This window comes from Candoia aspera, chromosome 6 (genome assembly GCF_035149785.1).
Source record: "Candoia aspera isolate rCanAsp1 chromosome 6, rCanAsp1.hap2, whole genome shotgun sequence".
NCBI lineage: Eukaryota > Metazoa > Chordata > Lepidosauria > Squamata > Boidae > Candoia > Candoia aspera.
The window spans coordinates 59,951,290-60,004,462 of NC_086158.1; the positions used below are offsets into that span (position 1 = coordinate 59,951,290).

The 53,173-nt window shown below is 37.7% G+C and overlaps 1 protein-coding gene across 4 annotated transcripts; it reads right to left on the reverse strand.

The window, feature by feature from the left end:
- Positions 1-3,024: 3,024 nt before the first annotated feature.
- Positions 3,025-29,104, reverse strand: TIAL1 (TIA1 cytotoxic granule associated RNA binding protein like 1). 4 transcript variants are annotated; one of them, XM_063307253.1, is made up of 14 exons: positions 28,857-29,104; positions 24,814-24,876; positions 18,299-18,395; positions 15,378-15,527; positions 15,092-15,146; positions 14,872-14,959; positions 12,965-13,040; positions 12,166-12,274; positions 9,494-9,589; positions 9,327-9,411; positions 8,415-8,538; positions 8,046-8,185; positions 7,121-7,212; positions 5,705-6,716 (listed from the first exon to the last, which is right to left on the reverse strand). In XM_063307253.1, exons 3-14 carry the CDS (start codon positions 18,308-18,310, stop codon positions 6,664-6,666), a joined length of 1,080 nt encoding a protein of 359 aa, XP_063163323.1. In that variant the 5' UTR covers positions 18,311-18,395; positions 24,814-24,876; positions 28,857-29,104; the 3' UTR covers positions 5,705-6,663. The 4 variants fall into 4 exon arrangements, with proteins under 4 accessions (XP_063163320.1, XP_063163323.1, XP_063163321.1 ...); XM_063307250.1 differs by lacking the exons at positions 5,705-6,716; positions 24,814-24,876 and adding an exon at positions 3,025-3,236 and having other exon boundaries at positions 28,857-29,102; XM_063307251.1 differs by lacking the exon at positions 24,814-24,876 and having other exon boundaries at positions 15,378-15,476.
- Between the last annotated feature and the right edge of the window lie 24,069 nt (positions 29,105-53,173).

The window sequence follows — 53,173 nt, forward strand, 5'->3', positions numbered from 1 at the left end:
TTCATCCTACATCACATTTCATAACAGCAGAGCAATCAGAGAATGATTCAGTAGATTCTTTTGTGTGTGATATGACAATATTTAATATTAATAAAACATGATTAAAATGCGATTTGTTACATTCAGATATGAAAAAATATGTTACTTGCAAAATAATCTGGATTGCTAATATCCTTAATAGTAAGTTCTAATTACTAGGAAGCTAAAGTATGAAAAAGAAAGCCTACACCAATATGTTGAAAGCCTTAAGCTGTATGAAAAATAATTAGTGAAATTATACCATACAATTCAAGGCAGGCAGGCAGGCAGGATCTTTCTACTCCCATTCAATGTCTAAATCTTGGATTCAGGCTGGAGGACAGTAAAAGCTCCTTTCAATGGAACTCCATACCTTTCAGACAATGATCTACTTGCTAGAGAGAATAATGTCCCACTTTGGGGTAATACAGCTTACTCATTGGGGCCTTGTAGAAAATAGATGAAACTTTTTTGGATGGGCCCTTATGGAAGTCAAACACCATTTAAGAACATATGATATGCTAACACCCCATTAGTTATAAGTGCCTGAGAACAGAAATCAAATCAAATATAAATATTGAGCATTTCTGAGAAGTTTCTATATTCATTTTGCACCAGGTAGTCTGCATATGTTTTCTTTCAGCATGTTCCACAATTTAGGAGCTAGGCTGGATTGTAAAGACTAAACTCTAAGTCACCTGAATGTAGGTATATTTCAGTAACAGATGAAATGTAAGCAGATGTAAAATATTTAGAAGCATTAAGGAAGTATAAAAGCTTCCTTTTTTTTACTTCAATATGCAAATAAGAAAAATGAAGACTGCAAAGACTTCCTATGAAAATTTTGATATACTTAGAGGTATACATGGACAGAATATTAGCTATTGTTTTAGGTATTTTTAATTATGTCTTGACAATGTATACTTCCATGGCAGAATTCCATGGCATATATATTTTTGTTTAACGAATATAGCTAGATAATTCAAATGGTTTAAGTTCCAAATTTATTAACAAGTACCATTGTAGATAGCTGTCCATAAATTATACCTAAACACGAACCATTCCAGCATTGTGGCTTAATATGAAGCCATCTGCTTGCAGTAGAATATTTGCTCTTTATTAAGAAGTCCCCATAGGAAGACTGTGAAAAAACTTTACTTCTTTATCTGCATACAGGCCTTGCTAAACACGTAGTTAGATACCTTTCTTTTTCCTTGAACACAAATAGATTGTTCACCAGAATCTTTGGATGAAAAAGAATATATATGTATGCAGATAAAAAGCAAAATACTTCTACCTTGGTCAATATACTCCAGCAGAATAATGACATCCATATGGAACATATGTTTAATAAATGTTTAAGATTCCTGGAAGAAATATACTTTGCTTTTAACATACTGAAAAATAATGTGTAAGTTATACTGCACACAGAAAACTAATGAAATTGTATTTGCTTGACTAAGACATTTTCCATGGATGTTGATTGGAATTTTGCTCAAGTTACTCTATGAACTCTTGGTGTAATGTTTTCATCAACAATCCACATCCTTATGGTATGACATGATTAATGTTTTTTGTAGCCTTCAAAACAGGTTCACTATAGAAATGAAAAAATGTAGCATCAAAAAGTCTGACAAAATGCTTTGAAACAGAGAAATGTTAATGCTACCAAAGGCATTGCATGTTTTCAATTCTTGAAGTATAAAACTGTCACAAGCACTTAAACAGTTTTGTAGCTGTGTATAGAAATGTACTAAGTTAAAATCCTAGAACATTATAAATAAATATAGGGTTTGAAGTGCCTAGTTATGGAAGATGGTAGTGATGACTTCTCTCCCTTTTTGCTTCCTTTCAGCCTCTACAGTAGCCCTGAAAAGAATCCTTGCAGAGTCAAGGGAAATTGATTGCACTTTTGCTGTGCTCACCAATGACATCATCTGATTTTCAGTGAGTTTTCCATTTTTCTCAGTCCCCTGCACCACAGTGCATCCTACTGTCAAGTAGACTGAACCATAAGGGAACTTGAAGGAAATGATTCTGAATTTACAGGATTAACACTCTAAGACAGGATGATTTAGGTAGTTTAGCAGTTTGTGTAGTATTTTCTAAAAAAAATAGCTATTAGGGCCTTAGCTGAGAACATTAAAGTGTCGTACTTAAATCTAAAACACTTGGGAAACAAATTTGTCTAATGTAACACTTATATTATATGACTCTCAGAGTCAAGACGAAGCTGGGCAGACAATATATTTAATAAAATAATTTTTGGGGGGTTTATTGCTGTATTAAATCTGGAAAGCAAAAAAAATATTTGCAACTTTTTCAGAGCAACTGCTAGGAATATGTAAACCATTTTAAGCTTCAAGCGCAAGTTGTTTTTCAAGTTGACAACATTCCACATTCAAAGACAAAATAGAGCCATTTCTGTTGCTTTGACTGTTCAATGAGGCTTAAGGCCTATGACTGGCTTGCTTTTTAAACATTTAATTGAGAATAGCCATGAAGTTGCAAGGACCAGTTCTATCTCTGTTGCAATTGGTTGAGATAATGTGAGGTGAGAAGTGGGGAGGGGAAGAAACAGAGTTAAGTATATGCTCAGAAATAAAATACTGCTGTTGCTGGACCTGACATAGATTTGTTTCACTTAAATAGGATGCTATCTGCATTTAAAAACAATTCTGGATTGCTGATTTGAAACATAATTACTGAGGAAAACTGTTTCCAGTAGCCTAGTAAGTAGCATTAGAAGCTTGTATATTGTGTATGTACTGTATACACATATTTATTCATTCATTCATTCCATACTCCATCAGGAGCTCAAGATGGTGTACTTAGTGCTTCCTCCCCCCATTTCTCCCAACAATAACCCTGTGAGATAAGTTGGGCTGAGAAAGACTGGCCAAAGTCACTTAGTGAGCTTCCATGGCTGAAGGTGGGCTTAGTTTATTATGTCACTCTATCAGAGATCATTGAATTCCAATCAGATAAAAGAAAGGACACGTACAATTTGCCAAATGTATTTTTACTAACAAAGGAGAGATAAAAGTGAATCAGATAGCTCTGCAGTAGGATTAATGCAGGAAAATACATTGTATCATTACCCATTCTGCATTGACGGATGTGCTTAGTAAACGGAATATTACGGTGTCTTTCCTCAAATAAGAATGATGGCAAAACATCGAATCATATCAATGTAAAAATTCTCTGCTGGTACATACCTATCAGAGAGATTAGAAAAATCAGTTTGGACTAGGCAACGAATAAGTCCTGGCTAGAGACTCAATTGTGACCAAACCAGACTCCAAATTCACTGATGCCTTTCATACACACTGAGAAATGGAAAAAATTTAGACCAAACCACTTCTGGGGGTCAAAAATTCTGAAAGGCACAGATCCAGGCACTACATAATAGCTGAGCTACTTTTGTCCTGGGCATTTTGTATGACAAATGACTCTGAGATACCTAAAAAGATAGCCTGCTCACTGTGTATTTATTATCCACTTATGCTTGGCTGGCCTCTTGCCTAGAGGTATATTTACAGTTTTTTTTAAAACAAAACATTACTATGGAAAAATAAAAAATTATGAGTGGTGCTTGTATGTTTTGTGCTTTGCTTTTTTGTTGCTGTTTTGGCAGAATTTAGCTGATCTTGGTTGATCTTAAAAAGAATGGACCTGGCTGGTACTTAGACGGGAGTCCATCAGGACAACCCACTGCTATAGGCTAGATCAGAAGTACAAAAAACATACCAGAAAAAAGTATTGGCAAATCACTTCCTATTGTTGCCAAGAACACTACATGGATGTTCTTATGAATCCACCAGGAGTCAAAGCGAATTTGAAGGAAACTTTACTTTTTAATATTTAGGTCAGAGATACTCAAAATCTGTGATGCTATGACCTTGCAAAATAAACGAATTGCTATGATCCATCCATGAATACAATTAAATTCAACTGAAATTAATTATACCATTTAGCTGCAATAATTAAATGTTAATCTCTAAATAAAAAAATAAAACCTTGCATCTAAAATTAAAACCTTTCATTGAAAATCAACAATAAAACAATCACAGTTAAAACCACATTTTAATGGGAGGGACAACCTTGCTTAATTTGGGAAATTTTCTGAAATTTGGGTTTAATTTTTGAGACAAGAACTCACACATTTTGTTCTACATTTATTTTGGATTGGAATTTGTACTTTATAACAGCAACTGAGTCTAATGTTGGCTTGTTCAGGAAGAGCAGAAGCGAGTTGTGATAGTGATCCAGCCATGAAGCTTGTCATGCAAAGCTGTAGCCCTATCAGAATCTGCTCCAAACTCTGGATAACTAGCTGCTGGTTTCTCCAGGTGAGCAAGAACAGCAGCAGCTTTGTCTAGAGCCATGTCAGACTGTGCTCTGAGCTTTTCCTCCTGCTTTCCTTGGACTAGCTGATAGATGGGTTGTCTAGGCAGAATAGGAGTGAGTTCTGGTAGCAATCCTGCTTTGCATGTGCATCACTCCCCCCAAATGTGTGATCCCCTTGAAACCTGTTTGTGAGTCCACAGAGGATTCATGACCCACAATTTGAGAACACCTGCATAGGGCATATACAAAAGTGCCTGCTGTGTACTGTGCATTACCCAAGTACTGTGTGTGTGTGTAATTTTTGTTGGTTGAATATTGCTATTAGGTTACCAGAGGCCCAAGTATACAATGTGCTTGTGTGCTAGGAACACAGAAGCCAATCCAAGAAGCTAAGCTTCTGTGGCTGTCTGTGCAGGCAGAATGGGAAATAACATATCCTAATTTGTTGCTTCCATTATTTCTTATGGAGATTTAAACCCTTCTTTAAAAAAATACTCTTTGACCAACTTTGCTATAGATTGGGGAGCAGGTAGCAATCAGGATAGGCTGCTACCTACATACTTTGGTAGCCCTTGACTGAAAAATGAGAGATCAGCTTATTCCAGGCTTCCACTGTTCTTGAATGATATAGCTATCAAACTGTTTGAGTTATGTTTTATGAAGAACACTCAATGCATACTAAGTTTTGTTCCAATGGAAAACGAACCAATCTGGAATAGGTTGGTTTGTCCCCAGCCTGAAACAAAACATTATTAACAATATGCATACCAGCAAAAATTGTTTTGCAAAAATTGCCAAAGATCATCATGCAGACTTAGTAGACTGTTCATAATTATCTTTTTAATCTTCATAGCCCCAAAGCTAATATAGAAATTCAGAATTCCTAAAAATATTTTAGCCAAAGTATAGATCAGTAAATTGCATCAGCAGAAAACTCTGTGCTAATAAATCTGTGATCAATTCAATTGTTCAAAAAGAAAGGGATATTAGTTTAACCAAAGGAAATAACACTTGGAATAAACAAACTCTTTCTCAACTTGTGTTAGATATGTAATGTAGTAGATCTTTAATAGAGATCCATTAAACAATACTTTTCTACTCAGAAACTAACCAAACATATATACTCATGCATATTTTACTGGAACTAGAAAAAAGAGGACCCTGCACTTGCGGGAAAAACGCTAGTTAGAAAAAAAAAGTCCACCAGAATGCAAGTCTCTTTCTATTAATGGCACATATTGTTCAGCTTAGTGAATTACTCAGTGTTCAAATTCAAACATGAGTCATCTGCACCACCTAGCTGTCATGGATACAAGTACTGTGTACCTATTTTACATTCATTTTGAATTTCAAATTTATTGTGTCAGTGTATCCATAAAGTAAAAAGTAACCCTATGTAACATTTTACCCACTTCATGATTTATCAATAATATTCAATCCACAAACAACCTAGCTTCAATACAAATTTGTGAAATGCAAGCCACTCAAAAATAAATAAAAACGAAATACATTTAAGTATAATCCATAAGTTGTATACTTGTTCCAACTGCATTTCTGTTTATGGGACATTATTAAAATGCCTTATTTTAGAAATTCTTTAATCTAATTTAAAAAAATTCAGCTAAATATTCCTAGATTTTAAAAAAATCCAGTGTCATTTTTAAAACACTCAGGAACTTATAGGAGCCTTCTACAGGTACACAAAGTTGTCCACCTCATTATTTACACAGTGGGTAGCATAAAGTAAAATAATTCAGTTTTCTGGTGACAAACGGAATGATTAATTTAAAATTAAGGCTTTCTGAATAATAATTTTTCACTGTATATACTAGATAGTTTTGGAAGTGTTTGGTGCATTCTTGTTAATCTACTGCAAAAAAAAGCAGCAGAATAAAATAACTTTCTCTGTAAAATTGCTACTTCCGTGTCCGAGCATACCTTTGTAACACTGCAGTTGGTAATGTAAAGGGACAAATATGACTGCTTAAAAAACAAAATTAAAAAGGCACCTCCAAATTAAATGAAACTTTGTACTTCAAGCGTATTAGATTTGAAAAGCTGTAATTTGCTTCTGGATGTAAACGGAAGTATTTGATACTACTACAGATAACAATGTTTATCAGACCAAACCAAAATATTTACACCAGATTTCAGTTTGTTCAAATATTTATAAAATTAATTTTTAAAATATTTCCATGAATATGTCTTCTAAATGATGGCTCTGAAGTTAATGAAGAATATATTGTTGGCTTTGATGCAATTTTTGGTCCACAGGAAAACATCAGGATTTAATGTTCAATTAAAAGCATCTTTAATGTAATTTTTCTCAAAACCTGTGATATAAAATGCTGAAGACAAAAGAAAATGGAATGGATCTAAGAGCCATAATGTTAAGCATTTCTTCCCAACATATCAAATTGTGCAGTCAGAATTGTTTTCAGTGACTTTATTTTAAATTTTGTACATAAAGAAAACCTGTTCATATCCATCATGAACAAAACTTAAAAAGGCATAACTGAAAGATATTTGTGTCCTTCATCAAAGCAAATGCTATGCTAAAGGTCCAAACATTTTCATTCTTCAAAATAAATATCCTTTCTCTCTCTCTCCCCCAACCCACTCTACCCCCTTCCCCTTCCCCTCCCCAGTGTCTATATTTCAGGCTTCGTAAAATCACTGGGAATCGAAACCTATCTTGCAATCACACTTCTAAGTAGAGTTCTAGCTCACTGTGTTTGGTAACTTGCCATACCATAGCCAGCCTGATTAGGTATTACAGGAGCAGCTTGTCCCTGGGCAGGCTGAGCAGCAAATCCACTCATCCAAGTTGCAGATGGTGTTTGACTAGTTTAAGAGGAAAAGAAAACTGTAATTATTTGCAGTTGTTCCATTTTTAACCACAATAGAAACAAACAATATCCACTGCTAGATGGTGAAAACTAACCCCTTGCATTCCTTTAATCATAACAGAAATATTACTTTTATTAATGAATTTATTCAGCATTTCCCAGAACTACCTCTTAAAATAGACTAGCTAGCTAGAATTTTTTTTCCATTGCTTTTGGAAAACAATTTATTTAGAATAGTAATTGAAAGCTAGAGTGGTAAACTGGGCAAGGTATAGACTTGGATTCAATTCTTTGCATCTCATCTGAAGAGTGCTGTTATTGTAAAAATTAACAAACAATTATTACATGTACGCCACAGGAAAGGTAGAATGGGATAAATGCAATTCAAAATGTTTACTTCATTATAACAAATTTAGTTATGACAATTCAAATTATAAACACCCAGATTAAACTTTAGCAATCAGGTATTTTAAGTGGTCCTGATTGCATTTTCATCTTTGGTTCAACAGAACACAACTCATTCAACTTATTGAAAAATATGTTGTGTGTGTTAAACTCATTTTATTTAGATTACAGTTGCATTCCTACAGAGTGTGCAAATCTATGGTTCACTGCTGCTCATTCACACAGCATTATAATTAATACTACGATATCAGTCTCCCTCCAAAAGTTCATACTTAGATGAAAGTTAACTTTACTTTAGAAAGAAAAACAAGTATTTGTCATAACCAGGAATAATGATACCAAATGAGGCATAAGCAAAAATCAGAGTTCACATCCCAGGAGAATTATATATGCAAGTACCAATTTCCAAACTGAACTACTTACTCAACACCAAACCCTTGTTGATTCCATGCTTGACCATACATTCCATAAGATGGCACTTGCCATCCATTTGTCATATATTGCCCATACTGCTGCGGATTCCCATAAACTTGACTCCATTGCCCCCATTGACTGTAATCCACCTATGGATTTAAAATTATTGTTTTAGATATACAAAAAGATTTAATATAAATTAATTTGTGCTTACTAGAAAAATGGAGAAAAAGCTAAAAGTAGTAAGTTCTATGTCAAAAATTAAATTCCATGAAGGATTTTAGTGTATCGGATTCCATGCACTGATTTCACTGATTTGGACAAATGCACACAGAGGATACAGGAAACACAACATTCTATTACTAACCCAACAATTACCTGCTGGAAATTTTTTGTTGTATCTGGTGATTCTTTACCCCAGTAGCATTTAACAACATGCCCTTCAATTGTAGTTCCATTGACTGAAACAATAGCATGTGCTGCACTTTCATGAGTTGAAAACCTGAGGAAAAAACATGGGTATGAAGTGAAATGTTACTACCTAAGTCCTGTTTAAAATGCTGTAGGACTAGTCTCATAAGAATGAAACAATTCATTTATCAATATAGTTTACTTTATCAGGAGAAAATACACAGGGGAAGACACAGTAAAAGGCTATCAGCCAAGCATTTATCACCAAACCTGATATATCAACATTCATGGAACTTAACACAAATGTGTCCTTTCCTGAGGAATATACAAAGTAAATTTCAACAGTGAAGAAGATAATTGATTCAATAAATGTAGTTATCTGTGAGTAATCATCCAGTGAGACTAGATTCAGTCTTTAAGGAATCAATGTATTTAAATTCTTGAAAACAAAATTAGGTATACCATTTACTTTGACAACTTAATATAATTTCATAATTTATTTTAAGGCTCCACTTCCCTTTCTTTCTAACATATACAATTTTGGGTAATATTTTCCATACTTTATTCTGTAAATACTTTATTTAAAATATTTCTACCCCATATTTTAGCCAGAAGCTACCAGAGTGGTTTACAGATGAACAAATGGGACAGTTCCTGGCCTCAAGCTTATAACCTACAAAGACACAAACTTAAAAGAAAAATAAAAGGATGGAAGGGAAAAAAACCCGAAAACAAGAAATGTCTGGCATAATTTTTGATGTCATATAGATATTATTATGATCAAAAGTAATCTAGATGTATTGCTGTAATGGCTAAAATGTAGTTTGGTTGTTGCCAACATGGTACCATGGTCAGAGCAAATAATAATAATTCTCTTACCTTACAAAAGAATAGCCTTTAACTGGAAAAGCTCTTGTTTCCATAATTTGCCCAAAAGGTGAGAATGTCTGTCTCATCAACTGATCTAACAACAGCAACACTTGTGTTAGTCATGTGAGTATTCAGTGGTTCACTAAAAAATGTGCAAAGATAAATGTGATTCCTACCTGTTAATCCAGAGGCAATTCCTCCACAATAGACAGTACAGTTTTTGGGGCTTGACTGATTTACTACATCCTCAAATCTCAGTTGTTTTGTGTTGTCTACAAGATACAATGCTTTCAATAACTTTTTTTTCAGTTATTTTCATTTAGTGAATGTACAACATGTCACAATATAGTAAAGAATAATATACAATAAGAGTATAATTTTATTGTATGATACTAGAATTTACTTATAAGGAGAGCTGCCTACTATATTTGTATGTAACCATGTAAGCTAGAAAGTCCCTAAATTTAACACTTTTCTAAGACATCAAATCATCATTTGGTAGTGTATTCAGTTTTCCTAAGTAACATTGTTTTAAGTATATGTATTAACAAAACACTAAAAACTTTTGAAGACAGCATAAGGAACAACAAAATCAAGAGTGAACCCAGCTGAGGAGTAAGAGCCTTTCTTAAGCATTATCTCATGGCAATAAGGGTGGCCAAAAGGGGGGGTGAGGTTTCCCTTGTCATGTAGATGGGGGGCTAGCAGCCCTATTTAAAGTGACTCAGTCCATCTTGGGTAAGGAAGAACCAGGGAAATGTTTGCAGAGTCATTATGAAGACTATTCTAGGCACCTGTCAGATGAAGTTGCTTGGTTTCACTTGGAGTTGGACTCTAGCTGTACAGGTCTATGGAGCTGCTTGAGGATGGTCTTGCCTAGTTATCTGAGAGGAGTATGAATCTGTTAATCCTGATAAAGCGATCAGGATCCTTGAAGCTGCAAGCTGGGCCACCTGTATTTTTGATCCATGTCTCTTCTGCTTGGTCAAGGCCTCCAGAAAGTGAGGCAGTTAAGTCCAACTGGTAGTTAATGCAACAGTGGTTACACCAGCTTTGAAAGAAGACAATTTTTACCCAGCCTCCATCTTTCCTTTTTTAGGGAAGGTCACTGAAAAGATGGCCAGCTTGCAGCTCAGAGGGCCCTGGAAGAAGTGGATTATTTAGACCCTTTTCAGTTGGGGTTCAGATCTGGTTATAGCAATGAGATGGCACTGGTCACACTTGTTGGTGACCTTTGGCAATACTGGGATGGGGGCAGTGTAATTTCTCCAGGACTGGTTCCAGTCAGTGTGCATGTGGGGGGGGGGGGGGCAAGGAGAGAGAGATCAAGCCCAAGACCTCTGCTTTGAGGGGGACCTCAGGGCTCTATCCTTTCCTTGTTCCTATCTAACATCTCACCCAGCAGCTTTATGTAGATCAAGTCCATCAACACGGGGTGAGGTACCATTAGTATGCTGATGATAGCCAATATATATCTCTGTCCAAGATTGGCCAAGTGATGCCATCAAGGTTATTTCCTGTCAGCCTTACCAGGTAGACCAGACAGGAAAGACAACCAGATCAGCTAATTCTACTTTATTGTAAGATTACATTAACAGAATCCTGCAAGTCTGAAAGCACAATTCTCCTCCCATCTCCTTTATCCCCAAGAAATTAGGGAGGGTCTCTTCTGAGCCTCTAGCCCCGCTCACTATCTAGCTGTGGACTATGCTGTTTCTTATCGGACCATTCCCTAGGTAGCATCTCTGGGCCGTGTCTCCCAAGGTCTTTTCCACATACCATTACATCCCCACATACCATTACATTTCCTGGTGTCTGGAGGTTGTGGGGGTCTGGATCAGGAAGAACAGGCTTTGGCAAAACTGAATGGTTTGGGGGGTCTCTCAGATCAGGAGACTTTTCTTCTTTAACTCTGAATGGAGTTGTATTCCTCACAATTGGTGTGCAACTTGGAGATCCTCATGGACTCACAACTTCTACTCAAGGAGCAGGTGGCAGTGATGGCTAGGATGGTGTTTGCACAAGTTTATCTTGTGTGTCAATTGTGTCCATTTCTGAACTGGGAGGCCCTACTCATGGTAACTTCTGGTTGTAATTCAAGGTACTGGTTTTTACTTACAGGAGTTAGGGCCAGGTTACTGTTTGGATCACTTGTCTTTGTCTCTCCATGCCCCGCCAGAATCAACAAGTTGGGCATCCTTTGGGTCCCTTTCATTAAGTATTGTCATCTTGTGGGTCCCTTCCCTTTCCTGGCAGCAGGCCTGTGTAGGAGCATCCCCCCAGATATCTAAACAGCCTTTTGTAAAGCACTAAGCTAAACTAAGCACCTGGTTGTTCCTCAGGTGTTTGGGCTGGGGTGTTAGGTGAGCCCTGTTGGTTGGTTAATTTTTGTTTCTTACTGATTGCAAGAAGAAGATATCTGTTTAGATCTCTGACACATGATATATTAATTGATTGGGGTTGTAATTCCTTTTTTTAATTGATTTGTTTTCTGGTTTTAATTTCTTGTTAGCTGCTCAGAGTCACAGTAATGAGATGGGCAAGCATATAAATTCAAACAAACAAACAATATATGCATAAGAACAAATATTACAAAAACCATCTATGGAACTGTACATACATTTGTAATATCAAGAAGAGATATAAAATGTTAAACATCCATAGTCAATGTTGCTGTCAAAAATCTATACAGACAGAAGTAATTGATTAGAAATCTATTAGAGTCACTTCCCATGAGATGGGTGGCTATATAAATTTGACTAATAAAATAACAAATAAAATAAATAATTCTGTTAATATAATTAAAAAATGGAATTTCATCCTTGCCCAAATTCACAAATTCACTTACTTTCTTGTGTACTTTTAGGGGCAGGTGGTTTTCGTGTTGCCCAGTTAGTTCTGATCTGACGACCTCCTAACCACTGGCCTCCCATATGCACAATTGCATTTTCTGCATCCTGATAAAAAAATATATGGAGAGAAATTAGTCACAACTGTTGAAATTAGAGAATTAAAATATACATTCTATTTTGTCTTTTGCACTGAAAATATAAAAATTACCAGTTCAAGTATGAATGGCTTTTCTGAAAAATTAATGTAAGGGAATTAATACATTAAATGAAGAAGACAGGACCTGTGGTCTCCAGATGCTGCTGAATTTCAGCTTCCAATAGCTCTCACTATCGGCCATACTTAGTGGGGCTGCTGAGAATTGTAGTTCAGCAACATCTGGAAGGCCACAGATATTCCACCTCACATTTGGAGAACTCTGAATGTGTTTAAGACACTTTTAGGTAGAGACTGACAGTATACCATTATTATATCCCAGTATAACTCTCCTCACTTGCATAAGAAGTATCTGCCATGTTGGCTCCAAGCCACTGCAAAAAATATTCAGTTTACTAGTAAAATTAAAAACAGGGATATTTTTTGTCTCTTGTCTAAAGGATCATCATGGCATTCCTGAACCACATAAATACAGCTATAAAAAATTCTGCCCTTCACACAACCAATGGATTATAGAAGAGGGCTATGCACTGGCATCCTGGAAATGTTTGCCTGCTTGTATTGCATCCTCCATATATTTTTATTTTACTAACTTAGGCTCACAAAATGTGAAGCAATGATTAATATTTTAATGTACTCACCAATTTATTATAAAATGATACAAAACCATATCCTTTTGATTTTCCTGTTGTCATATCTTTAACTACCCGTGCATCCCTGGGAAGAGAAGCACAGTTATATGAGGAAAATATTACAGATATTCAAAATAAAAACTAAAAGGAACCACACACACTGTATTGTGAGCATATTTTTCCCTATTATAAACTCAGTAACCCCTATCTATAACCATTCCTAATTCTCCCTAACACTTCTTTACCTGTTAGAAAAAAGCAGTAGGACAAAAATAAAAAATAACATGTAATAAACATGCAACCTATCCATATATCCTGCACCTTCTACAACTAAATTGTTCAAATTTGAAATTTTAAAAGGAACAGAGAGTTTCCTTTTCTAATTATCTATTGACTAGGGTCTTCTAAGGTTTACTGATCTATAAATTACTGTAACATTTCTAACTATGTTTACCATGCATTTTCTAAATAAATGCCCTCTTCCTAGTGATATAAAATATGAAATATTAAAAAATTGAAAAAGAGGAAAAAAATAGGAATTAAAAGGCATACATGGCCTGTTAACAGATTTCTTTATTTTTCTTGGTCAATTCTCTACCATCATTTTGGAGTTTGGGCAGCTGTAAATTTTGAAAAATTGACATTTTCAGAAATTTAAGAAAGGAGAATATAACTAACAACAATGCTAAGTTCACCAATATGAAAACAACAAATTTTACACATAAATTTTAGTGAGTAAGTTAAAATGATTGGAAATATAGAACTGCACTGAATATAGAATGTTAAAATGTAAATACTAAGATATGTATATATAAATAATGTATAATAAGAATAAATAGAAATGAGAAAAAAATCTACAACTGAGTTCCAGTGTGCACAGTTCCTTGCAGTTAGCTTCAAGATCCTGTCCATTCTTATGAGCAATTCTGCAAAATAATCAGAATGCTATTACTTTTAATTGTGACTTGGACTTTAGAAAAACTGCAGGTCTCAGGTATAAATCAAGATTGAGAAATAGCAACCTGTATTAAATCTTTTAATATTGGCTTGCAAACAGTACCTGTACTTACCACATTGAGATAAAAAGCAAAGTAAATCAAACAGACAAAATAAGATTTTGTTGCATTTGAAAATATGAGAAAACAGAGAAAATAGGTTTTATAGCAGAAATATATTCCTGTAAAGTAACACAAGATGTTCAGGTTTTGTTTTGATGTTGTTAAAAAGACAAAGAAAACAATAGAAGAAAGTTTTTCAAGAAACTAGATTAAATAACAAAAGAAACACACATGCTATAGCACTTAAAAGAACACTTGCAAAGTTTAAAATGTTCATTTACAAAGCTATAGATATTTGGAAATTTAGTCCCAATGTTCTACCATCAACAGAGAAATATATTTTTTGACTGGCATAATTAATGCATCATTACAACAAGGCTGCTGTACTTAAAAGCTTATCAAAAGATATGAATTTTAATTGTTAAATTCAAAAATCCTAAATTTAATGCTACATTTCAAAAATGCAATCAATGAAGTTTTACAACTGGCTATATTAACTTACGCACAGTCCAACACTACCTATATAATTATCAGATACTTCCATCTTCTATCAGATAACCTTCTATGAGCCACAAGAATCAACAGGTTTGCTTTCATTTGCCCACAACACATCCCAGCCCATAAAATACATATTGATTTGCAAGCGTGAAAAGCACACAGCATTCAACAGACCTGATGCAGAAACCTCGTTCATACTTGTGTGGAATAATATAATGCAGTAAAAGGATAAAATAACTCTACACCATTCACTTGCTAGTATGTAAACAATTCTACGCATAACGAATGACACTGATTTAATGAATCTTGCATTTTTATTCTTTTCATATTAATGATTTAAGTAAAAGTACAGGTACTTACGATATTTTACCAAAAGGAGCAAATGCTGATTTAATATCTTCTGTTGTTATTTCTGGACTTAAATCTCCCACAAACACATGAAAGTGATCTGGAGGAAAAAAGTACAATGCACTGCTATAAGTGAAAAGTTTAGCTTTCTTATACTGCCAAAATAAAGCAATGAATGCAATTCAACTGAGTCCTTGGCTTAGATAGAATTGTTTCAGAATATATTACTTACTTGAAGTATCTTTTTTTTGGCTACTTGGTGTTGTTGCCCAGTTAACTTTTACTTCCTGAAAATAATGAAAATAAAATCAGTACTGGCATAATTCTTACATCAACTAAGAGACAGTATAGGCTCAATTCCAACAAAATGAGTGCCTTCTCTTTATAGAAACATTGTTTCAAGGAACTTCTAATTAAAAACAGGGACAAAAATCTTTGCCATGAATCATAAATAACCTATTTACTTAATTTGCTACATGTCATTCTTTTTTCTTGCTTTTTTTTTTAATGTAACGTACCTTTCCCAAAATTTTTCTCCCATTCATAGCAGCTAATGCAGCAGCTGCATCCCTGTGTTCATAAAATTCCACAAAGCAATAAGGGTCATTGCTTGTATGCTGCAAAACAGAAAATCCAACAGAAGAGTTGACCCTTCTGCTATCGGGTTGCTGAGAAGAAAATCCAGGAAAATATATTACTTAAAGCTAGAAAAGAAAATATTACTATTAATTGCTTACAAAACAGCTGTAAGAATTGTTGTCTACCCTGTTAAAAGAATATCTCAAATTATAGCATCCAAAATTGCATTTTCTGCCCCATCTAGAGGCCATCATGTATGAAAGTGCAGGTTCAATTCAAGTCTTTCTTGCAAATATATAACACTATTTACAGATAACATGACTGATTACACACTTGGAACAAAGAAGTCTTGAGCACTTGAGGTCCTAACTGGATTTTTTTTAATCAGTTCAATCGTGTCCGATCCTTGGACACTGCCTGGACAAGTCCCTGCAGTTTTCTTAGCAAGGCTTTTCAGAAGTGGTTTGCCATTCCTAGGGCTGAGAGAAAGTGACTGGCCCAAGGTCACCCAGCTGGCTTTGTGCCTAAGGCAGGACTAGAATTCATGGTCTCTAGCCTGATGCTTTAACCACCACACCAAACTGGCTCTCAATAACTGGAATTAATTATCAACAAATAAGCTGTTGAAGCTGTCAGAACTAATGCTGCCAGCCTTTATAGAACTGGATCCAGAAAGCTCTTGAGATAAGATTACTATCTACTACGTTAGGTTATATATATAGTATGTATGCTTTAAAAACTGTTCATTCCTTCATGTAAACTTTGCAAATAGAATTATGTAAGTTTTGAAGGGGAAAAGGGCTTGATGATAACTGGAGCCATTTCTTTTGCATGCATGTTCAGCTCCGAGTACTTACCAATTTCAAAGCCCAGATTTGGGAGGATGTGTGTGATCTTTTCAGATTTTACAGGGCATTAAAAGCAAGAATGTGGATTAGAAAATTACAGCAAAATGCAATAAGTCATTTAAAATTATTTGCCTTTTAGCTTCATATTTTAATAAATCAGGTTACACATGTAGGTATATTACATTTAATAAATAAATACAAAAATACAAAATAAATTCTACCAGTTACATGTATCTGGTAATTGCTAAGAAATAAATAAAAGGCCTACGTACTGACTGTGCTTGTAATATGTATGAAGCCCCTTGAAACTGCCATTAAAAAAAATCAGAATATGAATTTGGACTTAAGATCAGGAATATCCTTCCTTTGATCTACCATGTACACAAGACAGATTCTTATCAATATTGAGAAAACTGTGGTAAAACTCTTCCAGTTGTTCACTGTTACTGTATTTTAACTGTTCTTTTTGTTATTTACATTTGATGCATTAAAAGTAAGTTAGAAGGAATGTCCTTGCTTCTGTTAATGATCTATAGAAAAAAAAACTCTTGAAGTGTACTTAAGAGTTATGACATAGAATTGGAAGTACAACACTAAGAATGAAATTGACAAAAATTGTCTGAATTCTAGGGTGTAGATATATATAGGAAGAGAAGGATACATCAGTCCCTGCATCAAGAATTTTTAAGCCATGGGAGTTCAGACATCACATTTAGCTCAAAGTGAACATTATGATTTCAGCTGATGTGAGAATGTGCCAATGGATATAAACTAGTAGAAGTTTATCAAGCTCATTATTTTCAATTGATTTAAGTTGCAAGTATCAGTATTGGACTGTGTCCATTGTAATTTCAATACATTTATAAATATTCAGTTCATAATATTAAATATTACATAATTAAACATTATTAGGGAAAACAGGCCTTCATGATTTAAAAAAAATGTTCCAATGCTTGGAATAGAACCCTTCTTTACAGCTACTAAAATCAGAAAGGAGGAATATCATGCAGCTCCTAGATTTTAAAGCCCTAGTTTCTTAGCAATTCAAAAGAACCTAATTTCAAATGGCCATATATTCCCACAAAATCAGCATTCCATAAAGGAAGAAAAAAAGGAAAGAAAAAAAGCAGATTGTAAATCTTTGCTACTGAAAATGCTAATTTCCATCATTTATGTAGATATTTATGCAGTGGGCTTTAAAATCCATATTCTATCTTTTCAGCAATATCAAAATAAACTGTTCTTTTTATGATATGCTAAGTATTATGATGAAAGATACAACTTGCTAAAAATTACTAAATGAATCCCACAGTCAGGTCAATTTCAACAGTCTTTCAAATTCATAATATTGGTTCTTTGTTTCTGAAGATCTGACCTCTCTGAAAGGAAATATTTTGGCTATGCATGAATCTTCAGAAAGGCAAAGCTAAATCCTAATAAATCATGTTTTATTGTGATGTTCATCTGAAACTATTAACAAGATATGAATAATTCAAATAAGGATGCCTAACAACCATACATGAAACACAAATGCTCTTCTATGTAATGACTAATATTTACAGTTTCTAAATAGAAATTGCTTAGATTCTTTAATTTTTTTCTGTCCCAAAGAAGGAAAATGCTGCAATCAAAGTTATAAATAAGTTATAAGTAAGGTTAAGAGTGAGTAATATACAAGAGTATAATTATAGTTAAACTAAGCATATATTTTATAAGAGACAGAAGCAATCTTTCTGGCGCCTGAGAAGAGTCAACAAACGTAATTTACTTTAAGATGTATGACAAGATACCTTTTTCTTGTTGATCAAAAATTGTCAGTTAAATTAATTGAGACTATAATTCTAGTCATGCTCACATAGGAGTCCTTCTAAATTAAACTGGCTTATTTCTGAACAGGCAAATGTAAGTGCTCCAATCCTAGTAGAAATTTTTGAAGTAGCAGAATTAGTAACTGCTTTCATGTTAAAAGTTAAGTTATATTTCATATAAATTAGACTGTGAGAACATATTACCTCTGTTATCATTTTACAGCTTTTGCAGGGTCCAATTTGACTGAATAATTGAAGTATAAGGACTTCGGTCACATCTCTGGAAAGATTTCCTACATAGCTAGATATAAAAAAGAAAAGGTAATATTAATTCCATCAATTTATGCCTTGCCAAGGATATTCTATAGTGACAAAAATTCAGTTTTATAAACATGTCATAATACTTACAAATAAATTTCAAACACTCTGTTAATCCAAAACATTAATTAAAGAGCTTTTAATTCTAAAGCTCTTCATTATACCTTTACCAAACATTACTAAATATAAACATTTGCCAGTGAAAAATCACATGCAATTAACTAATCAAGGTATAAAACAAGGATGCACAATGTATCCCACCCATGTCTTGGATAAAGCTGTTAGTATAATGAAATAGAAATTTATTATTTCTTTAAAATAAGTATTTTAAACATTAATTCATATGATAACCAGTATGGCAATATAGCAGTTATCTTCAGTCAGCAACAAAATTCACTAGATAACCAAGCATTAGTTTCACACACACAGTTTAATCATTTTATTTAAGGATTTGGGAAATACTGCCTTAAAGTTCCTGAAGAATAATTGACTATACCTAAACAAATAAAAGTCCAACAAGTGCTAGAATTCTTGTGTCTGTTCTGTAAAAAGAGGTGTCAAACACATGGCCCATGGGCCACATGCAGCCCACATCATTCCTGAGTGCGGCCTGAACCAGGTTAAAATGCAATTGGGAAATATTTTACAAAATAAAATAAAAATACAATAAAACATAGATATTAAAATTTAAAACTAAATAATAAATTTAGTCACCAACCACCATAAAACTCCGGGCTCGTGACTTGTGAGGAATCCTGCACAAGTTCATTGCCTCAGCTTAACTGCAGCAGTGAGGATTGCTTGGCGCTGCCATGGCATGGACATGACAGAAGTTCCTCTCAGTGTGCGCTGCAGCAACACCAGGCAATCCTGCTGCTGCTATTAAGCTGAAGCAACGAGCTTGTGCCTTTTCCCTGGACAGCTGATAGGCAGCCCTGCATGGGTAGGCTGACCTACTCTAGACCCAAAGCCTCCAGTGCAAGAAAGAGTGCCTTTCTCCAAAATAGATGGAATTAATTTCCCTCCTCCCTCCAAACCAGGTTTAAATTCCCTCTCTAAAAAAAACAGGTTGAATTCATTTCTCTCCTCCATCCAAATAAGATTTAAATTATAACTGTTGAGTTTCAGGCTGCACGAGGTCCATGATCATTGTTAACTTCATAAAAAAATTAATTTTAAAATAACAATGAAAGTTTAAATAAGTTCAGAATGCATCCAGAGAAGGAGAAAAGAATGGGGAAAAAATGAAACAGAGGAAGGAATCTAAATGCTTTTTGTATAAAGCTTTTCTTTTTACTAATTTTTTTTTTTCATTGCAATATCAAATTCCACAGAAGAAAAAAGGAAAGAAATTTAAATGTTTACAAAATACTGATTGCAGTTATTAGTGACTAGTGAGTTTATATTATAATCTGTCAGCGTGTTATGCGTGAAGTCAGTTTGGGGTAGTGGTTGAAGTATTAGACAAGAAACCAGGAGACAGTGAGTGCTAGTGCTATATCTACCATGGGGCAGTCACTTCTCTCACTCCTAGGAAGAAAGAACTGCCAAGTCACTTCTGAAAAATACTGCCAAGAAAAGTGCAGGGTTCCAAAATTATGCCAGGAGCTGCTAGGAATCCAAAATTATGAAGGCAGAACTTTCGTAGATTCAAGACCTCTTCCTATAGTGGGCAGGCCCCAAAATTTTGGGATGAAATAAATGTCATAAAGCTTCTTGCTTTAAAATATCCATTCTACCCTTTAGAGGCCCTCACCTCCACTGCCCAGGACAAAAGTGTTGGTTCAGTGATATCATGGTACAGTTTCATGGATCGTATTGCATGACTTCTGTGTAACATCCAGTTACAAGAAAGGTGCCCATCTTTGCTCTGTGCTTACATCTTTTTTTTTTTAATCTGTTCAACCGTTTCTGATTCTTAGAGACTACCTGGACTAGTCCCTGCAGTTTTCTTGGCAAGTTTTTTTCAGAAGTGGTTTGCCATTGCCTCTTTCCTAGGGTTGAGAGAAAGTGACTGGCCCAAGGTCACCCAGCCAGCTTTGTGCCTAAGGTGGAACTAGAACTCACAGTGTCCTGGTTTCTAGCCTGATGCCTTAACCACTACAGCAAACTGGCTCACATCTTATTTAGGCCTATGTTAATTACTAATCCTTTGCAGATTTTTGAAGAATCACCTCGTTTGGAGAATCAAGTGAAACACACTCCTAAATTAGTGAACTACTTCTAATCAGCAGATTGGCCCCACTGCTTCACTGAGCAACTGCTGACAAGGAACAGTAACCAACCGAGGCCATCTAGCTCCTCCTCAGCTCATTAGCATGGTACACCAACCCACTACTGCAAGGCAAAGCAACTCATAGAGATGGACTGACTGTTATTTGCATGCTCCATTAACTACCATAATTTCTACAAAGGGCTAAGAATAAATATATACCCATAATTAAAATAGCTTTCTTCCAAAGTGATCAGTAAACTTGAATAAACTTCTAAAAATAGTTATTACGGAATCTCTTAACCTTGGAAGACCTCCAAGTTCTCCCCTTTCCTAATTTAATTATCATTAAGGTGTTCATCAGCAGGAATATTAATTATGCTTAAATGCTAACTGCACCTGAATTTTAAACAGAATGGGGAAAAATTATTCAAGAGAGAAGAACTGCAGTTCAGTGCTTCCCAGCATTGTTTTGATGAGGTGATTAAAATCTCAGTATTTGAAATTTCCCCTCAAACTTGAAAAATCAAAATCATTATTCCATAGGGTAAATCTTTCTTTCAAGACCACACTGAACATAAGTTATTGAACTTTATCATCAATATGTCTATTCACAGAAGACTAATATTTGGAAACTATTTGGCCACAGATTTGCTTATCTATTAATTACTACATTTATAGCTCGCATTCTTTTCTAACTGCTTAAGACAGGAGGGTCTTTCCTAATTTTAGGGGATTTCCTAGAAAAACTCCATGAGGTGGGGTGGCTGACTGGCCCAGAAAACTATGGTCAATGGGGACTTGAATCTAGATCTCCCCAATTCAAGTCAACTACTACTCTACAACAACCCATTTTCTTATGCTTCACTCAAGTCAGATTAAAAAGATGGTTGTGGAATGATGAATGATAAATCTATTACACTTTCACATCTATAGTCTAAGGTCTGCTTTATCAGATTCTGTGGACTCATGTCCATGAAACTTATGCTGCATTAATTATCTGAGGCTTTAATCACAAAACTTTTTTTTTTGGACATAACAGTTAAGTGTGGCTATCCTTCTGACAATAGTTCAAATCAGATTGAGGTTGGTTCAACTGTACTATTAACAAAAATATCGTAACTTTTACTCATGATCCCTTAGGTAAATATCTGGATGCAAGTATAATTTCTAACGTTGATCTCAACACTCAACACTTCCTTTTCTCCCAGATATACATGCACTGTGTTTTTTTCTTATGTTTAAGCATTTCCAACATTCTTCAGCTTTTCCCAACTGGGGGTATCTAACAAGTGTGCAAAAAATTTCAAATTTAAAACATTTTGACTGGCACACTTCTGATAGGATCAGAATGGCATCAGAACATTTCCTGAGAGATTAGTATAGCTTGTTTCAAGCTCAAATTCTTTTGAATTTGGAAAGTTTTATAAATGACTGTATCTTCTAGAAACTAATGCTAACTCTAGTGCTAGACAAAATATTTTCAATATAATCCACAGCAAGTGGCAACAGTTAGTAACACTCGCTGATCTCAGATAAGGTTAAGCAAGGGCAGACCTATTTGGATGGGAGACCACTAGGAAATCTTAGGCCTGCAGGCTAAACTGGGAAGTAAAAATAAACATTTGGGGAAAAAAATAGCAAACTATTTCCATATATTGCCAAGAAAACTACATGCTCATGTAGCCAGTAGAAGTCAAGCTCAACTCAAAGGATACTTTATCCTGTTAATCTTTAACTCTGAATTTTTAAAATGCCTGCTGCTGTTTTACTATTTCAGAATATTTGAGAATGTTAGGCAAACAAGATGTGCTTTATTAAGCTTCACTGATTTTCTTTAGCATTTTAAAGAAATCATATATTAATTCTATGTTAAAATTTTTAAATACTCATTACTTTTAAAGTTATTTTAGGACAAATAGATTTTAAAAATTATTTCAAAACATGAACTGAAATAATTGGAGAACTACAGCCTTTATTATTATACTTTTATTATATTATTATGATTAGTTGATCAGTTTTCAAGATTAGTCACATACTTAGCCTGAGTCTAACTAGATGGCACTATTTAAAATGGTAAGAATGTTTTCTATAAACTTAGAATTCAGTGAACTGTCCAAGTGTGACGAAGCCAAACTGCAACTGCAAGACTCACTAATGCACATTTGGTGAAATCTGGCAAGGAAATTTAGATGAAGAAAGGATTGCAAAGCCTGGTTATTTCAAGCTTCATTTCATCTAGACTGAAAATTAGAGTGCTGAAAAAAGCACAAATAGATACATAAAGCTGTTTCTTGAACTAAGACATGTTTTCTTAAAATTGAAGGAACTGAAGAACAGGAAAAAAAAATTACCAGACTGTAGCAAAAAGAGCTTTTAAAATTTTCATCTAGGGAAAAAAAATGGGGAAAATAGGCTGACCATTGGTGCAGCTGGACAATTAACATCAAAGACTCAAACATAGCAAGTGTTGTAAGCTAGATGATGTTGGTTCGGATCTAACTGGACTACAAATTCCCTGTCCAGAAAATACTGCACTGGCTGCTTGATGAATACCAAGCACAATTTAAGCTGACATTATAAAACCCCAAATTGCTTAAGACTCAAATACTTAAAAGACTGCCTTCCCCAATATTGTTCAACTCCGGTGTAAAAATTCTATTTTGTGCTCGGAATACTCCCAAAGCGCTTAAAAGTCCATGATCGCATAGGCAATGCTAGTACTTTTGGGGAAAGAGGTGAAAAGGGGAGACAGATATCCAGAACTAATCTGGATGAACTCCTGAAGCTGAATCATACATTTAGAATAAAAGAGAAAATACTAAATTCAATTCTCAACTCACTCTGAAAGAAACTGAATTATATTTTGCTGAATTGCAAAGATTATTTTGAAGTTGTAGTCTGTAAGAACAGTCAAAGAATATCTTCTACAATAAAAGTAGTCTTTCACTTCCAAGGACATAAATCAGGACAGGAGTGGTCAATATTAGGACTGTGAAAATCCTACAAGCCCTTATCAATGTGTACGAGTGTATAAGAAATGCCTGCCTTGAATCACTGAAGCAGCCACATCTTTTTCCAGGCTTGCAGTTGCTATGTATACTGCTCCCTGGCTATGTCTGCATATGCGTACGTGCACAGCCATGTGGCTGTCATAAGGATTTGAAACAGATGGTTCATATGCATTCCCACAATTGAACAGCTCTAGTGAAATTTACCCAGCCTTAGCTGGTTAGTTTAATTTTTGCTACCAACTAGCGGGCATCCACATTTCAGCCCAAATATGGCCTAGCCTTCCTTGAAATCTGGAGCAGTCATTTGCCAGAGGGGTATAAGTATTTTAACTGAAAGGAGCATAAGGAAGATGGTTCTGTGCTTTTGATCTCTCACATAAGACACAGCCCTTTCAATTAATTAACTCATCCAGGAAAGGAGGACATCCTTAGGAAAAAATAAATAAATTAACTCCAATCAATCCATTAAAGCTGGGGGGTTTTTTAAATAAAAAATTTAAAATAAACTTCTGCTTCTAAATTTCTATTGTTATACCAAAAACTAACTTTGTTCTTAACTTTGTCAAGAACATGGAGTGTTTTCATTCCAATACAAAAAGCTTTTATCATTTTTTTCCCCAGGGGCTTTACTTTGAGAAGCACAAAATATCCCCTCCTACCCAACTGCCAGCATTTACATTCTATAAATACATTTATACTACATAGTACATTACATTTACAATACTCAGTGGTACACAGAACAAAAGATTATTCATGGGTCATATATGCTTCTCAGTAAAACAACTCTTCTTTTTACGCTTGAAGTGCTAAAAAAAAACTGCAGCAAACAGGTCAAAAATCAACAAGTTCAAAAATGCCTTTGCAACAAAATGTACCATAGACTGAACCAAGAGCATGAACTGAAGTACGTTCAGACATCTAAGCTTAGCAAACTAACCTGCATAAATTATTTTTGCATACTGAAATGTACTCTCCATAAACAAAAGGGCACAAGATAATGCAATGCAGTACAACAAGTATGAATGATAACACTAATGCAAAAACTCCACTAGCCAACTTAGCAGATACTCTTTGCTTTTCAAATGCACTCACAGTCAAAAAATATAAAAGAACCAACACAATGAAAGCAAGCCATCAGCATAGAATTTTTTGGTAAAAAAACACTGATGACTTACTGAGTTTAGCTGGGTATGTGCACTTTCTACATGTTCTTGTTGACTGTGGAACTTTCAGAGCGCCTTTGAAGATGAAAACATTCATTACGTATATTAAAACATCCTGAATCACAATACCATCAGGAGTCAAGTGCATATACACTGCACTGAGCACATACCCCTAAACAACAGATCAAACAAACCAACATGTACTGGTACTTTTTGTACTTACATCACTTGTGTGTGAATTTAAGCAACGTAGTGCAAGCACATGCATAAGCACACACGTCACCTCTAGCATTGTTTTTGTTTGTTTAAATTTACTTATTAAGGCCACATACATTTATTCTTTACTCTTATTTATATTATTTATTATTGTAATTTTATATTGTGGATTTTATTGTTTTAATTGATTACTGTAAACTGCCCAGAGTCCCCCAAAGGGAGGAGATGGGCGGGGACAAATTGGATGGATGGATGAATGGATAGATAGAATAACCCACCAACACAAAATCCAGCTTTGCTACAAAAAAGACAGTAGTTTACCAGTCAGGTAATGGCATTATGAATATAGTCTTTTTCTTCTACAGGTCTGCTGGCCAGAGCATCACCTCCATGCTACATATGTATGTATGATGAGTCTACAAGTCCTTGCAGTTAGTGTACCATTTGACCCAACTGGGTCAGGCACTGGATCCAGGAACATCATTACTGGACATGCATGAAGTTGGCTAAGACAGTGGGGTTGAGGATGAGTGGGGAGCCACTGGAGGAGTGATGAATCCTACTGGAACTCAGTGAGTGTAGGAACTAAATAAGCCCATGTGGAGTCTCTTCCAAAGTGAGTCTCAGTAATACTCAGGAATTAATAGGGACAACTAGGTGAGCCTCATAGATCTTTGAGCAAGGGACTTGTCACACTATCACTTGCTCCAATGTATGAATGTAACTGAGTAAGTACTTAGTGTAACCCAAGTAAGTTGATATCTTACAGATAAATAAGCCACTGGCCATCTCTGGGCAGTAGGTGAGTTTCTGCCAGAGGTATGGAGACTGAAGTAAAAGGACAGCTCTCTGCCATCCCTAGTAACAGGTTGGGGAAGTCCATCAGGGGAAGGAGAGGATTATTTTAAGGAAGGTAAATTGCTACACCAACTCAGTGTCCAAGTATCAGTGATGGGGTGTTACCACATAATCTGCTCTGGAGTATTAATGTTCTTTTTAATTCAAAAGGGGTCTGTTTTGAAAAGCAAGGGAATGAGGAAATGCCTTTCTGTTTCTAACTAAAACCACCACCACCACTACAGTGAATCAAATGTGAAACTAAGCTGGAAAAGGTTGTGGAGGTTGTCTCAGATACAGGCAGAGAACAACCAGTTACTTATCATCAGTCACCATCCGTAGAAGCACTAATCATCAGCTGAGTAGTCCAGGCCCCTTGTAGTTTGCTTTCAAGATTCCAGTCAGTCTTTCTCCATTGCTAGCTAGATCCAAAATGGCTTTCTCACTGTGACATGAGCACCTTAAATGCCTGCTGCTTTGCTCAAAATCCTTCCCCCATATCCCTCCCCTTCCAGCAATAGGAATGTGACTAGTCTTCCTTCTATACTGGCTCTGACACAAGAATTCAACTGAAAATATCCCAATTGTAAGAAACAAGACAACAACCACAGCAGCTAAAACAGAATGGAACATCCAAAACACTTTTTCTATCTGGAACAGCTGCATTTTGGATCATATCAGAACAAAACATCTGAAACTGGTATTTGAGTTTATGCCCGGACCATCGGTCCATGCACAGCACATTATTTTATCCTTCATATCAACTATTATGCTTTCTTGGAATAATTAAGTAGAAATGCAGTGAAGTCATTTATATAAAATTCAATTTTCTCCATTTTTTTATTCTACTAAAAAACAAGGAATTGAACACTACTGCTTGAATGAAATTGGTTACTTGGTTTGTACAATTGTAACAGTATTCTGTGTATTACTATAAACTTAATCTGTTTAGAAATAGCAGTACTTATTCTGTAGGAAGAATGGAGAGGAGATTTGATAGACAAATAATGTGCAGTTTATACATTTCAACAACGCATACTAGTAACACAGATAAAATTCCATCAGTTTTGTTAATAATAAATACTACCATGTTGAATTCTCTTGTGTCTCTCATCAGCTAAGAATCTGTGTATGTTACATAACATGGAGAACAGTTCTAATTTTAACAGCTAAATTTGGCCAGTTTGGTCTAGTGGTTAAGGCAACGGGCTAGAAACCAGGAGGCTGTGAGTTCTAGTCCCGCCTTAGGTGTGAAAGACGGCTGGGCGACCTTGGGCCAGTCTCTCTCTCTCAGCCCAACTCACCTCACAGGGTTGCTGTTGTGGGGAAAATAGGAGGAGGAAGGAGTATTAGGTATGTTCACTGCCTTGAGTTATTAATAAAAAAAATAATAAAGGCGGGATAAAACTTAAATAAAATAAATAAATATTTCCTTAGAGAACTCACACACTTTTATGTTTCTCCCCAACCTAATGCTGTTCTGCATCTGATTTTGTCTGGAGGCTCTCCATTGCTCCATCTAAGCATGTAACCCAGAACAAAAATAGCTTAAAATCAACTACATATTTCCCCCTTTCTCCTAGTCCCTATCATCTAATCCAATAAAATTCAAAAGTTTTTATTATTTTGTAAATCTTCAGTTGGTCCCAAAAATATGCTCTCTATGGATTTTGAATTTTTTTTTTCATGTGATGAACCATGGCTACTATCACTTTTTACTTTTCTTACTATCTGGAACACATTTTACATTGTAATGTTTTTGTTGAGCATATTCTCCTTCAACTAAGAACCTCCAATTTTCACTTGCAAAGTGGTTTATTTTGCAACCTACTTCTACGTTATCTTCCTTTGACTTGCCATATTGTTCAAACTTTCTGAATTCAAAACTGTGCCATCTTAGCCAATACATCATCATCAAATATTATCTCCCCAACATTACTTGAGGGACTGCCTTCTACCAAGAACATCTACCCGTCCCACAGGGAGGGCATGTTCCAGGTTCCTTCTTTTAAGTTGTCATCTTATGCGACCTAGGAAGCATGCCTCTTCTGTGGTTGCCCCTGCTCTCTGGAATGATCCCCAATGGATATAAGACAGGCCCCCAACACTTCTTGCCTTTAGGAAAGTTCTTAAGACCTGGCTCATCCCCAAGCATTAGGGGTCAGTTGAGTGGGAGCCCCCCCCCCCGATGTTTATTTTGGTCTGTGCTTGGTTGCCATACTGTACATTTTAGATTTTGTATTTATATATTGGTTGCTTTTTGTTAGATGATGATGATATGTTATGTTGTGTATTGCCCAGAGTCACACTGAGTTGTGCAGCCTTATAAATCTTTATTTAAATAAATACATTCATACATACCAACAGTTACATCAATTATCTTCTGGTCTTTCCCCTGCTTTATTCAACTGGCAATATATTTCCTACCTTATAGAGGTCCCTCATTGTGAATCAATATTACTTTCCAAAAGTTTCTACTGCCCGAGGGAACGCCAAATCTACAGCATATGGCAAGCCCTGCCAACTGGCAAAAGGCAATGACCCTCACGGTAACAATCCCACAGAAAAGGCTTACTAGGTTCCATGCATGCCAACATTATTTAATACAACGCCGGTGCAGTTTGAGACTAAACTACTCACCTACACATTTTTTAAAAAGACAAAAACTTTCCACAAACCTCCCAGGTACAAAGAACACCCCCTCCGACTCTACTCTAGGTTTATAGCCCGCACAATTTATCACCCAGCCCCACGACATTTTGTGGGAGATAGGAATCTTCAACTCCTCTGTAACCTGTTTCTTCCCCGTAAATTGAGGCGAAATATATTTCGTCTCGTCTTCATTTTCTTCTCGCGCCGCGCTTCCCCTCTATCCCCCCGTCCCGCTTTCTTGACCCTTTTCCCTCCAAACGCTCTTTCAGAGAATCCAGCCTGAAGATCCCCTCCTGTCACCGCTTCTTAACCCACCCACCCTGCAGCCACCCCATCCCCGTCCCACTTACAGGGTTTTGGGCTGCCCGTCGTCTTCCATCACGCTACAGGAAAGCCGCTCCCAGACAGAGCCAGGATGCTGCACCGACCGGAAAAAATGTAGGGAGGCTCCGAGACACGATTGAAAAAAGAGAGCCGCCTAAGACCTCTCGTTTTTCTTCGGCCTCGGCAGCCCCCAAGGTAGGATTTAATGGATAGCTACAGCGGGAAGGGGGGGTTGAATAAAAGGGTCCACAAAATGGCCGCGGCCGCCAACCACTCAGGAAATTATGCAACGCGCAAGCGCAGCGCAACACAGCTCTCCCCCCCCCACCTTCCTCGGCGTGACCATAGAAAGGGAATGTTAGAGTAGCGTTTGTCAACCTTGGCAACTTTAAGATGTGTGGACTCCAACTCCCAGAACTCCCCAGACAGCATGCTGGTTAGGGAATTCTGGAAGTTGGAGTCCACACATCTTAAAGTTTCAAGGTTGAGGGGATATTGCGTTGGAGTAACGCAAGAGCTTTGCTTCCTGGTTCACGCCAGGGGTGGGGAAAGGTCTTAGTTTCGTATGGACAGGGAGGGGAGTTGGCAGGGTTGGCGAGGCATGCCGGTGGGAGGACGACAGTGGGGTAATTGGGAGTGGAATTTCGAAGTGTCTCTTTTAAATTCGTTCATTTAGAATAAGTTGTGCTGGATTCCGAAGCCCGTGTTGCTTTCTCTTGCTGCAATGCCTATTCTTGATGACTCTGGATTTAGGGCTCGGCTGAAATGCGGTGGAATCGGTGCTCAGCCAGAGTCACGGGAGGGCGCGGAATGCGCGACCAAACTTTTTCCACGCTAACAGGTCTTTTCCCCACTGTCTCATGAAGTTTATTACAAGCTTTCTTAAATACGTGTGGCCATTGTTTACGAAATAGTTTCCCTTGAAATGTGTATCCGTGGTATTTTTTCACTAACAATTTTCAGGTGAGTAACACCAGAAGAAAGAAGAAGAATAGATAACAGTTCTCAAAATGTTTATCCTAACCCTAACCCAAAGTATCTTCCATCCTCTGATCCTCATACTCGTAATAAGGACCATCAATTATAGACTAGCTGCAGACGAGGAGTACAGTAGACAATTTTGCCTGCCGAGATTATTGACCAAAAAGATCAGAAGAAAGCATCAAAGGTAATAAATTTTTAAAAATCCAGTGAATAAAGGCTAAGGGAATTGGATATACTTAATCTGGCGTTGTTTAAAGAAGAGGGCAATATGATAGCATACGTCAAATACCGTAATGACTGTCACATAAAAGTTAAATTGGTTGGACAATGACTTTCATAGTGAAGCCATTTTTCAAAAGAAATGGATGCTGCCTTTTGCCAGAAATCTTCAAGTAGAGGTTAATATTTGATGCTTTGTTGTATGTTATGCATTGAGCAGGGACTTGAATTAGATGCCTTGAAAATATCTGATTTGTGTAACAGCTTCATCTACTCCCCCCTCCATACTAGAGGCATAGCTGTGAGGTCAGCAAAGAGAAGAATCTTAAATGAGTACCAATACTCCCCAACACTGTACACTGTATAGACCAGTGTTTTTCAACCCTGGCAACTTTTAGATGTGTGGACTTCAACTCCCAGAATTCCCCAGCCAGGCTGGGGAGATACTGACTTTCTCCATAGTGTACCTCCTGCATATTAAAATACAAATGTGTGTGTGAGGGTCCCCATAAAATGAGGGAGACAGATTTTTTCAGTGGTGACACCCCTGTTGGATTCCTCAAAGTTCCAGGCTTTTATTTTTAACCCTTCTAATTATTTTATGCTGCTTTTATAATTTTGTGCCTTTTAGCTTTTTTACATTTAAAATTTAATTGTTTTATGAGTGAAATATATTACAAAAGATGGTTTAAAAGATGAATGGTGGTATTTGTATGGTACTGCTAGTCATTTTCCTTTTAAATCAATCTCCATTCATTCTAATATGAATGTCAACTTCAAACTCTTCCTTCAATATTTATTTTAAAGCTAATTGCTGTCCTTTAGTAAATGTTTCCAGGACAGTTTTTACTTTGTAAAAGTCTTGCCTCACAAGACTAAATGTTGAAGCATCCAGACCTTTGTATTTTAAGCCTTAATCACTACAACAATAAAGGCATGGCTTTATCTGTATTTTTCGTGAGTAGCTGTGACTTCACTAGCGTAAGAAGAGATTACCTTACTGTTAAATTAAACAATAAATCTAAAGTAGAGAAGCACAGATTATAGTCCATGATACCTCATGCCTTAAATGTTTTAATATTTAAAATGTCACACGTTCTTTAGCTGTTTTTCTTAAAATACACTGATATTTTTGTAATTTTTAAAAATACTTTGCCTATGATCAGGACTTTTGTCTGAAAATTTATGATGAGGTGGCATTCAGTAATTGTGCCTCATTGTGGAAATAAGAAAAAAGTCATATAAATATTCATGATAAAACTATAGCAGCCAACATGACTGACAACAGTTCATGTTCTCTCTATTCTAATTGTTCCAAAATATGTGGCCTCATATACTTTTTATTTGAACCAATAAAAAAATGTGAGGTAGCATATCTGCGTGAAAAATGTAGATGAAAAAGGAAATTAAATTTTGTTGGAGCAGTTTATATTCAAATAGGGAAAAATGTGTATTGACTGAAACAATATATTTGCCACAGATGCCACACGGTGGCTCTACTTACTGCTTATCTTGCACACTTTCTCAAGCCACTAAGTAGTTGCAGGTTTTGGATGGCTTTAGAAATGTCTGAAACTGTCCGAAGATATATTTACCCAAATATACTATCTCTTCTGAATCGTGTTATGTTAATGGGCAATTTAGTACTAGTTCAGAGAACTTCTCTCTTAGATTTTTCGCTATTACAGGAATATACTGTTCCAAAATAAATGACTTTGGTGCAATATGCATTTTGAATGTACAGTAGTGCAAAATAATCTGCATTTACATTTTGAATAGCTTTTACCAGGAAGTGTTCAGTCAAAACTTTAGCTGTTAATATTTTAATACAGGAATAATCAACTATGGCATTCTCTAGGCTAGAGCAATTTTACTCTTCATGCAGTAATTTGGAGCTATAAGAGTGTTTTGCCCTGAATATCAGTTTCCATGCAGATAGTCAAATTCTATAATTAACAATGACATTAATTTAATTGTTGAGTACATGCAGTCAGGCATAGTGTAATATGCTGGTATATACAGTACATTTTTGTAAGATTAAGAGTATATTAAAACTTGAGAAATGTGTGTCTTGCACTTTGAAAACAATTTTTCTGTTGCTTTCTGTTGAAACTGGGCAATCAAGTCATATTGGATAATATCAGGGAGCTGGATTTGGTTACAGGTTACATGAAATTTAAGGACAGTTGCTTGCATTATAAAAATAGAAATTAAATTCCAGTGGGAGGAGAATAAGATTATATTATTTTCTTGATAGAACTATTGTACAGATAATACAAACATGGGAAAAATGGCTCCCACAAATGCAAAAGTTCTTGTTTAGGAGAAAGAAATCAGATCCAGTGGTACAGATAAGCAATATCTAGTTTGATAATAGTAACTGAATGCATTTCCAGGATTCTTTTCAATCTTCGCCAAATATAAGTCAACAATATGAGATGAGTACAGAAAAGGCCAGTTCAGTTTGGAATGTATTAAATATGGAATCCTGGGTCTAACTCTGGGTGCTATACTTGGGCAAACTGAAATAGATTCAAAGGGAGGTAACAATGATTAAGGATTCAGGAACTGGAAACTGAATTATCTGAGAAAAACCTTGAAGAGAGAAAACTAAGGTTAAATGTCAAACACACTCTTCAAGTATCTGAAAAGTCACACAGGCCATAATCAGTTTACTCCCTGCCATCCTGGACTACAAGGCATTGAATGATTTTTAAAATTACAGGTGAATTTTAGGAAGAGCTTTCTAGCAATAAGAATATTTTGACAGTAGAGTCAATTAACTAAGGAGGTGGTGAGCTACAGTTCATGGATTAGTTCAAAGAGAAACGTTTTAATTTGTATTATTTGTATTTGTATTCTTGCATGGAATAGACTTGGAGTTTTTTACATTCACGTTTCAGTGCTCTGGCTTTAGTAATCATTGCCCACTTAACTCTTAAATCCCATCATTTTAAAAATATGTACAGGTAGGTCACGATTAGTACAAGTTCAAATAGTGCAATACAGTATTTGATTTAGTGCGAATTATAAATTGATACCAGGTTGCGTTTAATGACAGCCAAAATTTGGTTAATGTGAAGCTAGCTAGCACATATGCGCAGTTGAGGCTAGTGCATGCACAGCTGCGGTTGGGGTTTTAGACACTAATCATTGTGTGTGCAAAATAGAGAAAAGGAAGGTTCCTTTCTAGGAAAGCTCAAAAGAAAAGGCTCGTTTTGAAGAACTACAGCAGAATACAGGAGATAGCAGGTACACTTTGGATATGGGTTTATCCTCTTTTACTGTTATACTGTATTGTTAATATGTCTTCTACTACAGATTAAGGTTACTATGGTAACTAATCATTTTGGCTGGGTGAAGAGCTTGAATTTAATTGTCCCCTTTTCACGTGTTAATGGTTGCATTGCCTAAGGGAGGAACTTGCCTGAACTTGTTTTAGTTTCAGTTTCCCTTCTGTGTTGGCTTGCAGAGAGTACGCAGCTGAGAGAAATCTCTCCTCTCAGCAAACAGCCTTTAAATATGTTTGCTTTCTGTAAATAAAATTATTTTTATAGAAATGCCTGGTGTGTGACTTTTCTGATCTCTCCTGGGCCAAATGCTTTCTAGCACTCTGCCAACAGGTTATGGGCCCAGTAAGCAGCCCAGTAAGCCCAGTAAAACCCAGAGAGAATAGAGAGATCAGCTCCACACCTCATGCACAATTTAAAGGCAGGCAGCAAAGACCTGTGAAGATTTTCTTTGGAGCCACCCAGAGATTTTCCAGCAACTGCCGGTCTACAGGACAAAGAAGCCAGCTGAGGTGACTTGCAAAAGAAGGAAGAAGCCATGCATGGCTACCTCCCAGCCCCCAGCGATGCCTCTGGAGCGCCTATCAGAGACCAACTATTTGAATTGGGCCCTGAAGATGGAGATGTATCTTCGCAGAGAGAATCTTTGGCTGCCAATTGGTGAGCAACCCCCCCAAAATCCCAGTGCTGAATGGCTGAGACAGGATGAGCGGGCTAGAGCCACCATTATCCTGGGAGTTGAGGACAATCAGCTAGTCCACGTGCGAGGTATGCAGACTGCACAGCAATTTTGGGATGCTTTGAGAGACTTGTATGTAAAGGCAACAGCAGGGAGTAAAGTTACCCTGACAAAAAAGCTGTACAAAGTCTACCTTGCAGAAGGAGATAGCTTTCCTGAGCACCTGCATTATATTCAGCAGCTATTTGTTGAGTTGCAGGAGAGAGGAATGGAATTTACACCTCTCACAAAATCCTATATCCTCCTGTCCTCACTGAATGAAATGTGGGACACACTGATTGTACCCTGGAGGCTATGCCTGAAGCAGACCTCACCCCATCGTATGTTACACAGCGCTTACTCGCTGAATGGGAGAAGAGAGAGGAAAGATCCCCCCCCATCTCTTCTGGAAAGCTGCAGTACCAGAACACAAGGGAAAAGAAGGGAAAGGAAGCTGAGTGTCCTGATTACCAGGAAACACACTGAGGCGAGGACTTGGTCTCTAATATTTATTAGTAGTACTTAACAAGAATCCTAACAAACTGAGAAAGCGTGGGAAAACCCAGCCATATAAACCCCAAAGGTTAAGGCGGTCCCGATCTGTGTCTCTTTGAATGGCTGAACAGTTCCTCAGTGCTACGCATGCGCTTGACAGTCTGGGTGAGAGCCCCCTGCTCGCCATCCTTACTCATGACACTGAGGCCACAGCACTAGCCAGCCAGCGATGCTTCACCTGTGGTTCAGCTGGACATTTGCAGAAAGACTGTGCCTTGAGACCCAAAAGTAGAAAGACAGAGAAGAAGAACACAAGGGCAACACAGAAGAAGGCTCTTCAGGCAACCCAAATTGCACAGGTTGCTGAGAAGGGTAATTCTGATGTATGGGTGTTAGATTCTGGGGCCAATTGTCACTTACGTAATTGTAAAATCTCTTTTGTGTCACTGTCTAAAACTGAAAGACAAAGTGTATCTTTGGCTGATGGGTCTGTGACTAAAATTATGGGACAAGGTGAGTTGTATTTATCCTGCTTGGGAGAAACTGTAAAAGGTGTGTTGTATGTGCCAAATTTACAATCAAACCTTTTATCTGTGGCACAATTGGCTGCAACAGGGTATGTCATAACATTTAAGAAAAATGGTTGTGAGATACGTAAAAATGGAAAATTGTGTGCTACTGGTATATTAAAAGACTCCTTGTACGTTGTGCAAAATGCAAGGAAGCCAAGCTGCAAGGCTGCAGTTGGCAACACGCCATATCATGACCAATGTGTACACCTGATGCACAGAAGATTTGGTCATGCTAATTTCAAGTATATAGCACAAATGCCACAGCTGTGTGCTGACCTAAAGATAAAACCCTGTGACAAATACTGAGACTGTAGTTTGCAAAGAATGCAAAACACTAAAAGCTCCTGTGAGTAAGCACAGTGACAGAGTTACAACTAGACCTTTGGAAATTGTACACTCTGACATTATTGGTCCTTTTGCTCCAAGCCTTGGACAAGCAAGGTATGCAATGACCATCACTGATGATTTCTCAAGATACACATTTATCTACATCTTAAAACACAAAGAAGAGGCATTTGAGAAATTTAAAGGTTTTATGACGTGGGCAAATAGAAAATTCCCTAGGCCTGTATCTGCACTCCAATGTGATAGAGGAGGAGAATACCTTTCTCACAAATTCAAAAGGTTCCTAGCGGAAAAGGGGATAGAACAAATTCTGTCTAACCCGTACACCCCTCAGCAAAATGGTGTTGCTGAAAGAAAGGGCAGAACCTTGCAAAATGCGATGAAATGCATGTTAAAAGATTCACGATTATGTTTTAAGTTCTGGGGAGAGGCAATATCTACTGCCACTTATGTTCAGAACAGGTTGTATAACTCTATGATTCAGGACACTCCATTCCATTTGTTTTATGGTGTGAAACCAAAGGTAAGCCATCTTAGAGTGTTTGGTAGCACTGCATGGGTTCACATTCCAAAACAGCAGAGAAGTAAAGGAGGCCCCACAACAAAGAAAGCCATCTTTGTTGGCTATGAACAAAGCCAAAGGAGCTACAGGTTATAATGGGAGATAAATTAATAATTAGCAAAAGCGCTTCTTTTGCTGAACAAAACTGGGGGAGATTAAATTCTAGCTCTCCAGTTGATCTGACCACCACAAGAGAACAGCAAGGACTTGCTGATGTTGATCTTTTGCCTGATGAGGACATTAAACCAGAAAAGCAAACTGAAGATCTGTCTGATTAGACAGATGCTTCTCAGGAAAGTGATAGGAGTCAAAATTTAAGCCTTGTATTACCTCGCAGATCTCAGAGAAGTAATAAAGGTGTTCCTCCATCATGTTTTCAGGCTGAAACAGTAAAGGCATTTCACATATTCACAGAACCTGAGTCTTTAGAACAAGTGAATGCTTTACCACCTGAGGTTGCACAAAATTGGCATTCTGCCATGCAACAGGAGTTAGCATCCTTGAAAGAAAATAAAACATGGAAACTGGTAGATCTACCTCCCAATGAACGCTGTCTAGGTTGCAGGTGGGTTTTCAAACTGAAGAGGGATGCTGATGGCAAAATCCCAAAATATAAAGCAAGGTTAGTTGCAAAAGGGTTCACTCAAAGGAAAGATTTAGACTTTGACAAGACTTTTGCACCAGTTCCTAAAGGTGAATCAATTAGATTACTGTTAAAAATTGCTGCACTCAAAGGAATGTCAGTTCACCACTATAACATTCAAACTGCATTTCTCTATGGTGATTTAGACCACAAATTATACATGCAGCAACCCCCTGGCTATGAAAAAGGGGAGAATCTAGTCTGTGAACTGCAGAAGTCAGTCTATGGGTTAAAACAAGCTGCTAGATCCTGGAACCAAAAATTAGATGAAAAACTGCAGAATTTTGGTTTTGAAGAAGGAAAAGCAGATCCATGTGTATATATGAAGAAAGACAAACAAGGCTGTATGTATCTGTGCATTTATGTTGATGATTTGCTGCTGTTCACACCAACAGAAAAACAAAGGCTTGATTTTGAAGCCTGCATGAAAAGCTATTTCACATTAAAAAGCCTTGGAACTGTAACAAATAACCTAGGTTTGGAAATACACAGGAAGGATGGTAGCTTTCTGTTAAACCAAAGGGGAGATAATGTTAAAATATTGTGAATGGAAAGACATACAGAATTGTCAAAGAAAATTGGTTTGTGTCTTATTCTGTAGTATAAAAAGGGGAGTGTTAATATGTTTTCTACTACCTATTAAGGTTACTATGGTAACTAATCATTTTGGCTGGGTGAAGAGCTTGAATTTAATTGTCCCCTTTTGATGTGTTAATGGTTGCATTGCCTAAGGGAGGAACTTGCCTGAACTTGTTTTAGTTTCAGTTTCCCTTCTGTGTTGGCTTGCAGAGAGTACGCAGCTGAGAGAAATCTCTCCTCTCAGCAAACAGCCTTTAAATATGTTTGCTTTCTGTAAATAAAATTATTTTTATAGAAATGCCTGGTGTGTGACTTTTCTGATCTCTCCTGGGTCAAATGCTTTCTAGCACTCTGCCAACACGTATTTCATTAAAAAAAAAATTAAAATTTATGCTTAAAATTTTCATTGCCTATTTCCATCAAGCTGGAACCAACTACCCTATTTTCCATAGAAATGTCATTCCAAATAGCGCAAATTCAAATAATGTGACCATTTCATGGGATTCATTAACCACACTAAATCAGATCTACCTGTATAACATAACTGAATCAGTTACCTGCTTAGAATAACTTCATTGGGCTTCATTTAAATGAGAGTTCACTAGTCTTTTAGAGGGACTGATTACCCCATTAGGAGTTTTGAAAAACTTTATGGTCATTCATGCAAAACACCTATTTACCAGAAGGCAAATTGATAAGGTAGGTGTCTAACACAGGTGATCCTCCCTTAACAATCACTTGTTCAGTGACTGAACTTGTGATGGTGCTGAACGATTGGGTACTTACGACTGGTCTGCAAAGTTCTGGCCGTGGCAGCATCCCTGCAGTGACATGATCATGATCTGGGTGCTCGGCACCCAGCTTGTGATTATGACATTTCAGCATCCTGCAGTCATGTGGTTGCCATTTGCGACCTTCTCTGCCGGCTTCCTACAAGCAAAGTCAATGGGGAAGCTGGCAGGAGTTGCAAATGGCAACCACGTGACATCCTCACTTAATGACATGCAGTGATTTGCTTAACAACGGCAACTGGCAAGTGCCGGAACTGCTGTCACTAAGTGACGTGGCCACGTGATGTTGCGCTTTAGGACTGTTACTTAGTGACAGAAATTTTGGTCCCAATTGCTACCGTTAACCAAAGTCTACCTGTACCATTTTAGCTCCCAGCATGTTTTCTGTACAGATAGGCATACTTCTCAATAAAAGTATTGGATTCCAGTCTCTTAGTATTTTTACTTCCTAAGAATACCTATGGAATACTTTTGTGTGGCCTGCCAATTGCTGCTGCCCCACAAGACAAGCTGCTGAGTGTCTCCAAGCCTTACCGCAGCCACCAAATCTAGTGCTGTCAAACACCTGATTGGCATGCAAGGTATTCTTTTGCAGCCTATGATTTTTAATTATCAATGTGGCCCTTTCCCATCTACAAGTTATGCAGGTTTGACCTAGACCTTTTACGTGTGAGAAAGTCACTGAACTGTTTGCACTTGCCAGTGTAAATAAAGGCTATTTTTGACAATGCTTCAGTTCCAAACTTTATAAATGCAAGCAGTTATCCTTGGAATTGTGGTATTGACCCTACATAACAACAGTATAAATTGAACACAATGTTTTGGAGTTAACAAAACCAAAAAGTGTCTTCCAAAAATCTGTCAGTGAATTGTAGTAATGGACAGTGTATCTGCTCCTCTTGTCATAACAAAAAAGGGAAATTTATGGATCTTGCAAGTTGTACATATGTGTGCATTTTAAAAATAACGTACATTCCCTCTGTAGTTTTTAGATGATAGAATTAGAATGACAATCCCTTTATTTTTCGATCGAACTAATTCAAAATATTGCATTGGAATATGATTCCTTTGCAAATGATCTAAGCAGGCAACTGCCCATGGCTGCTGAAATACTGTCATGCTACTGTCATTTCAGTAACTGAGCACTGGCCAAGTTGTATACTAAATGAGATCTTAAGGGTCATTACGGCAATAGCTTTTCATGCAATAAATATGCATTTATTGCTCAGCTTAATGGGACGAAAACTCAAAATGGTGTTTTTCCACATGAAAATCATTGCTCCTCCACTTCCCAAGCTGTAGTATTTTGTTATTTTAAAAATCAGCATTTCATTTAGCATTCCAACTAGCTTTCCATTTAGCATTTCTGTGCCAGTCTGTGAAATTGTATTTGTTGCTTCTATTTCTTGTTAAAAGCTTAATGCTCTTTTCTGTTGATCATTTAACTGGAAGAATTCACAACATAGCTTTATTTACGAACATAAGTAGCCTATCCTTGAAGCAGGAATCCATCATTTTACGAATTTTCACATTCTTACTTACCCATCTTTTTCTTTTAAAGACAGTACTTTCAAGCTGTGTGCTTTCCCCTCTTGAACGCCAGATTGCATACCTTCCATGTTCTGTCTTAAAAGGACAAAAAAAGTGATTATTTCATTACAGTACTACAAAACTAACTTTCATGCATTCTGAATGAATGGTGTCTGGAGTGATTCTAAAAGAAGAAATCGTTTATAGAATGCTGTCTTTCCTGAGTCATCCTATGATATGGAGCATGTTGTTGGTTCAGAGCAAAGATCTATCAACTCCATCATGCTGTTTCTGCCAAAGCAGCAAAGCAATCATATTCATTGTCCATATCTGATTGCCAAATGCTTCTACAAATGTCACAAGACAAGAGCATGTCCTACTGCAGTGCTACTGACAAAGTGTTGGATCGTTTATTCAATATATGAACTTCATATATTCTGCTTCTTCCACGGATAATCAAACTTCAGAAATTTCCATCCTTAATGAATCCTTATTTTCCAATAGTACTGCTTATGCCTAAACTTTTCCAAAGACTCCCTTTCTCACCATTTCTGTTTCTCAACTGAAAGCCTTCCCTGCAATCTGCAATCTGCAACCTGCTTCCTTAAGCCATTGCTTGGTTTTCTTCATATGCCTGGCATCATCTGTCCTGCCTGCCAAGTGTCCTACTACTTTCCAGCTCCCACTGCCAGAAACATACAGCTGTTCCTCTCTTCAAGCCTTGAGTGATAGATTTCAGTACCTTCCTCATGCTCCCCTTCATTTTCTCTTGTTCTTTTCTGTTCATTGTTTCTTCGGGTGTCTGTCTCGTTCACAGTATTACCATATATACCTGAAAGAAATATGGTCCTGAATGACCCTCCTCACAAAAGGAAGAAGAGATGGGGGAAAATCTTGAACAGTATCCAGATTCTCCTATTAGCTAATTGCAACTGAAACCAAGCAGAGATCCTCATTAGTAAGTCTAGGCAGGTGGATGTGTTACACAGTATATACAGTATGTAGGTGTGTGTGTGTGTGTGTGTGCATATATATGTGTACACACACACACACAAATATACTTCCTAGAAGCCACACTCCAAAAATGGCAGGCCTGGGAATGCTCAGGGAACAAACAAATCAGGAAATGTTATTTTATTCTCAGTCTTTAGTTTTGTTTCAATAATTAGAAAAGTTTGGAAAGAGTAAAATAACTGAAATGATTTTTTAAATGCAGAATGAATGCAATAAAACAAGGTACACATATTTTTGTCCTTATTTCACAATGTTTAATATTAATTTGTAATAGGAAGATTTAATTTAGAGTATCAGAGCATTACTGTTCCTGTATATAAAGGAGAAGCAGCACTGTGCAGCTCTTAAGTGAACAAGCAAGATGTATTTCTGTCCTTGGAGAAGCTGCTATTTTCACCAACAAGAAAAGAAGATGCAATGCCTGATTTGCTTGTGGGCTTCTCTGTTGCTGATTTTTTATCTGGAGTGGTTCTACTCTTGACCAGGCACTGAACGTTTTTAAAATAGCAGAGAGAATGAACTTAACTGGGTAAAGGTATAAACATGACTATTACATATATTACAATTTTCCCTAAATTTGCTGTTTTTTAAAAACAAACCTGGAAAAAAAACATTTTTACAAAAATTTTACATCCCTGGTCAGGGCTTAAACTAACATTTATATTAACTATCAATTAAAATAAATTGCCATAAAATAAGGTACCCAATTTATATAATTTATTTCCTATCTGCATATATCAACTATAGTCTTATACACAAACCAGTCTTACGCTACATACCTACGTACTTCTTTCATTCCAACAGATATAACATTAGTGAATGGAGGAAAAACAGGATGGAAATGGGGTAAAAGGAAACTTGTAAAGGGAAGAGAATGGGAAAAACAAAATTAGATGGAGTTTGGGTCAAGGAGAAAAAAGAACTGAACAGGGAAGGCAACAAAACAGAAACCTGGTTTTGGCATTAGAAAAGGATTAAATTCATCAGGCGAAAAGCTTGATTACTCACTCATCTTCATAGACATGGTAGATTTTCAGCAGTGAGTCTGCAATCATTTAACTCTTCTACCAGTTCCTTGTACAGCTTCTGTTCTTATCAGTGAATGTAAAGTAGACCCTTCTCTTCACAGTTAACCTACTGGGTTGAGAAGGGAGGGAAGACTTACCTTCCTGTAGGCAAATATAATAGCTTCCTGTTTCCAGCCCTTTGCAGACATTCATTTTAGTAAATTACTGAGGACCAATCTACTAAAGGGACACTGTTCCAGTGAAATGTTTCAATTTTTCTCATTATTTACTGTATCAGAATAATAAAAATGAAATTAATAAGGCATATAATAAACATTGGTGTGGCTAAAATTCCCTAAATCAAGTCAGATTTTCCCTTTTATTTTGCTCTGTGATTTGATGCTAAATCTTAGGTGAGATAGACAGTATGACTACTACCGCATATAAATAAACTATCATAGAACCCTTTCCCTTATTGGTACTTCTTTATACTAGCAGTGAGCTTGGGATTGAGAAAAATGTCTGGAGTGAAGGCCTAAGTGGAAGGTTAAGTTCTCTTCGCCCTCTAGAAATAAACATTTATTTTGTAAGCCTTGATTTCAGTAGAATTGCACCCCAACAGTGGCTTAACACATAATGATTTTCTTATATGGAGATATGACTCCTTTAATTCATGAAAGTTGAAATAATTTTCCATCTTTTTATTTCTGCTCTTGCAACATTTAAAATGAAATTAAATGTTTCTAGCTTGTAAATACTGTTATTAGCCAATTCGCCTGTATATAACTTTCTCAGTAATCTGATGTCGTAAGCCTACTTCTGTTAAACTCTGCTACCTGGTCTTAGATAAATCATTTTATTTAGGACAGATAACCAGGTATACTGGCTGATACAAACCTGCTTTAAAAGCTGTGGAAGGTGACCATATCAGAGTTGCGTATTGTATTGTTTCTCTTCCATTGGCTTCTCCTGACAGTATCTTTGCCTGAGATGAGCTAAAAATATAGTTAGCCAGCTCTTTTGGTAGATAGGGTTACAAAAGAGAGAACTCTGAAATATTCTGACAAGTGTTGCCAGAATAAGGAATTGCTATAATACATTGCTTTTGTGGTTGTTTGTATTCAACAGCTATAACAGCAGCATATTAAGTGTTTAAAAGTCAGTATGGAATCTAGCGGAGGTGGGTGGGAGGAGTGCTCATCTTACTGTAATCCATTAATAAGAGGAATATAGTAGCATCTTTTCAGACAATCAAATTTTATTAAATGGCATAAACTTTTGTGAACTGGAGCTCACTTCATCAGATGCATGGAGTGGTTAAACTGATGTAGAATTTAAGCAGGGATCGCCAGCACAGGGTTGTGGTTAAATCAATTCAAAAGAAGCTCAGCAAGGGCCGCGGCAAGTACTAAAAGATTATATAAATTATTTAACTACAGTTATCAAGGCACTCTGACCCCTATATTGAAAATGTTTAGGTTGGTGTATGTCTGTTGATGTATGGTTGGATGGAGGGACCCCCTAACCATGGAATCTGGAGGGCCAGGGTTGGGGGAATTGTAAATGGGGTTGGGGGATTGAGAGTGGGCTACTCCATTCAGGTGGTGATGGGGTGGGGGTGTCATGACAGGAGTCAGAGGGCAGGCCATCTTCAGGGAAGACACTTGTTTGATACTGGTAGTTCCTGCCCTCTATACTCAGACCCAGGTCCTGGACAGCAAGGTGCCCAGCTGGGTTCATGGTATGGCACCAGCTGCGATTCCAGGGCAGGGGAGGAGGGATGGCTGTTGTGATCAGGGAATCTCTAGTGGCCTTCAAGGGTGTTGTGTCCTGACTAAGCAAGAACCACGCTGAGACGAGGAAGACGTCTCTAGTGTTTTATTACTGCTATAGTAGACAGAAAATCCTACCAAACTGAAGAAGCGTGGGAAAACCCAGGCAGATAAACCCCAAAAGTCAAGGCGGGTCTGTTCTGGGTTTCTCTGAATGACAGCTCAAATTCTCTAAACTACGCATGCGTTTTCCCCCCTGGATAGGGGCCCCCTCCTGCTCACCATCCGTACTCATGACATGTTGCTCCACAAGTGACCGGTTGTGAGACCCTGTTCCTGACGTTGGGCTCCCAAGAACAGTTGGGATTGTTGCTACCAGCCTCCCTGCCGCGTAGCATCCTCCCTGCCTGAGCTGCTGGAGGCCATCTCAGGGTTGGCAGTGGAGTTTCCCAGGCTTATGGTTCTGGGGGACTTCAACCTGCCATCCCTGGAGTGTGCCTCAGAGGCAGCTCGGGAGTTCATGGCCACCACTGCGGCCATGGGCCTGTCCCAGATTATTCGGGATCCAACTTGGGACAGTGGCCTCACACTGGACTTGGTTTTCTTGTCAGAGCACTGGCAATGTGATCTGAAGGGAGAGTTAGATCTGTCCCCTCTGTCATGGTCAGACCATGCCCTGGTGGCCCTGAGATTCTCTTATGCTGCTCCCCTCTGCAGGGAGGCAGGACCCATTCGATCGGTCTACTCCTGGTGACTGATGGACCTGATGAGGTTCCAAAGGAAGCTGGGGGTCATACCTGAGGATCTGCTGTACGGTCCAGCGGAAGTCCTGGCTACCGCCTAGAATAGGGAGGTGGTTGGGGCCTTGGACAAGATTGCGCCCGTGCGACCTTTCCTGTCCCATTGAACCCAACACTCACTGTGGTTTATGGAGGAGCTGAAGGTTCTGAAAAGGATTAAGAAATGCCTAGAGCACCTCTGGAGGAAGACGAAGACTGAATCCGACCGAACACAAGCTAGAGCCACTATTAAGGCTTATCTTGTGGCGGTAAGAGTGGCGAAATGTCCATATTTCCCCACTCTTATTGCATTCGCAGAATGCCGCCCAATGGCTCTGTTCAAGATCACCCGAACCCTATTGGGAAGGTGGGCCCAGTAACCCACCTACAGGGCTGTGCAGAGGAGTTTTCCAGGCATCTGGAGGATAAAATTGTTCAGATTCGTGCCAAGTTGGATGCCAAGCATGGGGTATGGCCTGGAGAGATTCTTACCTGGTTATCTGGGAACATTTGATCCTGTTGTGCCAGAGAAAGTAGACAGGGTCCTCCAGACTATAAATGCCACCACTTAGCAATTAGATCCATGCCCTTCCTGGCTGGTGAAGGCAGCTCAAAAAGTGACAAGTGGGTGGGTCCAGGCGATGGTAAATTCATCCTTGAAGGAGGGGGTGTTTCTGATACCCTTTAAAGAGGCGCTGGTGCACCCCCTCCTCAAGAAACAATTGCTGGATCCCAACGTACTAGACAACTTTTGTCCAGTCTCTGACCTCCCCATTTTAGGGAAGGTGGTTGAGAAAGTGGTGTTGCAGCTCCAGAGGATCCTGGATGAAATGGATTATCTGGACCTTTTTCCATCAGGATTCAGGGCCGTATATGGGATGGAAACAGCATCGGTCACACTTTTGGATGACCTCCGGTGGGAGCGGGATGGGGCAGTGCATCCATCCTTGCTCTTAACCTCTCAGTGGCTTTCGATACCATCAACCATGGTATCGTTTTGGGTTGGCTTAGGGAGTTGGGGGTGGGTGGTGCAGTTTTGCGCTGGTTCATTTGCTTCCTCTGGGGCTGGTCCCAATTGGTATTGATAGGGAGCCTGCGGCCCCTCCTTTGTGGGGTGCCATAGGGTTCGGTACTCTCTCTGCTCCTTTTTAACATCTACATGAAAGCACTGGGTGAGATCATCCATCACCACGGGATGAGGTAACATCAATAGGCCGATGATACCCAACTATACATCTCCATCCCAGGCAACTTAAGTGCTGCTGTGACCACCCTCTCTTGGTGCCTGGAGGCTGTAGGGGTCTGGATGGGGGAAAACATGCTTCAGCTGAACCCTGGTAAGATGGAGTGGCTGTGGGTTGGGGGCTTGACATCCAGGAACTTATCAGCCTTGATTCTGGAAGGGGTTGCACTGCCCCAGACAGACCCAGTGCAGAACCTGGGGGTTTTCCTGGACTCATAATTCCTGCTTTAAGAGCAGGTGGCAGCCATTGCCAGGGGAGCCTTTGCCCAACTTCGTGTTGTGTGCTAGTTATGCCCCTTTCTGGATCGGGGGACCCTCCGTTCAGTCACTCATGTCCTAGTCATCTCCCGTATAGACTAATGCAATGCGCTGTACATGGGGCTACCCTTGAAGAGTATCCGGAAGCTACAGCTAGTTCAGAATGCAGCTGTGCAAGCAGTTTTGGGGCCCCCAAGGATAGCACATATAACACCTTTGCTGTGTGAGCTACATTGGGTGCCAGTTTCCTTCCCGGCACAATTCAAGGTGTTGGTTATCACCTTTAAACATGGCATGGGTCCAGGTTACCTGAAGGAACGCCTCACCCATTACATCGACCCATCCTACCTGGTCAGGCAGAGAGGGCATGTTACAGACCCAGTCCATGAAAGATTGTCGACTGGCAGGGTCCAGGAACTGGGCCTTCTTTGCTGTGGCCCCCACCCTGTGGAATAAGTTGCCCTCAGAAGTGAGGCAGTCCACCACTCTCCCGGCCTTCCGAAAGGGAGTGAAGACTTGGTTTTGCTAGCTCAGTTGGGGTGGCAGGGGGGATAGTCAATCATAGGAGTGGTTGGAGATTTGATGAGGCCCTGAGAAATTTTATTGACAATGTTGTTTCTCCATCTTGGATGTTATATTTTATATTTATATTTTTAGGATGAATTTGTTTTTATGGTATTTTAATCTTTTATTATTTTAATTTGATTGTAAACTGCCCAGAGTCACTTTGGTGAGAGGGGCAATGAAGAAATGTGAGGAATAAATAAATAAAATGAATAGACATGGGTTTGTTGCAGGATTTTGAAGGGTTGGAAAAAGGGATAGGGATAGGAACATTCCAAAATACACTGTTCTTCTCTAAATTATAGTGTTCTTTCTTTTGTGTTAGTCCTTTCTACCAGCCAATCTGCTCAACAGATCTCTCCCTTGGTCCTGCTTGCTTCTGATGGAAGCCTTGCACCTTTACTACTAGTATTTGAGGACTGTATTAAATAATTGGGCATTTAGCAGGTGATTTTTATGGTTTGTGTTTGTTTATTATGCATGGCCTGCTATGTTATTGTTATTAATATACTGTATATTACAGAATTTTGGCTTGAAGTGACTGATTTTTGTATTTTATTAATTAAATATCATCCATAGATTGAACTATGCTAACAGAAGTACAATTTAAATTCACCAATACAGCAGTTATGATCATAGTTTTTTGTTTTTTTAATCGTATGGCATAGCAGTTTGGTGTTCATGCTGCTTTTTTCTTGCTGGGAAATCCTTGTGAGGTCCAGCAGCCAGATGTGTAGACTATTTAGCCATGACAAGTCACGTTGTCTGGGGTGCACCACGAGGAGGCTAGTCATGATCATAATTATTTAGGCAGAGATGAATTGTATCAGATCATACTTACTTTTTTATGAGGTAACAACATAGCTTGATGCTGAAAATTACTTGGCAGCAATGGGGTAAGGTAACCTTCTAGAAAGCTCACAAATATTGTCTTGAGTTCCAGAACGGAAGCAAAATACAAAGGTATTAAGTAAGTACATATTCTAATCTCCAGGTCTGGTTAGGCACTGAGCTGTTATCTATTAAAAGCAGCTTGAGTTAATAACAATTCACCAACCTTAGTATCATAGACAAACAAACTGATACAATGCCATCTAAAAAACTGAGAATATGGAATACAAAATTCTATTTAGCAAGTAGGAATTCTGAGATTAATTTTAATCTGTCATTTCTGTTTGGGAAGAGTTATGATTTTGTTTTATTGAAGGAACAATGATTCTTTTTATTTATTTAAAAGAAATGTTACCTGTGTAAAACTTTTAACATCACTGAGTACATTTATTCATAGGTATTTGATCTGTCTCTTTGGCCTCTGGGTTTTTCCAGGGGATTACTACTTTGACATAATGAGAGAGCTTGGTAGCTCCAATGCTGACCCTGAGAATAACAATATCAGGTGAAGAAGCTCCTGCCAAGGTTACCTTTGTTGGTTAGACTGAAAGGAAAGGGATGAAACTAAGGAGTAATCCACAAGTGAGCGTTGGTGGGGCTCTACAGGGCTGAAGGAAGCCAACTTACCCAGAAGAAAGTATTTAACTTCAAATTTGGAAAAAAGCAACGATAAATCACTTTTATATTGTTGGCAAGAAAACCATATGACTTAGCTGTGACACACATAAAGTTTTGGTGCTAGATAATGAAAATTCCCCAACCCCATTCTGACTGGAAGGCAGTCTATTAGGTACTGGGGAAGAATGCTGAATTTCCAAAAGTATATTTGAAGGTGATTACATGACCAGACCATTGTTTAGGGAACTAAAACTGTACTGTTCTAACATCAGTTACTGTCTTATTGCTTAGCACTTTATTATTTTACTGTTTGGATTTATGCACATAGCTTATTTAATTTTGTGAGCTCAGTACAGCATTTTGGCAGCAGCACCCTGCTTCAATTCATTCAGGAAATATTCCTGTATGCTAAAATGTACCCAGATATTCTCCCTACCAGTTATTTTGTACCAACTGCATTTTACAACCTTCCCCATCATTAAAAATCTACTGTGCAATGTAGACTAGCTTCCTCGTGGTGCACCCCGGGCAACGTGACTTGTCACAGCTAAATAGTCTACACATCTGGCTGCTGGACCTTACAAGGATTTCCCAGCAAGCAGCAGCAGCATGAACACCGAACTGCTATGCCATATGATTTTAAAAAAAAAAAATTAAACATCTAGCTGACTTTTTATTGATTTGCTTTTGTTGGAGAACGATTTGGTTCAAATATATGCTTCCTCCCCACCTCATACTAACATTTCATCATGCATATGTTGAGGTCACATGCTCCTTGGCAGTTCAGCAAAACAGATAGTGAAATTACTTTAATAATTAACCTTGTGGCATGAGTGTGATTTTGCACACATCTCATTTCACAGTTGTTTGGGACCACTTGTCCATGTACTATAACCAAGTGGGGGTGGAAATATGACAAGTAGGTAGGAGCCAAGTGACCCCGATGGATCACTACTGTGTGCTGCTATTTATAGTGTATGGGTGTCTGCAGCCTTGTGTGCATTTTGCAAGGTTGATAAATATCTGTATAATGGGACCTGCAATAAGTTACAATGTGAATTCAACTAAATAATCTTGTCCCCTGAGGATACTGCATTTCTTTTCTCTTCCCACCTGAGCAGATAGCACCCTACAGTTATTGATAAGCTCAATTCTCCCTAAGCCACTGTTCCTCCCTAACATATTTTAAAAACTTCTTCCTGCTTTAGGATTCTACCAATACCTCCCACTTATTTTTAATAGCCCTGTTTTGGCTTCAAACCTAACAACACTCAGCACACAAGTTCCCTATGTTAAGAATGATAATGTTTCATTGTATTAAGGGGTTTAGCCTCAGCATTAAATAAATTTTAATGCTGCTTCTACAACCTGAGTGTTGGCTAAATCACAGTTGTATAATTTTCTTTTTAAATAAGACATGTCAAAAGCATGTTCGTAGTCCATTTTTTTCAATTTTAAAAGATGTAGGCGTAATAGTTGCATTTCTGAAGTATGACACAAATGCATGGTTTTGATTAGGAATGCATACGAAAGAAAATGTGCTGTGGATTTTGCTGAACTGCATCTCTTACCCGCTTACAGCCCCCCTGTGAGGGAGAGATGGGCGGTGAATAAATTTATTAAATGAATGAATGAATGAATGTTAAAACTTGGGGAATACATTTTCAGAGAATTACAGGTTGTTTAAAAACCCAAGTACTGGTGACATGGGTACAATAATGATACACAAAATGGTCTGATAGCTTTCTATGCATGGAGACACTTTTTGTATAGTTGTATGTACAAAGAGAGCATTTAGCACACAGCTCTGTGTGTACCAGTGCTTTGGGGTATGCATCATGATGCTAGGCAAATAATACTTAAAAGGTAAAGTGGAGAAATAGATCTAGAAAAATGACTTTGAGCAGTCTCCTGTACACTTTGTGTCCAAATGAACACATCCACATGACTACTGTCAAAACTTAGAAAGCTGTTTTTGTGTTGGCATACTAATATAAGATGCAGAAAATGTTTGATAAACAGCAAACTGCATAGTGAAAAAGCTTATGTAATGGCCCTGTGGGCTGAAAATCCTAAGATTTTCAAATCAATCTTGAAAATCAAGAATAAAGAATAAAGCCTTTTAAAGAAATATATTCATGATTGGGCCGGACGAATATTTGGTTTTCTGGAGATAGAAAGTATTGTAACGTTCTTAATAACTAGGCGCACAGGATGGGAATACTTCTAGAAGCACTGGCCATCCAACTGATATAGTGTTCAGGAGAACTTACCAGTAGCCATGGTAATTTGTGCTCTACTTACATCTAGACCAGATGATTATAAAATACTTTATATGGGGTTGCTTAGTATTTGGAAGCTTCAACTGGTTCTTAAGGCAGCAACTAAACTACTGTCTGTGAGGAGGAATTCCAAGCATTTCACCTCAATATTCTTCTAGTGGGGCAGGTTGCCAATTAGCTTCTGGACCCAATTCGAAGTACTATTCTTAATCTTTAAACTGAAAATAGAATGGGACCAAGATACTTTAATGACTATCTGCAATATAAACCTGCTTGGATGCTTTGTTTAACAATCAAGGGACTAGTCACCCCATCCCCAAATCCTAAGAAATGTGAAGGATCAGGATCCTGACACAGCCTTTTTGGATTGCAACTCCAGTACATTATATATGAAAAATTAACATGCTACATCATTGTTTCCATTCAGTTTGCAAGAAAAAACTCATTTTTCAGGAAAGTCTCTTTGCAGATTTAAAGTAGCCTAAATGATGCAGCTTGACTGTTCTAATATTATTAGAGTCCTTCCTTTGGGGGGAGATGGGCGGTGATAAAATTTGATTGAATGAATGAATGAATGAATGAATAAATAAATAAATAAATAAATAAAGCTTTCTGATTTTGATAATAAAGTTTGAAAATGTTATTGCAATCTACTAATGGACAATTTTTGAGCACATTTAATATTTGGAAAGTAGACAAAGAGTGTAGTGAGTAGAATCATGCCACAAGTAAAGGGCCTGGGATTTTCCATTTTCTTTCAGATTTGGGGGAAGGATTAGTTTTTCCTTTAGTTTTAAGGAAACTAAAAAAATATATTACTCCCATTTTTAAGGCCTATGCTAAAGTTTTTCTATGTTTCCTACCTCAAAATGACAGGAAACAGTGCTGCTCAGTTTTGGTAACTGCCCTGCTGAAATTTGGTGACAGCTGAATAAGATCTGGGGGGACACATGTAATCCTGGGACTGATTTCCCATGCATTTCCAGAAAAAAACAGGATATATAAGGAAAATACAAGCTCTGAATTTCTCTAGGCAATATTGCAGCTGAACTCATCATTGCATCTATAGGTATCTTTCATGCCTGTTTTCTCTTACAATGCTAAAGGCATAGCCAGATGGCTGTATAAAAGTTCTTTCCTCTAATAAAACAGAAGAAAAATATGCCAGCATACTTTGCCTAACCTTCATTGCTGAGTCCTATTCTGTCTCAATAATGCATTCTGGGAATGATACTGTCCTTACAGTTCTAATGCAGAACAGGTTAAGGAAAGCAATTGGTGGATTCCCCTGGCTCCATTTCTCCTACTTTGAGTGTCATCAGCCAGCTGGGAAAAAAACAATCACGAATCATGTACTAAACCTATGTCCAAAAATAACTCAGATCACAGGTCAGAGGAAAGAGGGGCAGAGAATGAAGTGGTACAGAGAGCGAGTGAGCAAGCACAAGAGAGACAGACCAAAAGAAAGAGGACCAAGAACAAGTGTGTAATGGTATGTGGGAAAGACCTTGGGAGACGGGGTGAAGAGATGCTGCCTAGGGAACGGTCAAATAAGAGGGCATAGCCTGCCGCTGGATAATGGGCAAAGCAAGAGGCTCAGAAGGGACCCTCCCTAGTTTCTTGGGCTGTAAAGGAGACGGCAGGAAATTTGTACTTTCAGACTTGCAAGATTGATGTCAGCCTTACCAGGTAGACCAGACAGGAAATATGATCAGATAAGCTAATTCTACTTTATTGTAAAGCTACATTAACAGAATCTTGCAAGTCTGAAAGTACAAATCTCCCACTGTCTCCTTTACAACCTGAGGAACCAAGGAAGGTCCCTTCTGAGACTCTTCCTCCACCCACTATCCAGTTGCAGGCTATGCCCTATCTCATCTGACCATTCCCTAGGCAGCATCTTTTTGCTCCATCTTCCAAGGTCTTTCCCATATACCTTTACAAGTGTCACAGAGAGAAAAAGAGAGAGGGGGAAACAGAATCAGACTTCCCTCTTGTATCATCCTGTGATGATGATGTGACCTGTCAGCTGTACTATTTTTGGACATGAGTTTAGTGGTTTTTGAAAAGCGCACTAGACTCGTGTTCACAAATACCCTGAAAGATCACAGACATAGAAGAGTATTAAGGAACATTGCCCTGACAAGGCCCTCCTTGCCTATGACCTGTCAGACCTGGGCAATTTCTGAACAGACACTCTAGCACTCTTGAGAAACACTGAACCCATGTCCAAAAATAGCATGGCTGATAGTTTACAGGCAGAGAAAAGGGAAATGGGGGTGATGTGGGTGGGAGGGAGACAGAGCAAGGCGGAGAACAAGAGACAAAAAGTGATGAGAGGGAGCATGAGACAGAGCAACAGGGACAGCAAAAGGGATACAGCACAAGACCGCAAAGGAGTGTGTAACAGCCAAAATATATTCAAACTAAAACGGATAAATCTTTTAAACCACCTTCACAGCGGGCTGGGAGTGAAGGCAACATCGTAAGGATGTCATATAAAAATACCAGCTATGAACACACACACACACACACACACCAGTTATTTATTCTACACCTAAATTTAAGAGGGGTTCACATGTTGGGTAAATTATCAAGAGTGATGGACCCTTGCATTCAGGGGCTACTCCATTTTCTAACAGGTGTAGTAAAGGAAGATGAAATAGGAACTGTTCCATTCACTACTGGTCTAAAAGTGCCTGGAAATACTAAAACATATAGTGGGAAATTATTATTTAGATTTATGATGTCAGCATTCTCCGATTATTTTGGGGTATGGAGAATGCAATACTTTGCCTAGAGAAGGAAGCAATTTTTCCTTCTCATTAGGGCTCGGCCTTTCCTAAAGCTACTGCAGCTGTTTTGTTGAGTCAGAGTCATCATGGCTTCTTGCCCAAAATCTGAGCTAGGCAATAAAGTCTGTGACATGTATTTTTTTTTTTTGCAACGTAAGAACAAAAACATTGCCTTGCTGGGTAAGGCCAGTATAATACAGTATTGGTATGGGTTGGTAATGCCTATATGCTATTTAGATAATTGAAGAAAGGTCTGTACAGAATTTTGCACAATGCAAATGCCACTGATAAAAATGAAGATATCCGAAAAAGGATACCAACATTTCAGTTTAATCCAATGAAAATGTTTCTAGGATTGCAGCATTAAGAATCTAAGCAGTAGCCACGTATTC

What these genes read in the sequence shown, in the direction of transcription:
- TIAL1 (XM_063307249.1), bottom strand. Translation starts at nt 28,885, where the DNA reads ATGGAAGACGACGGGCAGCCCAAAACCCT. An exon ending in CCAAAAAAAAGATACTTCAA is followed by an intron (nt 14,960 to 15,091) that starts GTAAGTAATATA and finishes TTTTTCCTCCAG; the next exon opens with ATCACTTTCATGTGTTTGTG. An exon ending in AATTGCCTCTGGATTAACAG is followed by an intron (nt 9,412 to 9,493) that starts GTAGGAATCACA and finishes TGCTGTTGTTAG; the next exon opens with ATCAGTTGATGAGACAGACA.